Source organism: Patiria miniata, unplaced genomic scaffold (assembly GCF_015706575.1).
Source record: "Patiria miniata isolate m_02_andy unplaced genomic scaffold, ASM1570657v1 HiC_scaffold_25, whole genome shotgun sequence".
Classification (NCBI taxonomy): domain Eukaryota; kingdom Metazoa; phylum Echinodermata; class Asteroidea; order Valvatida; family Asterinidae; genus Patiria; species Patiria miniata.
The window spans coordinates 3,410,328-3,482,416 of record NW_024037064.1 but is presented as its reverse complement, the minus strand read 5'-3'; the positions used below and the strand labels follow the sequence as shown (position 1 = coordinate 3,482,416).

The 72,089-nt window shown below is 40.4% G+C and overlaps 2 protein-coding genes across 2 annotated transcripts; one reads left to right on the top strand and one right to left on the bottom strand.

Moving 5' to 3' along the window:
* Positions 1–3,873: 3,873 nt before the first annotated feature.
* LOC119732818 lies at positions 3,874–8,998 on the top strand. The gene is made up of 2 exons (XM_038206421.1): positions 3,874–3,960; positions 6,002–8,998. Exons 1-2 carry the CDS (start codon positions 3,874–3,876, stop codon positions 8,996–8,998), a joined length of 3,084 nt encoding a protein of 1,027 aa, XP_038062349.1.
* Positions 8,999–46,937: 37,939 nt separating this feature from the next.
* On the bottom strand, positions 46,938–59,839 carry LOC119732817 (fibroblast growth factor receptor 3-like). Its single transcript, XM_038206420.1, has 17 exons — positions 59,821–59,839; positions 59,161–59,397; positions 58,559–58,747; positions 57,325–57,561; positions 55,887–56,123; positions 55,287–55,475; positions 53,330–53,566; positions 52,488–52,626; positions 51,944–52,038; positions 51,309–51,551; positions 50,080–50,190; positions 49,602–49,789; positions 49,207–49,329; positions 48,943–49,054; positions 48,587–48,683; positions 48,348–48,447; positions 46,938–47,015 (listed from the first exon to the last, which is right to left on the bottom strand). The coding sequence occupies exons 1-17, from the start codon at positions 59,837–59,839 to the stop codon at positions 46,938–46,940; spliced, it is 2,631 nt and encodes an 876-aa protein (XP_038062348.1).
* Between the last annotated feature and the right edge of the window lie 12,250 nt (positions 59,840–72,089).

Here is a 72,089-nt window from a genome sequence, read left to right as displayed (position 1 = left end):
ATTCTAGAACTTATCTGGGGTCAACTCCCCGGCGCGCATGCGCATACATGGATACATGAATATGCATATCACTACAGAAAGTGTCAAGTAAACAAAATGAATTTTTCTTCGATCACGCACAATGCATTACCTACCGCCACGAAGTACGTCACCAAAGGACCCAAAATGTGAGTACAAGAAAAGTCACGATAACGTCAGATAAAAATCGATTGTTTACAAACTACAGGAATAGACTGAGATATCGTGTTCATTTTTTTTTCATGCTGATTGGTCTTAGGTTGTGAAACACATCGGTTAAAATGTTTACCTGACCTTGCATAATACAATTATTACAAGAGTAAATGAGATTTCTATTGAAGATAAATGTCAAAAGCATCCACTAAGATACCCTGTTCATATTGAGTAAACGCAATTTTGGAAAATTGTGTTTACTGGTTTGATGCCGCACGCACGAGACGAACATTAAAAGCGCATATTGCCTCATCCACTCATTATACATTTGTATAGTAAACAAGAATTTGTACTTGAATTTGAGTGGTCACGTGAGAGGGTTTAACCGATCAAAGGGAAAAAGAGTCCGATTTACGGTCCGATTTTCATGTGACACCGGGGTATCCAAATAGGTCACATAACAAACACAAAGTAAGTTTGCCCTACATTTGCAGGACTCACTCCAAAAGCACTTTGAGATATTACGGGCCGCGTCTCTGGAAAATGAACATTATATTCTCTGATTGCCGTATTTTATAATGTCACTTTTCCATGACCAAAGTCTAATTAGTGCAAAAGGAGTGTATTTTAAGAATTATTCTACAGCATGTCATGAAGTCAGACCCCAAAGAATTTTGGATGATGTTGGCTATTTTAAAGGCTTCTAAAAGAGATCTTTAATTTTTCAAATTGTGACAACTTCTCAAACTCTTCAACGACCTTTGATCTTTCTTTTATAAAAGTGTACTTACTTTGTTCTTTCATTATGCAATACTTTGTACTGTCTGTCCATTTGTCTGTCTTTTTGTCCGGTTCTCTTTTTGTTTCCTGTCATATTTGTATTGATCGGTATGTTTTTTTCCTGCAATTGTTTCCCTGTGTTTTAAGACATGTTTATACAAGCTTCAACTTCTTAAATTTACCTGCATTGTTTTTTATTCGGATTTTGCTTTAAAGTATTCTTATTTGATTTAATAATATTATATTTATATTCATAATGATTTGAAATTATGGTAATAAATGTCTACTTGAACTGAATAAAATATATATATATAAACGACCTGTTTCAACTTCAAAATTCATATTTCAAATTTGCATATCACCTCTTACAGCGATTGATACAGTCATACTGTCGATCAGCTCACCATCTGCGTCGAACGCTTGGCATTGTAGTGTCTTTCTATGGATGTCTCTGTTAATAAATGACACAACGACACAACTGCTAACGCTGAATCCGTCGATGGTGTCGATGCTTCTGTTACTGACTGGTTTCACTCGCTGGCCAGCCAAAGTCCACACAAGTTCTACAAAGAGAGATGAAAAGGAAGTGACAAAGTTGGGTTTTTTTTTTAAATGTGGCTGGGTCCATTTAACATAAATAACATAGGACTAATTTTCATGTTATTAACTATAGTAACTGTTGAAATTGCACGTTATTTGCACAAGTTATCTCCATTTTTACTACAAATACCACAAATGTCAGTTTTGATTGAAAATGCCTTTTAAATACAATGAACAAATTGGGGTTCATACCTCCTTAAACAAAAACTTGAAATGAAAAAAAGACACAAATCACCATCATCATTTCAGAAAGAAATTGATTTGTTCCTTATATTTCAAACACAAAATCTGGCATAAAATAATGTTCCAGTCTTGACTCAATATATTACAATCTCATTTGTATATTAATGCCTGTGTGTTGTCTCCGGTTCTCATTCGGCTGAATAGCTTCAAAGCGTTAATCATTTCACTGACAGCTGTAAAAAAAAAAAAAAGGGGGGGGTCCTTTTCGTAAGCATTCTACTGGTAGCATGGACCGATTTCAGTAATTCTTTTTTGTCACATGAGTGGAAAGACATGCTAGTTTAATACAGGTACATTCTGGATTGACGCATCGAACTAAACTGCTTGTTATGGGGAAATATTTATCCAGGTCACTTTCTTTTTGACTCACCCTGTACCTCGCGGTTGACGTCTAGTACAGTGCACGTAAATGGATGATCTCTTTCCGCAAGGACAGCTTCTCCACCATCTGAAGGAAAGTCTCCAGAGGCATCGAAGAGGAACATTCGAGGGATAACTGGGGGAAAGGAAGGATCCCAATAACGGAGACAGACAACGTAGTTCAATGGTACGAGGAAATGAATATAAGATAGAAATTTAGGTGTTACCAATCGAGTTAGCCGTTCTGATTGTGTTCGATAAAGATTGAAACATCCAGATGATTCGTTTTCCTCGTTCGTTTGAAAAGGCAATTTAAATCAATAAAGTTTCATCAATATGATTGATAATTATTTATCACTAACGCCAAGTTCCTTTCAAGTTTGAAAAAGTTCGACATTGTTAAGGTGTGATTGGCGTAAATACCGCGGAAGATTTTTGCAATAATTTACCGAATCCGGGGTAGTGGTAAAGTGTTTCAGGTTTGATTAAAAAGAAAGCAAATCATACCAGTATTTATGTCATCGATTGCAATGTACGACTCATAGCCGTCACCTTTGACTGCCTCAAGAGCAATTTGAAATTCCGATGTAGCATTTCTCACACAACTCCTGGCTTTTAACCAAACCCTTGGATTCGGATATTGACCGCTTCTGGTTAAGATGATTTCACCCTCGCTGATTGTGTGATTTACTGGAAGCTGGTACACATTGAGGGCCCCTGTCAAACCAAAACAAACATAATAACGACGAAATAAATCATTTATTAAACCTTTCTGTTAACTCATTGAAAGATTATTGTAGTTTATAATGCAGGGGTAATGATGTAGAATCTGAGTAAGTGTTTTTTTCATCATGAGGATTCTGCATCTGTATTCTGTTTTTGAATCGAATTTAAAGAAAATAATATCGTTATAGGGGGCTCTGGATAGAGATAGTACCTTTGCTGTCTGTCAGCTGCACTCTCTTGGTAGAGTGAACAGGCATCACTGGTTCTCATCCATCTCCTAAATCTCTCACGTGCTGGCTCCAAGTGCCACACCCCGGTATACCGCTTCAGCTGGCGGGCGAAACCACGTGAGAGGGTGGTGTCTACACTGCACCACTGGGCGGATGAGCTACATCAGACAGCCAACGACCAGGGCGGAGGAGGTCAACGTCTGACCCAACGGCCACGTGTAAAGGAGTAAACCTTCCAAATCAGGAGTGGAGCCCCGAAGGCGGAATGGTGCCTTGCAAACACCGTTTCGGCAGCTCCTGCAGCCAAGCTGGTGCCAAACGTCATGCTCGCATTCCTTTGGAACCCATCAGCAAGGCCGAGAGGGGGATTCTGACGCATGGGCAACCCAGGATCTCCGTACTTCATGCCCAGGCTTGCGCCCTGGAGAGGCCACTCCAGCCTCACCCTAGAGTGAGGAAACAACACGGCAGCTGGCAGTTACGGGTTATAAGTCCCATCCAATTGGCGTAGGAAACGGGGCGCCACGGGTCAGCTGCGACGGTGGGAGGAACCATTGCGTTCCATTGGTCGGCTACCGCCCGCCTCAAGCCGGGCAGCCCCCGGCCAGTAAGGTGTCGACCCGCCAACGTCCGTCTGCCTCATTGGGTGCTTGGGGCTTAGTGTAAAGCACGACAAGCGGACGTTAACACCGCACCAGACAAAAAAGGAAAGAATAAAACGAAGATGCCAGCTCTTCGCATATCAAGCTGCAATGTTAGAACCATGCGCACAGGGCTCTCAGACAGCCTTGACCACATTGACGACTCTCGCAAGACCGCCATCATCGACCATGAGCTCGACCGACTCAATGTTAGCCTTGACCAAGGCTATCAGTTGTTCCCATACGAACTTGTTCCCGCTACCGCACACCGCGACACAATCACTAGTTGTACTATACCGTTAGCCTCAACGACCCTTGCGTGTGCTTTATGTGCATATACGTACGCCCCACACACACTTCCGCAAACAGCCGTACGTACAGCAAGTCGAGGCGGAAGATAGCCTTGACGCAACCGTGGCGAATTCTTATGTGTTTCTTTATAGTTTCGACCGAAATCGGCCGAAAATTTCTGATGCGCATATATTACACGATATCCAATCAAAGCCCGTAAACTTTGACCCGCGATATACATATTCATGACCCGCAAATTACTGTATACACCACGTACATGTATGTTCACTCAAACCATGGTCCCATTTTAAACCATTTCTCCAGTTTTATTACAAACAAATAAAATATGCCGCTATATGAGTGAACAATTGTTCAAAATGATATATTTCCAATGTATTGCGAATTGGACATGCAGTTCAAGACCGTCCGCCGACATTTTGTCGGTGCAACAGCGTACATTATCACGCCGCTACCTGCCCGTGCTATTCTGCCGGACAGCGAATGTAGGGAATAGGTCAACTCGGACCCAGGTCAAATTGTACCCATTTAATCGAATGCAGGTTAACTCGTATCTATAAGCACCCGTATGAATTAAGTGCAAGAAACGAGCTATTGACTTTGGGATGGAAATATACGAAACTGTCAGGTACATGGTGAAAAAAAAAACTCTCCCTGAATTCGTACCATGTGCAACATACATGTACATCTCATACGTATGACACATGTATTTTAACGCGTACGTATGAATCGTATGTCGTACCTACGACATACGTACGACATGTAAGTCGTAGATGTAAATCGTACGAGATACAAGTCGTTCTCACAAGATATGTTGTATGTACGACATAATCGACAAACAAGTCGAACATACGAGTTACAATTCATATTTTGTACACACGAGATATTAAGTCGTACTTATATATACGACTTTGTCATATGCGAAATATATCGTACCCTGTCGACTCGACTTATGCACGACATATATGTCGTACCGGCACCTGTCGACATTATGTCATATGTTTGATATGTCATACCCTGTCGACATATATGTCGTAACCTGTCGATGATATTAGTCGTACCCTGTCAAAATATGTCGTACCCTGTCGATATATTAGTCGTACATACGACATATAACTTATAAGTTGTTCATACAAGTTAAAATCAGTCTTACAGAATAAGTTTGCTGAAGGAGAGATACCCCTCCCCCCCCCCCTAAAAAAAAGTCAGCAGTAGATACATACTCAATAGTGTAAGCGCTTTTTTGGCCGCTGAACGTGATTTCAAGCGCAGCGTGTCTCACTGCATGGCGCCAGCCGGGCCGGTGCCTACAGTGGACGGCCCCAACGTGGCCTCTGTGCATGGTGACATCGTTTTTGCCGGCGTGCGGTTTTGTACCGTTTGCCGTTTTTTGAAGGTCTAATTTTTTATCCTTTTCATTTCATTTTCGACCCAAACTATGTGTAACTTTATAAATATTATTCTACTATTATTTAAGATTTGAAGGGGGTGTTTTATAATTATTGTTACCACAGGCCGTCTGGTTTATAAACCTTTGGTCGTATTATGCAATTTAATAAATATTCATATTAATGGTCAGCCGTTATCCAATGAGAGAAGACTATTTACCATAGGGCGAACTTATTATCATATTCAGCATACACGGTTGCGTCAAGGCTATCTTCTGCCTCGACTTACTGTACGGCTGTTTGCGGAAGTGAGTGTGGGGCGTACGTACATGCACACAAAGCACACGCAAGGGTCGTTGGGGCTAACGGTATAGTACAACATTGTGTTGCTGCGCGAGCCGTGTGCGGTAGCGGGAACAAGCTCATATGGGAACAAGCTGATAGCCTTGGTCAAGGCTAACTCAATGTCGACATTGCTGCTCTCCAAGAGACACGGCTTGCTGACTGTGGTTCCCTTAAGGAGAAAAATTATACTTTCTTCTGGCTTGGCAAGAGCGCAGAAGAGACCCGAGAACATGGCGATGGCTTTGCAGTGAAAAACACCCTGATTGCCACAACTGTACCACCAACAGGAGGCTCCGAACGCATCCTTGCCATCCGTATATCCACCAGCAGTGGACCAGCCAATCTGTTGAGCGTTTACGCCCCAACCCTCTGCTCTCCCCCTGAGTCAAAAGACAAGTTCTATGAGGAGCTTGACACTGCCATCAGCACCATCCCAAAGAACGAGCACCTGTTCCTCCTGGGGGACTTCAATGCTAGGGTTGGCGCCGACCACGAATCCTGGCCAGACTGCCTTGGACACTTTGGAGTGGGGAGTATGAACGAGAATGGGCAGAGACTGCTAGAGTTGTGCTGCTATCATCAGCTCTGCATCACCAACACCTTTTTCCAGACTAAGCCATTGCACAGGGTCTCCTGGAGACACCCAAGATCCAAACGCTGGCACCAGCTCGACCTCATCATCACGAGACGAGAGACACTCAACTTTGTCCACTTCACCCGCACTTTTCATAGCGCGGACTGTGACACGGACCACTCCCTCGTCCTCAGTAAGGTCAAGCTACAGCCCAGGCAGATCCACCATGCCAAGCAGAAGGCACGTCCCCGCATCAACGCCAGCCGCTCCATAAATCCAACTGTCACCCAGCTCTTCCTCACCTCACTTGATCAAGCACTCTCCTCCTCCAATCAGCAAAGTGCTGTGGACAAGTGGAACTGCCTGCGTGACACCATTTATGACCAAGCCCTCGCAGCATATGACAAGAAAGTGAGGAAAAATGCAGACTGGTTTGAGGCCAATGGAGCGGAGATGGAGCCAGTTATCGAGGTCAAGCGCACCGCCTTCCTCAAGTACAAAGATAATCCATCGACGAGGAACCTTGAGGCTCTTAGAAAAGCTAGGGGCAAGGCCCAGCAAACAGCACGACGCTGCGCAAACAACTACTGGCTCAAACTCTCCTCCCGCATACAAGCCGCTTCCGACGCAGGTGACATCAGGGGTATGTACGAGGGGATCAAGCAAGCCACAGGTCCCTCCATCAAAAAAACAGCGCCTCTGAAATCCAAGTCCGGTGAAGTCATCACCGACAGCAGCAAACAGATGGAAAGGTGGGCTGAGCACTACATGGAGTTATATGCCACAGAAAACACAGTGTCAGAGGAGGCTCTGAATGGCATCGCAAACATGCCTGTGATGGAGGAACTTGACACGGACCCCACGCAAGAGGAGCTCAGCAAAGCCATTGACAGCCTCGCTTGCGGCAAGGCCCCAGGTGCTGATGGGATAACACCTGACATCATCCAACTTGGGAAACCAACCCTTTTGCCACATCTTCACGACTTCCTCTGCCTTTGCTGGAATGAAGGAGCCGTCCCCCAGGACATGCGTGACGCCAAAATCGTCACCCTGTACAAGAACAAGGGCGACCGCAGCGACTGTAACAACTACCGCGGCATCTCTCTGCTCAGCACTGTGGGGAAGGTCTTCGCACGCGTTGCCCTTATCAGGCTCCAGCTTCTGGCGGAGCGCGTCTACCCTGAGACACAGTGTGGCTTCAGGGCAGCAAGATCCACGGTGGACATGATCTTCACCCTTCGACAACTGCAGGAGAAATGCCGTGAACAGAGGAGACCTTTGTATCTCGCTTTCGTCGACCTCACAAAGGCCTTCGACCTTGTTAGCAGAGATGGTCTCTTCAAGCTGCTTGCTAAGATTGGTTGCCCTCCAAAACTTCTCAGCATCGTGACATCATTTTACAACAACATGCAGGGTTCAGTCTGTTGTGATGGAGAAACTTCAGAGGCCTTCCCAATCCGCAGCGGAGTGAAGCAGGGCTGTGTTCTTGCACCGACCCTCTTCGGGATTTTCTTCTCTCTCCTGCTGTCGTTTGCATTTGGCTCATCCCCTGAAGGCGTCTACCTACCCTCAAGAGCTGATGGCAAACTCTTCAACCTTGCCCGCCTTAGGTCCAAGACGAAAGTGACCAGTGTACTCCTGAGGGAAATGCTATTTGCAGATGATGCATCTCTAGCATCACACACAGAGACAGGGCTCCAGCAGTTGGTGGACAGGCTCTCTTATGCATGCAAGGAGTTCGCCCTTACCATCAGCATTAAGAAGACCCATGTCATGGGCCAAGAAGTCGAAACCCCACCCTCCATCTCTATTGACAACAAGACCCTAGACTGTGTGGGCACCTTCACTTACCTCGGATCAACAGTCGCCAGCAACCTGTCACTTGACGCAGAATTGAGCACCCGTCTTGCCAGGGCCGCCACAGTGATGGCCAGGCTGGCAAAGAGAGTGTGGTCTAACAAGAACCTAACTGTGCGCACAAAACTCCAGGTCTACCAAGCATGCGTCATCAGCACTCTGCTATACAGCAGTGAGGCCTGGACCACCTACACCAGACAAGAAAAACGGCTGAACAGCTTCCACCTGCGCTGCCTACGCCGCATCCTTGGCATCAAATGGCAGGACAAAGTCCCCAACACGGAAGTCTTGGAACGTGCCCACTCCACCAGCATGTTCGCCATGTTGAGCCAGCGCCGCCTCAGATGGCTCGGTCACGTCCACAGGATGGACTCCGGTCGTCTTCCAAGGGCCATCCTGTATGGCGAGCTTTCGTCAGGCTCCAGGCCAATTGGTCGTCCGAACCTACGATTCAAGGACGTCTGTAAACGCGACATGAGGCAGGCTGGCATAGACCCCAACAGCTGGGAGGAAGCCGCCCAGGATCGCAGTGCTTGGAGGCAGACAGTTGCCGCAGGGATCCACCGCGCTGAAGAGAGGCGCACCTCCTTGCTGCAGGAGAAGAGGCAGAGGAGGAAATTGCGAGTAGCAGCCCCCAGCCCTGAGTCAGTCCCCTCTCCTTTCGTCTGCGCTAATTGCGGCAGAGACTGTCATGCAAGAATTGGACTGCTCAGCCACAGCCGCCGCTGCAACAAAGACGACAATCCCCCGGGCGCAGTCCATCGTCAGTATTGACGGACGGATGCCTACTACTACTACTAATATCGTTATACCCTTTTTTGGTTTACATATTAAAAGCTTTCACATTTGACAAAGACATTCGAACCGACTCAAATCGGTAGAAATGTTATACTTACGGTATTTTTAAAATACTGTTTTTCCTAAATGCATTCTAGTTAGTCAGGTGGCTTTGAGCTCTTGTTTAAGTCGGTATTGTAAATAAGGCTAGGCAAAAACTAAATAGTTTGCACATGGCCTTGTTCTTTTAAACAAAAGGACAGACGTTTATATCCCTTATCATTCTAAATCAAATCGGTTCCTTTGGTAACCATAAAACTCTAAATACTTTTGTTCGGAGCCATGTTGACCCCTAATCAAATTTCATGCTAATCGGCAAAGGCGTTCGGTGAGGAGGTCTTGCAGAAATTTTCAAAAGGGGATTGTGTATCCCGGCCAATTTATAGGTTAACTTCTGTGGGGGGAGTATGACTTAATAAACCTTACACAATGATAATTGCTTTTTTGTTATTTAAAAAAACAATACAGCCAGTACGTCAATCGTAAACGTCCGCCACGGCACTTAGTGCAAAAACCATAGCGAGTTATTACATTTCATACAGACGTTTCTAGGTGATACCTAAGTAATCACTGGATAGTTTCTGAGAATGATGACATCAACATTTTGGTCATGAATGTGGAAATTTGTTTTAACATGAAATAATACACCCTTTAAGTTGCAATGCTTGGATTGAACATTTTAATTGGATGCAAAGAGTCATTGTAATCATACATGGTGAAAATGGTTTGAAAGCCTTACCCATGCCGGCGCGGCGTCCAAACACAATGTACCAGAAACTGAAACACCACTTGTTTACTGGCTGTTCTCTACTTGGCGAAACGACAGGGCTGACAAGTATAGCGGTTCTGCATCCATAATCATGTGACGCGCCACACACAATATAGTGGCCACTCGCATCTGTAAAGGGCAGGGATTTAATCATAGAGTAAACAAAAACAAATAATTTTGGACGAAATGTTGCATTGGTGATTGAAAGACGATCGGCAGATATTCTTCAAAATTTAGAAGAGGCATGAGTTTGCTTGTATTCCTTAAAGCGATTTATATGGTTAAAAAAACTTTTTTTTCGGCGGCCAAATTCTTTTTTTTTATGTTTAACTTCGAAAAAAAAATGGGGATAAAAATGTGTGAGCCCCCCCCCCCGGGCAAATCCTGGGTGCGCCACTGATTAATATCATTTTATTGCTGTGGTTATGTATCACCAACCTCTGCTGAATTGAAAACAGTACGCCTACGTGAAACCTTTATGAGACAGGTTAGTGTAGAACGCCATATAAATATTCAAATATCATACGACTAGGTCAGTGTGGAATGGCGTCCCTGGTCAACAAATCTATGATTTACTTACTTTTTTAGCAGAGATCGTATTAAGCAAACACAATTTCAACATGTCAGCTGTTCCTCTGCCTTCTTACCTTCAGGTTTTGCAGTCCTGAATTCATAACTTAGTAGACAGTTAACGATATTCACCCAGAAGTGGGGAGACAGATCATAGAAGATATGTGCCACCGTTTTGTAAAAAGGCAGGTGGATATGTAGAAGGTGATACACCTGACTTAAGGTGCTGGTACTTAACAAGTAAGATCACAATTTGACAGAAATCGTTTTTCCCCAATCTTATATGTAGGCTTGAAAGTATAATTCCCTTACTTCTCGATGTGCGCAGGTTTCAAATGAATGAAATCAAGACAAGAACGGAAAGCTTACGCCCCTTGATTTATGCTAAGACCAACGAAATGATTATTTAGCTTATAGTCTGGTCAAATAATTTGTGTTTGTTGGTAACCTATCTTTGGGACACTGTGTATAGATTAATAAAACATCACGTGATGCAAACACTCACTGCCAAACGTCCTGTCGAAATCTGGCCTAGTGTCATAAGGAGAAGTTGGCCCCTGCAGCAGCAGCCAGTTGGAGTTGTCCTCGTTCGATTGTCTCCAAACACAAAGCCCTTCCTCGAAGGTGCAGTTGAAGCCTGTGCTTGCTGTGATCAACAAAAACAGAACGCATCGTCAAAAAGTAATATAAGCGAATTAAAAACAAAATGGCAAGGATCCGGGGGGGGGGGATGGAGAGAAATAAATCAGAACGCAAAAAAAGTACTACCAAATCTTCTTATAAACTATCATGCCTCTTGTTGTTTAGAGGTTGCTTGTGAAAATTGCCTGAGTGACTTTGCTCAAGACTCAATGAAAAACAAAAAGTGATAACCCAGTGTCAGTGCGAAAACGTTGTTACTCAGTTTTGAGTCGTTTTGGGGAAAAAAAACCCGTATAAATAGGTTTCTGATGGCTCGTTGAAAGGTTGCGTTTCATTCGATAAAAGATAAAGTAACCTCAAGAAGACAATTTAGACAGGAACATGTTTAGTGTGTTGTAGCTGTGTTGTCTCTCGTAATGTTTGATAAAAACCTCTTAAATAAATCAGATCAACATACGACGTTTTCCTTGAGACGATGCGTCATGTAAACATTTGTCAAAACGTCGTAACTCGTCAAGATACGTCTTTTTGCATGAACACACAATACGACCCCATTACCTTAGCACCTACAGCTTAAACCATCTTCAGTCACGAAATATTTGATACTATATCTCGAAAACATCTCAGAATTGACCCCTATTCTTGTTAATTATTCCCAGTAGCAACGTATTCAGAGTACCAAAAGTCTTTAGTTCGATATTTCTATTTTTCCTTACTTACTTCATTTTTGTTTCTCGTTTTTTTTTTCTACTACACACTTTTTCACTACAACATAACATTATTATGTCTTATTTTCTTATTACATATATACACGGTGTCGTACTAGTGGACCTCACTGCTGCCTACGACACAGTGTGGATCACAGCCCGTTCCTGAAACTCCATTCCCGATCGGCGTTTAGTGCGGTTCCTCGCCAAAATCATTTCCAATAGCAGTTTTGTCTTCACAACAAGTGACGGGAGTAACGGGCAGACAAGCCGACCACGTCGCCTGAGAAATGGAGAGCCCAAGACTCAGTAGTGACCAAACCCTCTTCAATATCTACATTAGCGACCTACCACACACCACATCTAGGAAGTATGGCTATGCCGATGACTTGACCCTCCTGCACACAGATAGGAACTGCACAATGTGGAGAAGGTGCCCTCAGCTTATATGGAATACATCGCAGACTACCTGACGTCATGGAGACTCAAGCTGAGCGTTGCAAAAACTACCTCATCTGCTTTCCAACTAAACACTAAGGAAGCCTATCGCCAGCTTACTCCCACCGTAACGGGTCTCCTCTGTCCTACAATCTACATCCCACCTACCTCGGGGTTAGACTAGACCGGCAACTCACCTACAGGAAACATTTGGAAGCCCTCCGTTCTATCGTTTCAGTGCGTAACAACCTCCTGCGTCGGCTGGCTGGATCATCATGGGGTGCCAGGACATCCACCCTTCGAACTGGTGCTCTTGCCCTCGTATACAGCGCTGGCAGGTATGCCGTCCCAGTATGATGCCGCAGTGCCCATGCCAGTAAGCTTGATGTGACCCTCAACGAAACCATGCGGATCACCACTGGCTGCCTACGCCCTACTCCAACGGACCTCCAGCCTGTTCTTGCAGGCATTGCATCTGCAAAGCTTCGTAGAGAGTGCCTCACAGACAGGCTTGTGTCAAAGGCCGAGGCAAACGCTGATCACCCTCTGGATCAGCTGATCCAAGATCCACAGCAGCTTGGTGGTCAACGCCTTACCTCTCGTCGCCCTTCTCCCGTTATGCTGCAGCCCTTTGCAACTCCAACTTCACCTTGTGTAGTGACTGGAAGGCTGACTGGGAGCAGACTGTTCGACCTGACCAATTAACTGTGACCCCCGACACCACAGCCCCACCCGGTTTAGCCTTGCCTCGAAGGACTGGGTCAACCTGAACCGCTTACGTACAGGAGTCGGTTGGTTCAATACCAGCATGTTTCGTTGGGGCCTACACCAATCAGCAGCCTGTACGTGTGGATCTGACCATTGATGACCTTCAAGGGGTCAATGAACTTCTGCATATCATATTTTATAGATAATAATACTATTCAAATCACCACTTATTTATTACCCATATCTAAATTTTGGGTATTGCTGCTCTGATATTAATGTTCAGATATGTAGACATTTCATATTTGACCTCTGATAACCTTTGCGAGGTCAATGAACTTTATATTCTCTGATTGCCGTATTTTATAAAGTCATTTTTCATGACACTAAACATTGTTTTTTTGCGTGACCTCTGATCTCAATTTTCCATTTCATAAGGCAGGCGCAGGCGCAACAGAATATAAGAGGTACATCGGACAAGCGTCACTCTCTAACAGTGAAATTGGGCTTGGTAAAAAGTTAAAAACGTAGTTATTCAAGTCCATCTTGATAAAACATGGTGTAATAAGTAAGAAGAGTGAATATTGCTTGACATATGTACATTTTCCTTTACAAAACAGACCCACAGATTTCTATTCAAATCTCATCATATTGCATTAGCCAGTAAAACAAGGAGAAACGAGGTCAGAGGTCACCTCAAAATTGTTTGTGGGGGTCTAAATTCATAACATGATTGCAAACTAATGGTTGCATTACCATTCTTTGGCACTATTGAGGCTTGGGTCACGAAAAAAAAAATGTGTTTTCAGAAATAAATATAATAAATAGCGGCAACTAAGATATACAAAGTTCATTGACCTCTCTAAGGGTATGACTGCGTCAAATATGATGTCCCCACACCTTAAAAAATCTTTTCATGGCACAAATAGTTTAGTTTTAGACTTGGGTCATGATCCAAAGTGGCATTTACAAATGTGAAAATCGTATTAATATCGATAGGTAGGCTAGGATTCTACTAAGGTCATGACCTCTGGTAAGGTCACCAGAGAATGAATATGAAATGGCCTATGTATAAACATTCTCTTTTTAGCATGAACACCTTTCATTTACACATGAATTGTTTAAGAAGACGGGGTTTAAAGAATACATTTTAGAAATAGCTATAAACAGGTTTACAAAGATCATTGACCTCCCAAAGGTCACCAGCGCGTAGGTCAAATATGGATTTTCCCACATCTGAATATTGTTTTCATTGTATGAAGACCTATGACATACTTTGGTCATAGGAAAGTGAGGTTTGGAAGAACAAAGTTATGAATAGATTATGTAAATTGATTGACCTCTCAAATATCACAAGAGGTCAAAAGGTAAATGCCTCCATATCTGCATATGTTTTGTTTTATTGCATGAAGAACCAACGTGCGAAGTTTCATGCTTTTATCACAAATTGCACAATGCCTTGGCATATTGGAGCTATGCCGCACCACTAACAGCACATCATTAACGAATGCGCTTCATTTGCCCCTCCCCCAGCTGACACGGTGGACCTCGCCATTGTCAACGTACAAACAAAAACATGGCTTAGATAACTGGACGAAATATCTAGACTTTTTGCTGCCTAAAAACGAAAGAAGCAGAACGCGCCAAGATTCAACGTTTTGGCTTGCACATATTCGCTTGTAATCTAGAGACGACCTTATGACTTTAAACAAGTACGTCATAATGACGCAATATTTTTCTATGAAACTCTCCTGTTATAGGTGAATCTTGTTACAATTACACAAACAGCTGAATTGTGACAAATGAGTTAGTTTCAACGTTTTTGCACTGACACGACGAAACAGGCAATGCTGACACCCCCAAGTGAATCTGACTACCCCAGTATTCCCTCCTCCCAATATCCTGCTACATGTAGCTTAGAGTTATCCACACAAGACGATGCAGCGGCTACGTGACACTTTCTCCTGCATCCACATACAGCCTTGTGGTTGCAAAGGCCTAAGCGTCGCCGCTGTTAACAAAGTTAATCCGATTACGTACATGGACGCTACCATCAGAGCAGTGACATTCATGCAAACCAAATAAAAAATAGCTTTTTGAATGTTATGTTTTGGGTGTCTTTTTCCCCACAAAATATGCTCAGTATGTTTGAAATATTAAATTTTAACATGTTGAATTTTAACAAAAGAGAAAATTCTAAATTTCATGTAAGTGAAAAAAATCGCCGTGATTGATGCCGAAACTTGATAACGGGTCATGGTGGAGCCGACGTTAAAGTCGTGAAATCTGTCTAAAAAGTCTCCAAATCTATTTATTTATCTCCATTTCTTTGAATCCCACAAGTTGTTATTTTTACGAGTAGTTGAACACTAATATCATCTAAATATATTAGGAATTTCACTTTTTCTGTTGCTGGAAACGCTTGTGTTACACCTTGAATTTTCTCCAAGGAAAATTTCGACGAAGATTTATGGCCGACCAAACTCACGTGCATGGTTTTCAGTTTGACAGATTTGGGGGCAACAGTGACGAAGCACATATCAGCATATTCATTAGCGTGACTAGGTGTGACTTTGCATGGATCTAATAATAATAATAATAATAACGGAGTCTTATATAGCGCACGTATCTACCAACAATTAGGTACTCAAGGCGCTGGAAATTATGTCAATTATTAAAAAAAGGTAAATAAAGTTTATGAGAAATATGAGACCCATTATGTAGCACCTTATAATGGTTTACACGGTGCTGCGGCGCACATTGCAGCCACTGCCAGAAACACCGGGGCAAACCCGGTATCGACCAATGGAAACTGGCAAATATGGTGATATTTATTAAATAATACTTAATAGTGAACATTTAGGGAAGCACTCTCTCAGGAACCCATTTATTGAAACCGCCTATGATTGATTTTTGATGCATTTTCTTAGCACTATAGTTGGAAGGGTAAGAAACAAAACGCCATAGACTGAGCAGACCTTGACTGATCTTAATCAAACTTAGCACAACTAATCTTTATGAATAGCTCTTTCAAAAAATAACCCATTTCATAGCAGTCCGTGAAATGCCATTGGAAGCAATCAAACTGGGCGAGAATTACAGATTACGCACAAGCAATAAAATACAGATGATTTTAAAAGTCAGATTTTGTATTTTGAATGAGTTCTTGCTTTTAAAAAGCTGATCTTTACTTAAAGTTGAGAACCATCAACTTTCAACTACATATTTATTTACATTTTTTAAAGGGATTGTAACAGTATTTTGTGAGCAGATTCGCTGATTAATTAGGCAAGACCCCGCCTCTTAACCTCCTAGATTTTGACCAATCAGCGGCCGCTTCCTGTGTCGGGTCTTCCGTCATTCGCCCTTTGCGGCGTCATAGATAATGAGTTAAAAAAAACTTGCGTTACGCACTCGGTATCATGTTATGCGATAACGCGCCGGGCTGTTGTTGTATTACAAAACACTGCATTCGAATTGACCAATCAAACCATTTATTCCTAATTTAGGAATGAAATGACGTCACGATTTAGTAAAGTCGACTCCGATTCCACCTCGTCCCCAGTGCTTACTTTATTTCCAACCTCGTTTCCGGTAGTAAGCCCTGGATCGGAAACTTTCTTCCTGCATCCTGATTCGATACCGAAATTAGCTAGTAATGGATCTGTATCGTGTTTTTGGTGTTTTTATTCACAACGTGCAGTACGTGTTTTCGCGATCAATCGTCCACGCCTTCTCAAAAATACTCATTTCTTTACCATTTGTTTCATTAAATTAATCGTGTTTTTGTAACTCACGCCACGCTCGCGCTGCGACGAATTGACTCTGTTTTTACCCCAGCCATACGTGGCATACGTGTTCAAAAATCTTGCACATGCAAATGATCCTATACCAGGTTGAGAGAGCAGGTAGTGATGGGTGCATACTGCTCGACACCCTGGGGACGAGGGTGACTCCGATTGGCTGGCGCGGCTTGCATGTATGTGCATGTGCAGACATATCAGACGTTATGCATGAGTCTTGCTCCGTGGATAACGGGTGACACTCGGACTACCAGTATTTAGGCCCTATGACATAATTTGTAAATTATTGCAAGGATGCTTTCTGATGTTACCTAACAGTTCCCTCAATGTTTTGTCAAAAATTTAGAGTTTAGTTTATCAAAATTGAAAGTGTGAGAACAGAACACTTCAACATTTACTTTACTTTACATGGAATTCACTTCACTTGCTCTGAAATTAGGGGTAATTACAATGACAGTTGCCTGGGATAATTTTACCAAAGAATGGGTGAAAACTGAAACTACCCAAACTTGGATTGTTTTAAATCAGTTGTTTCGCTTAGAATTTCTGCTAAATTCAACAAAAGTTGTGGTCATTCAAGACCAAATTTGATTTGGTCATGTATGACTACAAATTGTGGTTAAATTTAACACAAACTATAACCCAAACAATTGGTTATAGAACAACCCAAGTTTGGGTAGTTCCAGTTTTTACCCTTTCTTTGGTAAAATTATCCTAGGCAATTTTTCAGTGTAGGTCGGGGGCCTACATCATGTACATTGCACCTCCAGAGCAAAATACTAGTCATAGTTAAATCAGGTTTTTCTTTCTTTCTGCGTGCAATTTGCATTTTCTTTTTTTTTGCCATTGTATTTTTCCAGAAATTTTCTTGGTTTTCATTCAGTCCAGTTTCAATTTCGCGAATGCGTAGTTCAGATTTTCAGTAAAAACACAGTGTGCACACAGGTTTCTGACGGAAAAAGTCATCGGCGATTGCAATTTCCGGAAAGATTTCCATATCTGGCCATCACTTTTCACCTTGTGCACAAACCCTAAGAGACTGGTCTCAAATTTTTAAAGTGTTTTCTCAGTAAATAGTGTAATATTTTCCCTGCTTGGACTTTTTAGGACATAATTATTATCACTTTCCGATAGCTGATAGGTACTGAAGAGAACAATTAGTGATGGCTAGATATGGGAATCTTTCCACACTCTCAAATGCTACATCACAATTTGCCTGGAGAAATCTCATTTTTGTTAAAATATACCTTAAATAATTTTACATGTTAAATGATGACGTTGAGAAATAAACATAAACAAGTGCTACCCATCCCGGCTACCGGCGCCAGACCAGCCCGCGCCTACAGACCGGGCTTGCAAACGGATCCCTTGCAAAATACGATCAAAATTTCCCGCATGCATTGTCGGAGCCAGGAGCGTAAAAGCCTGCTTTGTGGCAATCATTGCTGATTGGTTTTGTACTAGGAACAAACAGGACTCTATTTACTACCAAAGTAAAGTACACCTTTTGGCGCCATGAAAGATTGTGGTGTAGGCTACTATAGGGCCCTGTCAGACTGTCTGCAATCACATATGCGCTCTGACTGCGCCTTTGAAAAATGGCTGGGGCGCAACAACAACTACTACGAGATCGCAGCGACAGCTACATAGGTTGCCAGATGGGCACCGGAAGGTCATTATAGTCTCCGATGAGCGCCAAATTTTTCGAACATGCTAAAAACAATCGCATCACCTCTGCACTCTGGCTTGGCGCCGTAATGACGCAACTCGGGCGCTGTGCGAGCGTGAATCGTGCGACGTTGACGTAGCATTTACGCAGCCTAGGCGCAAGGCAGTCAATGTAGTCTCTATAAGAAAGTAACTCGACTGCGATAAACGTGTCAAATAAATTTGAAACTTGACTGCGGATTGACCTTTTTGTCGTGATATTTATACAGCGCAAGTGACGTCACATGAGCGTATTTTGGTCGGATAGAGAGCGCAACGCGAGCTACTAGGACGTGTCAACAGCGAGCAGAGCGTAGTGTGTGTGCAGTGACAGCGCAGCGGCAGCGACTAGATCGAGTGATTGGGCTTGACAGGGGCGTACAGAGAGCGAGTTGTGCGCATCGTTAGCGCGGGATGAGCGCAGTATGAGCGTAGCTTGAGCTACTTTCTGGCCACTTAATACAGAAAATTGTCATTTTTCTGCATGCTCGCTTCGATTGTTAAATTTATTTAATATTTTTGGTCGCCGCAAGGTCTCCTATGAGAGGGCATATAATGTGACAGGCCCTATAGGTGTCACACCTCGTTGCTTCTGCATCACGTACTACGATGGCACGACGCGACGGCGCGAAGCGACGGCACGACGCGAAGGGGCGACGCAACGGGACGACGCCACGGCGCGACATGACGGAACTGTTTACTATGGTGTCCCTGAGACGTTTACTATGGTGTCGATGCTATTGCTACTCTGCTTGGAACGTAACATCCAAAACTGTACTATTACTTAACAAATTAGAAAATGCATGACAGTTGACTGTTTTGTTAAAAACATTTCAGCTTGGGAAACTTTATTAATAGACAAAGATATATTCAAATTTCAAAAAGAAAAAAAATCAACCTACCTCGTAAAGCTGAAACCAGCAATACCACAACGATCATGAAGGTAGAAGACCCCATTGCCCTACGGACAGATGATTTTCATTGAAGTTCTAGGATAAAAAAAATAGAATTATAAGTCAATCATTAATTCTGTTGAGCCAATTTTTTCGGAGACAAATACCCCCCCCCCCCACACACACACACACACGCTTACATAGGCATAGAAGTGGGGTACTTCCTTAGTTCTCGTGTACTAAAATTTTAAAACGTCGCACACTTATGTCAAAATGCTCTTATTTTAACCGTAGTTAATTTCCTGGGCTGAAATTCGGACTTAATATCCCTTTTCTAAAACTCCTAGTTTTTGAGTGAAATCCATATATCTTTTTCGTTGAAAACTTGTGGGATACCAAAACGGTACCCTGCAAGTCGGTGGGCATAATTCCTTGTGGGGTACCTCCCATTGTTCCGGTACCCCACAAGGCAGTGTTTGTACACGCATACTCACTCACGCTCGCTTACACAGGCATAGAAGTGGGGTACTTCCTTTGTTCTCGTGTACTAAAATTTTGCAACGTCGCACACTTATGTCAAAATGTTCTTATTTTAACCATAGTTAATTTCCTGGGATGAAATTCGGACTTTACTCTTTCAACCCATTTTGTTTCTATGATTCCCCGTAGTGTTTCTCTTCATTCTGCCACGGATATACCTAACCCAAAAAATGCCTCTAAACCTGTTTTCCAGAAATGGGGAAACATTGTATGGACGTGGGCAAGTCAACACAACGTCGCTGCTACCTGGTTCATGTGGACCTCTTTTGTTCGGAAGTCCACACAGCATATGTAATGCTTGTACACACACACATGTGTTTTACTATACTCATGAGGATACCTGATCCCGTCCTTCTTTTGGTTCCTTTTGTTTCTTCTTTTTCCCAACAGCTCCCATAAGGTTTGTACACGAAATCTCCCGAGGACCTATGGGCGGCCATTAGCGCAAAAAAGACAAAAACAAAAATAAAACAAAACTGAAAAATTAAACAAAAATACATATAAATAAACGAACAACTCAGAAATAAACGAACAACTCAGAAATAAACCATGTACTCAGAAATAAACGAACAACTCAAAAATAAACGAACAATTCAAAAATAAACGAACAACTTAAAATATACGAACAACTCAAAAATAAACGATCAACTCAAAATAAACCAACAACTCAGAAATAAATAATCTACTCGGATATTAACGACCAACTCAGAAATAAACGAACAACTCAAAATTAAACGTTTAACTCAGAAAAAACGATCAACTCAGAAATATATATGTACTCAGAAATAAACGAACAACTCAGAAATAAACGAAGAACTTAGAAATAAACGAAAAACATCCCAAGGGTGTCGAGCAGCGGTACGCGCCCACCATGTACCATACAGTGCAGTACACTCTAAAAACAACTTAGTCAAAATATTTACCTGGTACTGGTTTTCCTAGTTATTGAAAATTGACTAGGAATTTAGTTAAACATGCAAAGTTTCATACTGTGACTAGAAAAAGTAGTTGGGTTCGACTCCAAATTCAGTTATTGGCATAACTATTTTTCAATCTAGTCAGATTGACTGATTTTCAGTTGCACCCAGCTGACCCTGAATGGCTAGTCATATTTAACTGGTTTCTAGTCAAATCTGACTAATGCTTTTTTAGAGTGTAGTGCAGACGACATCATGTTTACCGCAGCATCCAAAATGGCTCTTCAGGTCATGTATAAGTGTTATCGTTGATTTCTAATATGCCTTATTTTTAAAGTTCCGAACGTTCCATTTTATGTCCGGAGAAAAATAAGCTTCGAGGGGAGGGCACATATCACCATGATAAAATATCATGTTTTATATTTACTGTTTAAGTTGTATACGTTAACCTTCAAGGAACAGGACCACTTTCCTGGTAATGAGACACATCTAAGGAATGGCCAGTTTAGCCACAAGGTCCGCGTGGGTGGATGCTGGGCTGCACCGGAAGGCCACAGTGATTCAGCCCACAGACTTATGAGGAAATCCGATTGTTCTATTAATTTGCCTAGCCCTGCCCCCAGATACAAGTTGACCAAACACCTTCAATTCTGTATTATTAATATTCAATAGTTAGTGAACGATTCCTAATAAGGCAAGAAACCTGTCAGATAGCAGTAAGATTGGAATGTTCATTTACTGTATAAAAACCCAGTAGAATCTTACTTTGTCTATATAACCTCACGGGTTATAATATGTAACCGATCATGACTTAGGGGTTAGGGGTTGTCCCCAGTTGAAGTAAAGTTGTGGTAAACGTCAACTCATGAGCCATACTTGTGAAGGGGTGCCTGCAGTACAGTTAAAGGGAAAATACAACATTTGCAAACATCAAAAAATAAAACTACCCAATCATTTTGAAATACCTTGATGGACTGTTAGTGAATGATAGTGTAAAGCATCCTGTAAAATCATGGAACCTGGTATACTGTCATTTTCAAGAAAAGGGGTATTTTTGTATCAATTTCCAACGCTGGTCGGCCGACCAGCGTTGGAAAAAAAATGGCTTTTTTTCAAATACTGGCCCCAATTGACCATCGCACTTGTTTGCAATCGATTACACACCTATGAACGGGTACAAACCAGCCAGACTGGTTCACTGACTTTACAATTCCCTAATGTATGTAAACTGCTCTGTTTCTTCCTATATGGAGTCAAGGAACCAGACTACGGGAAATTGATTGTTTTTCTTGGTTTTTATAGCATTTTCGAACCCAAAAACTCAAAAAAGTCAGTGTAACTATATTTGCTATTTATTTCCAACACCCCAATTCCATCCATTTCTGAAAATAACAGCAAAAGCAAATGATGTATATCCCCTTTAAGGGGACGTACAAGTCATAGGTGCGGGTTACAAACAGGTCAGTCGTTCATTTAATACTTATGGTTTAAGTGTTGTCTCCGGTGGATTTGCGTACTCACGTTGCCGTAACGTAGTCGGGCATGACTATTGAAGCCTGGGATTATACACTGTTTTCTTCTGAATTGTGATTAATTGGCAAACTAGCCGGTTGGTGACAAAACATGGTAATCGATCATGCGGAAGTGACTTAGTTGTAAATTAGGTTCGTTATAAATAATTTGTAGCCAATCCCGATTTATTGGTTAAACCCAGGTTTGTTACGCCTTTGGCAATCGAGCAGGTATTACGGGTACACCAGTAGTTGATCATTTTACTTATTTGTAGTTATTCTGAATTGTCGATCAGGATTTGATGGCAAACCAGATTGATTATAACACAATTGTAGTCGACCACGCCTTAACTATTGGTAAATCAGTTTAGGATAAACAAAGTGTAGTCAATAATGAGGTATTGCTGAACCAGGTTGGTTAAAAACAAGTGGTTGCCGTTCATGCCTAAGTGGTATTGGTTGTTATACAATATTCTGTAGCCGCCCATGTCGTAATTGTGAAGTGGATCACAGTGGGCGTAGATTTGAATGAAAGAGCATAAGTTACAACTGATAATGTAGTAACCAACGGATAATGTATCACCAACCGATAATATATCACAAATTGACTGATACTGTATCACTAACCGATAATGTAGCAAACATTGACTGATAGTGTAGTAGAAATTGTATCCGATAATGTATCACGTGTCGACGGATAATGTAACTACAAAATAACTGTATCCGATAATGTATCACCACGGAACGGATAGCCTACTGCATCAACCGATAATGTATCAAAAATCAACCGATAATGTATCAAAAATCAACCGATAATGTATCAGTACGGGGAAAAGGTGTACACCACATTTGTTTGTTTTATGTCCTATGTATCCCGCCCCACTTTTTGACCGGGGAAAGGGGTCTGGGCTATTGGATCACCCCACCCCCATTATTTTGTATTTTAGAGAAAAAAAGGCAGATTTTGAGGTGTTTTTCAAACTTTCCAACCTCCGAAATGTATTAAATAGTACTGAGAAAGGGAGAAAAAGCACAAAAAAGCTTGAAATGCGCCGATACATCAGTATCATGAACAGCGCCCCCAGTGTCATGTGGTCTCCAGCCCCCCCCCTCCCCCCCCTCCCTTTCAGTTTTTGATTCTACCATGGAGCTATGGGCTCCGTGCACAAGTTCCCCTTCAATGGCCAGAAACGGAGAGTTGGGCGAGGACCTAGACTGGTCCCGGTCCATCCACTGCGTATTTTGAATTATGCAAAGTTATTGGGGGAGGGAATAGTCTGTGAGACCATCGCAAGTTAAATTGAACGTATGTGCGCGCCGACGTTGCCTGACAATCATGCGAAGACGCTGCGGCTAATAGCCATGGCACATTCTGGAAGTGGCGTTGAACTTTGCGCGCGAACCAGTACAGTACAGTTCGCACATGCTGTGTCCCGTCCATTGATCTCCATACATGGTGCTCTCAAAAGTGGTAAAACGCGCCCTCTTGGGTTAGAGCACGGATCCCATACGGTAGTCTGGTTCCCAGACCTGACAAATATTCCCGACGCTCACGTCTTAAATTGTAGGTCAGGCAGCCTCCGTGGCTAAAAATAAACATGACGCCATTATTGGCCCTTTTTCAAAGCGCGGCTTCGTTTCCGATTTCGCTTTATCACTTGTAGCTTTTAATGTTCTGATCGAATCTTTAAATAACTCACTTGCTTCGTAATATCATACAGTCATGATAATACAGTTTGATGTTTTTGTAAGATAACATTGAGTAATGTTAATCTTGAATCTTCAAAATTACGGAACCAAATAGCACTGTTAGCAGGCGGAGCCGAATGAAGACCGAGTTTTGGAAAATCTCGGTAATGGTCGAAAAGTTCAAAATTGTACATGACGCAGCAAAAGTTCGCCCGTACGATCCGAGTATATTTGATGCACAAAATCGTCGTTGAATTTCAAGTTATGTAAATGAAAACAATGAATATTAATTATCAACTCATTAAAAATAAAATTAATAAGCAATTAGCAGTTAATTAAACCTATATTATATACTCGGAAATACTCGGGCGCTATCCGATTGTCGACGAAACGACTTCGGCAAACTTCGGAAATTTTCGGAAAAAGGAGGAATTCCTCCCGCTTTAGACACGTGACGTAAATTGTAATACATTGTATTACCGGAGGCTACCTGACCTAAGATTCATCAGGAATGTCGGAATCTTTTGGTCTGGGAACCAGACTACCCATACGGAGGCCAAGTGACCGGAGAAAAGAACTTGTCCACATTTCGGCACGGAAGTGCGAATGCAGTTAAAAAATATTCTTAATGATAAACTTTCCCGAGTGGGGACTTATCATAGTGTAGAGTGTGCGTATGATATACACGTAGTGTTTACATGTAGATAAGCCACGCCCCTTATCATGTACGTGACCTGTGCCTTGCGTAACCCTTGACCGGCACCTCACTGCCGAATTCTCACACAGGTACGTTGTCAACTTTTGAAGCTCGTTTTTGAATTGAAATATCATTTGTTTGCAAACTGCACGCTGCCTAATATTGCATAAGGATTTGTCCGCTAGTGTTCATAGATAATACTGGAGGCATTAAAGTAAAGTTTTGATAAGATATAAATGTAGGTTTGGGGCTCCAAAGTGTGAGCTCGTTGTGGAGAGTTTAGCGAATATTGTGCGTGTAGTATAGTCATACACACGTGATATTCCCATGTCATTGTGTATAACGTTACGTACGTATTTATGTTCATGTATAATTTAACATGGGTCTTATTGCGCATTGTCAGATTCCAGTACATGTACTGTGATTATCTAAGGTTTATATTTAGGGAATAATAACACAAGTAAATAATGGCTCTTCCTGTTCATTGAGGACTGGTGTGTATGAAAGTGGTTGAAAGTGTGTATGAGTGTGCCTGGCCAGCATGTGTAAATGTGAGCCTGCTCCTTTATGTTCAGCATTGCCTGAGGTAATTCTTATTTCATGCGAAGATTGTTTATTTAATTTGGGGAAATAGATCTACATGTACACGTTTATTGTAATTTTATACCTGTATAACACTGACATGTGTGTGCTTTTTGTAATTTGTATTCTTTGTATTTTGCCCTCACTGCCGAATTCTCACACAGTGAGAATTGGCAGCTGGGCTTGCAGGTTGGCAAGAATAAATCGGCAGTCATTGAGGCAAGGAAGCTTACTATTCTCAAAGCGTCACCTGTTCACTAGGACCTGCGTGCCCGTGTTGCCATCCCAATCACCCATTTAGCCAGACCCAGAGCTCTTCACCAGTCAGTTACAACCCACTCCAGTACTACCTCATCACCCAACCCCACCCCGTTCCCGAGGGATCTCTACAATAGCAAAGACACTTATTAGACTTTTATTTTGCAATATTTTTACCTTTTCCAAATATACTGATACATTATCGGTTGATTTTTGATACATTATCGGTTGATACAGTATCCGTTCCGTGGTGATACATTATCGGATAAAGTTATTTTGTAGTTACATTATCCGTCGACACGTGATACATTATCGGATACAAATTTTACTACACTATCAGTCAATTTTTGCTACATTATCGGTTAGTAATACAATATTGGTCAATTTGTGATACATTATCGGTTGGTGATACGTTATCCGTTGGTTACTACATTATCAGTTGTAACAGCATACTTCGTAAAACAAAACCCGATCAACTCCTGGCTATAAACAACATCTCATGCGGTTGAGCGCCTTCGATGAATGAGCAGATATAGTTGGTTTCTCCTCGTTCCGGATTTAAGATTGTTAAAGGCGTTCTGGTTGTGGCGTGAACTTCACTTTGCATTGGCTCGCGCCACTGAACGGACCCCCAATTAAATTAGACATAAAAAAGGTAATACGAGAAGTAACTCGTTATACAGTCTGTAAATGGGAATCCAATCATCAGGTTGGCATAAGATAGCGAGCTTGGGGCCAAACGTTCTCATTTTTCTCAACGAGTTTCGAGTTTTCGTAGCCGGCCACTATCACGATTGGCTACCCGAGAATTATGGCTGTCACAATGGGAAAGTGAAAAGAATGGAAAACTTTATGTAGATATTCAACTGATGCGAATGTATCAATAGTCCCAGACACGCAGCATTGTCAATTGGTAAATTGTGTTAATAATTATCCACGGTATGCTGTAAAATATAAGGACCCGTGGTACGAAATCAGACCAACACAATCCAAATTATTGGGTAATGTGCAGAATTTATAAGTTAATAGATTTCGGGTTTATTTAAAGATTTAGTGGAAAAACAGTAGTTAGCTGATCACATGTCTTATGGGTTTCGTATTGTCTCCAGTGAAGTCAAAGTCGGCCACAACTGGGTCACCAAGCCACACCAAAAAAAAAAGAAAAAAAAAGAATGGAGGTATGGGTTTTTGGATGGTTTTAGCCCAGGGAGAGACTTTTGAGACTTTGTGACTTTTGAGAAGCGATTGCTCTTCTAACGGGATAGATATCCGTAGTCCATTGGGACTTGTAAGAAGTGAATGTGCTTCTAGGTGTAGGGATATCCGTAGTATTGGAATGATTATAACCATTAGCATGTAAGTGGTAAATGGGAGTTTATTAAGCCATGCTGGTAGTTACATGGACCTGTTAATTATTAGAACTGGTAGCAGGTAAATTGTACATGTGATTGTTAAACCATGCTTGTTGGACTGTTTCAAGCGAATAAATGATTGCCGAGTGACCACAGTGCTTTTCTCCGGTGTGATTCTCCTTACAAATATTCTTGCGCCACACGCATTATTTCATAATAAGTTGGGTGCAAAGCGATCGAGGCTGTGATTATAAATAATGGTTTTCTGATAACAACTATGAAAAACTACCAAAAGTAGGACACGCCTATGTTTTAAATATTCATTTATTGGCACGACACATACGGGCATGGCGTGCCCGGCCCGCCAAAACTGATCTCCGCGCGCTGCAAGTTCGAGCAATCGACTAGTCGATTTTTCGTGGTAGTCTGGTTCCCTGACTTGATGATTCGATAACGACTCGACGCTTGATAATAGTAGGCCGAGGATGACCTATCAAAAGGTATCCTGGGATTCAACAGGCGATTCAGCCTGCGGTTTAGCCCGCGATTCAGACGAAAGCTTGAAAACATACCCCAAAAACCCATACTCCATGCGTCAAAGGGAGATACTTTATTGGAACTAGCTCCTTAGATTCACGACACGAAATTTCCATTAATCAAGTTTGCTTTACATTAAGAATATATATCAGCAAAGCTATAAACACCGTGTTTAAAATTAATTTGTTGGTCCTTTTAGTGAAATATAAGGGTTTTTTTCGAAGCCGATTACCTTGTGTTCAGCGCATGTTTTTACGTACTGCACGTGTTTTTGCAAAATTATCCCGGCCCACTATTTCGCCCGGGCGCAATGTTTTTCTTTCTCCCAAACGACATCCACATATGGGAGTACGCTATGGCGTTTTGGACTTAACTTTTATAAAAACATGAGAAGAATATATAAAATTAGAAAAAAGAGTGAATTTGAAAGTTATGAAATTCGGACTTTATTACCTTTTTTAAAAAATCCTCCGAAGCCTCAGGTTAGAAACGGAAAAAAATTCGAGTGAAAACCGAGATTCGAACCCGCAACCTCGCGATGCAAATTTCCACCATCCATCGACTGAGCTGTCACACTACTCGCCAAACTTGGGGAAACAAATAATTATATACCTGCGTTTCGTATCATAAAATTATCGTAGAGGGCGTTAAGCAACCATGTATGCGGATGTCGTTTGGGAGAAAAAAATTCGCCGCCCGGGCGGAGTACTATTCCGCCCAGGTGGATTACTATTCGGCCCAGGCGCATTAGTATTTGTGCTCAAATAGCTGAAATGAACCCATTGGCGTTCAATTTTGGGCTAATGTTATGACTCGTAATGTAATATCGACCCGTAATGTAATAAAAATCCGACCCGTAAAGTAACAACACGAGTAACAACAAGAAGGTCCCCATTGCAATAAAATTGCTAGTGCTACGAACACTTTGGGGAAGTCAATATTTTAATGATACTCCTGTCCTATATTGTTTTACCTACCCTAATGCATTTGACAGGTATTTTTTTAACTCAGCCAGTATCTAAAGAAAAAAAATAAGTGTGGGATTGTATTTACACTCATTTTTATGGTGAAAAGAAGTTTCGCAAAAACACTACCGTTTAGAAAAGGTTTGTAGATAGTAAACGGCAAGGATTTCCCCAAATCTCAAAAGAACAAAATCTACCTACCTCGTGCAAATCAAGCCATCCATACCACAGTGATCATGAAGCTTAGAGACGCCGTTGTTCCACAAACGTATGCATTGCGTAGCTGTAGTCCAGAGATGTTTTAGTGAGTTAGCATGAGAGAGTATCCTTTTAAGCACTATTTTGCTGACACATTGCTCAATATAGAAAACAAAAGGTCTATTAAAATAAGATTTATTACTTTCTTGTGTGCACGGCTGACTGTTTATAATTGGGCTAACACAAAGGAAGGGAGGCGGACAAAAACACAACTAAACAACGTTCCTGTCATTCCAGGAACGAAACAAATACTTTCGCTGATAAATAATACATTGAATTTCCCTTTAATTGTGTCGCAAAGTTCAAATATTAAAAACCAAGATGTTTTCCTTTGTAAAATAGTTGTTTCTTTTCTGTCAATCCGATAAATAAAAGCGTTTTAGAAAAAAATAGAGAAGTCATTGTGACTTCATTCCATACTATGCATAATATTCACGTAATCGAACTACCCTCCAGATGTTAAGACAATCGAATATTCCCTCCCTTCCAAAAAAAATCAATCGCATTTTGGATGATGTCACGACGACGTCACATTTTTTTCTCCTCAAGGATTTTGTACATATATCTTTGACCATCCAAACCTCTTACAAACAGAATTGTAAATTTATCATATTTCGCTTGTGAGTTATACACAACGAAAGAAAAACATATATAAAATCAAGATCTCTGCCATGGATATTTTCAATTCTTTCACACACACTGAACACAGAAATGAATGGTGGTCGTTTATGGAAAGTTCTAACATTTGCAGTGGTGCAGTGCGCAGTAGCTTCGCGTCGCGTCATTTAATTTTAATTTCATTTTAGATATTTTGACATTAAGTTAAAGGATGCAATCTAAATTGTAAGCAGGGGTTGTCAAGGAATGAACAAAAGTATACAAACTGTCAGCAGATGATGTGTTCATCCAAGCCCCTGATTACAATTAAGGTAAAATTACAAATGTTAGGATAAAAATCACTATTAAAAAAAAAGGAAATAGAATGAAATTCAAAAAAAAATAAACGCCGTAAACAGGAACAAAAGGAAAATATCGAGAACTCCCCCCTCCCACCAACAAGCACTCACCAAAAAATAACACGCCAAAACTATAGCCACCCACAGAACTTAATCAACAGGACTAAATACAGTTCTCGATGCCACTACTTGCCGATAAGTTTCAACCCAATCAGCCACCTTTTCTCTCTCTTGCTGGGTTCAGGAGCCCTGCTTTCTTGTACTCTTGTACAGTGGCGTATCCAGAGGGGGCAGAGGGAGCACTGTGCCCCCCCCCCCGCGGCAGATTTTTTTTCACAACATTTTTGTTCAGCAATTATTTCAAAAAATGGTTTGAGAGTTCTATCATCAATCCCAACAAAGAAAACCCACTCAAACAAACATTACAATGCGCCGTGAAAATGGGTATATAATTTGCAGTATGCATGATAATGGTCAGTTTTGGAAAAGCACCTCCATTTGAAAGGTGGGAACTAGCCCCCCCCCCCCACCCCCCCCCCGCCCTTTTGATTTTACGGAGGCCAAGTGTCCGGAGAAAAAAATCATGTCTACATTTCGGCGCGGATGTGCGGTTGCCCCCCCCCCCCCCGGTTTAAAGCTGGATACGCTACTGCTCTTGTGGCATATTATACCCACAGAAGTAATGTTTCTTAACGCCGCAATTTTCTGAGCTTATTCCTGAAAATGACAAATTATTCTATCAAACAGTTTTAGATTGTATTCTGTCTGAAATTTTATCAAGTGACTTGATGCAATATTGATACCTTGATTTTCCCGTGCATCAAAGAAAAGTTTTTGGATTTTAGAATGGTATGAATGTTTTTAGTTAAAGCCCAGTCATCATAAAGGTGACTGGGAAGTAAAGATCTTGTGTCGAATATTTATGCAACCATGCTGTACTTTAAATCAACGTAATATTTCTATTCGATCCTGAACCCCAAGGGGAAATTGACCGTTTTAGACAAACGAATATTTCTTTGGAGTTCAAGTTTCTCAAGTGAATAAATATAACTACTTCCTTGTGTGCATGGCTGAGTGTTTTTGATGGGATTAAAAAAAGGGAGTCAGAACAAAACAGTCAAGCAAACAACACTCCCGCTATTCCAGGAACCAAAACAATGCTTTCGCTGATAAATAATAAAATTTACTTTCCCTTCTTTTGTGTCGCAAGAGTTCAACTATCGAAAAAGCAGGAACTATTCCCTCGTAAAAAAAGTATGTGTCATTGCTGTCAACCCGACATATAATTGAGGTGAAAAAAAATGAATTTTGTTATTTTCCACAATGGCAATACAATTGACTTTTCCGCAAAATTTGAATATTTAAGATTAATTTTGAAAGAAGGTCCAAAATATATTTTATTTCTGAATGATTCTATACACTGTTCGGAATAATAAATACTGAAGCATGGGACACTTCTATCAGTAGAAAAAACCTTTAAATTAAATAATCACGTCATCATGACGTCATTCATTGGTATGCATACCAACCACATAATCTAACTACCCACCAAGTTTTAAGACAAATGGACATTCCCTAATGTGTGCTTTACAAAATGCATTTAAGATGACGTCATAATGACGTAACACTTAAAAATAATTTTGAATGTAGCATGTTTCGTTCGTTAGATATACGAATGAGAGAAAACACAATTCCAAAATCAATGAAAAATCCTATGATGACGTCGTGACAGCATCACCTCAATGGCTATCTATGGCATATACCTGACTATGTACGTACCACGTTTCAACTCACTGGCCTTGTAGTTCTTCAGCTAAATGCTTTAAGTAGTGCATATTTTAAAATGACGTCACATGATATGACTTAGTACAAGAGAGCACCCTTTCGTTCATAATTTGCTGACACCTTGCTAAATATATTTTTCTATTGAAAGAAATATTGCTTCTTGCTTGTGTGCAAGGCTGAATGTTTATAATTGGGCTAAAAAAACGGGGTCAGAAATGACACAAACAAATAAACATCCCTCCCGCAATTACAGGAACGAAAACTTACATGCGATTTTCAGTGATAAATCAGGCGCGGATCCTGGATTTTTTGCGGAGGTTTTCATCAGAAAATCAATATTTAAATGTGGACAGGCTTTTTTGTCCAGACACTTGGCTCCGCAAAATCAATAGGTGGTGGTGGTGGGGGGGGGGGGGGGGGAGCTCGTAGCATACTTTGAATGGGGGCGCTGTTCAAATCCGATGATTATTAACACTATATTACAGGTATTACAGGATAGTGTATAAAAACGTAACCCAGCAGGCTCCGTTCGTATTTTGTGCACAGGCGCATATTAATACCAGTATAATTGTTTTTGTTTTGGGTGTAAGGGCTGGGGGGGGGGGGGGGGGCGGGCATTATTTTTTTTATGAATTTCTATGGAGAACAAAATGGAAAGACAGTGACCTCCCCCCCCCCCCGTGCCCGCGCCTGTTAATAATGTTCATATTACCCTTTGTTATGCTAACTGTAGTAAAATTCAAGCATCGAAAACAGAAGGGAGTTTTCGCTTTGTAAACCAATTAAGTCAGTTCTGTCAAACCGATATATAATACATGTACATGCAACCACGATTCTAGAAGGCATGTTCAATGCGTTTGTCATTAGCCGTCAGCACCGCAAACAGCTGCCAAACATTACGTCGCAGAGCTGACGTACCGACAAATAAGCGAAAACCTTGTTTCGAGTAATTCGCGTTTGAAGTTGGACATTTTTCTGGGCGCCGTATTTTACCCTAAATGTTTCGATGAAAAACCTTTTAGTATGTACTCGGAATAAAATATGAAATTAAGTATCCATCAGGTCACTTATTTAACCGGAGAATGTTGTGAGATATGATTTTATTTGATCGTAAGCGTTTTCGTCAGTTTGTCAAATTACATTAATCTCCAATAGCCGGTTGTTCTTCACACTGTTTGTATGCTATTCGTCAGTTTGTCGGATCGCGCGTGCACGCGCGCGCAATCCGACAAACTGACGAATAACCTTTGTTGGTACTTTGAGGCACACTTTACATTAGCTGGTTACCAGTGAATTGTTTGTAGCTATTAGTCAGTTTGTCGGATCGCGCGCGCACGCGCGCGCCAATCCGACAAACTGACGAATAACATTCGTTGGTACTTTGAACACACACCTTACATAAGCTGGTTACCAGTGAAATTTCGTATTCGTCAATAGGTCAAATTATGGATTTGTTTTTGTGAGTGATTCGCCACAAGGGGGGCTCTGAATCTCAAAATTCAGACACAAATTAAAAATTTTTGCATAAATACTTGAAAGAGCAACCTTCATAAACCCTTAAAATAACAAAACCTCGAAGTCGCAAAAATGGTCGATTCGCCAGTATGTCACCTCTGCGTCGATTTATTCTCGCCGCCTGCATATGTGAACGTATAAACACTGCCTTATGGGGTACTGGAACAATGGGAGGTACCCCACAAAAAATGCCCACAAGTTTTTCACGAAATAGATATTGTAGCGGTACTGCCTCTGACGACTGCCCCGGCGAGTAGCGGCGAACGGCCTAGCCTCTACGGTCGGGTACGCAGATCCGTTTTGGCGGAAGTTTACCGCCAGGCCCGCAGCAGACTACCAAAAACAACACCCTGTCACGCACTCACTCCATTCACTGGGCTGACAGACGGGGGGGGGGGGATATCTCGGGGGAGGAATTGGAAACTGGACACTGGTTTGCGCCTACCCTTAGCTTTGGTAATTTATTCCTCATTCCAGTTTCAGCCTACCTAGGTGCCTCGCCTACGTGATTTTATACTCAATCACTTCCCTTACAAACTCAGAGATTACTTAATTATCTGGATTATGATGCAGGAATCATTTTTCAATTACACTCACACAAAGTATGAGGCTCCCTCCACTGCGACAATAGGTTATTGGTTGATTGGAGATTAGAACTGTGCAAGAACCCTTCGCATGACTGCGCTCGGGCTACGGCCACAGCAGAAAGAGAGCGAAGCTGAGCGCGCGGCCGCTTATATACACTGGCGCTATTGGCTGGTGCCCCTATAAACCTGGGTGAGTGTACGCGCACCCCGCTGGCTACCAGTAAGGAACTAAAGTGCGCCCTCTATAAAATGCATTGCGCTACAATATGAAAATTTTACTCAAAAACTAGGAACTTCCAAGGTGGGTTATCCGTCGCAAATGGAAGAGTTTAAGAAAGAGATATTAAGTCCGAATTTCAGCCCAGGAAATTCATTCTGGTTTAAATAAGAGCATTTTGAAATTAGTGCGCGACATTACAACATTTTAGTACACGAGAACAAAGCAAGTACCCCACTTCTATGCCTGTGTGTGCGTGGGTGGGTGTGTATGTGTGTGGAGGGGGAAGCTCTCTATATTTGGCTTTTCTGCAAATTTGCGGAAAAGCCTTTGTTTTTCTTATTCTTCTTCTTCTGATGGTAAGACGTGTTTACATCGAGCTCCGGGGAAAAGTAAGATTATTTCAGTTTGAGACCGCGTATGGTCCTAGTTTGTCCTACTGGGTCGTTATTATACTTTGTAGACCCTACTAGACTAATCTCCCTTTGTCGGACTTCCTTATTTTGCTATATTTTGCATTGTTTTTTGTCATATTGTTCTGTATAAGTATACACACGACTGGCCGTTATGGCCTACTCATGGGCAATCAGCAGTGAGCACGGCGCTGGGTCCCTCGACCGTAGTAAACATTGTCCCTGGTAAGACCGAGCCCTTCAAGCAGGTCACGCAATGGCGTCTCATTCAGTGCTGTTGACAATGTCTCTATTCAATCATACATTGACGCTTTTGTCGGTCACATTCCTGCTGAAGAAGTTGTTTCTGCCTCTCAAATCTCTAATGGACGCATAGCAATTTATCTCAAAACCAGAGAAACCGTCATTGACGCTGTCGAACGCTGTCACCTCTTATTAAACCAAGCACTCGTTTGACTCTATCGATGTTTATCCGGAAATTCCCAATGCCGTGCTCACGAAGAACTTGTCCAGCTTCTGTAAGGTTGTTTCGCAGATCCGACCTATACCGCTGGGATTCAAGGACAAAAAACTGTCCCATATTATGTCCTTCAGGAGACATGTCCAGGTTATGCTCCAACCTAATATTACACCTTCCAACCACATCACTTTCATCCATGCCGGTACGAACTATCGCGTTTTCCTCTCCACAGAAGCTGTTCAACAGGTGCTTTAATTGTGGAGAATTTGGGCAGATAAGTAAATCTTGCAAAACAAACAACTCAGACAAAAACATCAATGATCATCTCGACAATGAAAGTCATACAAATCCTTTGAACCCACCTCCCACCTTTGTACACAAAAACAAATCTGACCCCCCAAATCCCGCCAAACAATCCAAATCCACTGCTCCAACACGCACTTTCGCCCTTGCGGTAAGTGCTGGACCTGCGGCCGTGCGACCCGCGCCCCCAGGCGCGGGCCGCTCAGCCAAGACTGGCTTGTCGGTTTCAGGTCCCACCCCCTCAGGTGCCGCAGCCAGTGCGTCAGCTGCACGCACACATCTCGAACGGTCGACCCGCTCAAATACCAAAGCCAGCACTTTCCATGACTCTACCGGTGCTCCCAATAATTCCAATGCATCCTCAGCCGCGCCTTACACCAAGTCTTCTGCTCCCAAATCCCCCACCAAGACTACCACTACTTACATCTGGGGCACCTCATCCGCCCCCACCCGTTTGTTTTCTGAGACCGTCTCCAAACGAAAACAACTCACTCCTGAGCCCATCACCGAACGCTCCTGTTTTGTTCCGTTATTATCCCCATCGCCAATCAGGAAATTAGCGAAGAAAGTTTCCTCCCCAATGTCAATCGACACCCAAACCACATACATTCCCGACACTCCGAGCGTCTCACAAGCCGTTGATGCTACCACACCCACAGTATCCACCCCTGCCTCTGAAACGGGCACTGACACGGAGTCCATATCCTTGGAGGACACGCAGACTGACGAAAATATCCTCGTCTCTGCCGGTCTTCCCGCGTCGAGTGGTCCACTATCTCCTGATAACTTACTGAAGTTTATAACAACTGTTAAGTCCAGTCAAAAAAACGATGTTTGTGACAAAAAAAATTCACATCAAACATCCCGGGACTCGTTAAGCAACTAAAACCACTCCGTAACAGTCCCCTGCTTCAAAAAGGCTTGCAGCAGAGAATTCAAAAACTAATAAAAAAAAATTAAATTATAGTTTGTCCTTTTCTCACCGCCATGGATTTGAGGTTTTTATACTTCCCTTCCCCTTCTGATGGCACTGTCGCTGATCTCGCTTAACGCTGGAGGTTGTTCTGACTCCACAAGGAACGCCTCTTTCCAAACCTTTATTAAACATATTGCTAATAATCCTGATATTGTTTTCCTCCAAGAGACCTACAACCTCACTGCCAAATGTTCCTGCTGGAGTATCTGCTCAGGCTACACCCCTCTTTGCAACCCAAGTCTATACACGTGGATCTGAGGTCACCGTTTTCACAAAGAAATGTCTTGATGTCATTGATACTCATATCATTTTCGAAGGACACATCCTTTTCGTCAAAATCAATTATAACAATGCCATTCGTAGCGTCAATCGGCACGTTGAGCGAATCAGCGACGGTGCCATTGTTGTCGGTGGTGACCTTAATTGTACACTCAATCCATTGTTAGACCGGCTGAGTATGCCGACCGAGCATCGCCCCAAAATAGCCCTGGCTCTCAAAGAAGCTGTTGATAGCCCCTCTTTGTATGATGTCTGGCGCAGACAAACCCCAGTTGACAAAATATACACCTTGCATAGAGATAATTCCTCAAGCGTCAATAAAATGTCTAAAGCTAGGCTTTGATCGTTTTTACATTCCTGCAAGTCTACTTTCTCTACCCGTTCCTGCAAAATAATACCATGTCCTCTCTCTGATCACTCTGCTGTCTCCCTCACTATTGATCTATGTCGCAACTGCCCCCAGAAATTAGTGCAGTGAAATTTTCGGGACTGGTTTTCCCACCCACAACTTCATGCAAACACCAAGAATAATCCTCTGAGACGTTCTGTATATTTACAAATTATTTAATATGCACAAACTGTGTATTTATAGGCGACGAATAATCTTTACAAATATTATGTATACAAATCCTTACGAATAATATTTATAGAATGAGGCGATAGTAACCCAATAAATAGTGTAGATCAATACCAGAGATGAGTATAAAACTAACCTTAGGTAAAGCAAATGAATCAATGAATTAAATGCAGAAAAGTCAACAGCTTGAAGTATAGAACTTACAATCGACCAAATCTATTTAAATTCCAAATAACTCAATAGAAGTTTAACCTACGGTAAGAAGAACCCAGTGAAGCAAACAAGAACAAATAGTTAAATCACCTAATTAAATGAACTGTAATTTAATTATATTAAACCTACTCTAAACCGGCAATAATTATTCAATATTTTTAGGGCCCACCGTAGAGTTTACGGCTCAAGTTGCGTTGGCATGCCATGGGTGGAGTACTCTCTCTCATTTGGACCGCTGGATTGACGGAGCGCAGCCACATCGACGGAGCCTCTGTTGTAGGCAGCCGGGTGATGTGGAAACCGGGCGTCACGGTCGACCAGCTTGACGGCGGTGACGCTGGGTAGCTGCTGTCAGCCTGTCGCAGGGCCTGTCTGCCTCAAGCGACGGTCTTTTTGTAATAACGGCTTCTAGCTAAACCAGTTTGCCATCTGCAATATTTACAATTGCGGATTTAAGAAGTCATGTGTACACCCTAACATTGCAAATAGTTATATCAAAATTTATCAAACTATTAAATGATCGCCAAATATTATTATCATAGAGCCATATTTAAAGGACTCTAATAAAAGGCAATAAACGCTCAATTCAAGCTAGATACTAAACAGAGAATTAATCTAGAAACTATATTCTCATTTCATCTTTAAGAAACACGATGTCTAGGGTATTTACATAAACGCCTTATATCAAGTAACGCTCCAGATATATTACTGCCATCTAAATAACACAATCAAAAACATGTTATTTTAAAAGAAATCAAAACCTCAAACTTACGGTCTGATGGCAGATCAAGGTCCAGTTTGACTCCTGGAGTTCATCGCCGGTTTCAAGACCTGGTCTAGGCGATATTGTGCAAGTTTGCAGTCAGCAAAATGCTATATTCCTACAGATTGATCGCGATCAGCGTTTTTCGTTTTGGCGTATGTCTTTTTTTAAAACGCGCGGGCTGCGGGTCACATGACAGGCAAGGGTATTTAAAGAATACCGAGAATGCCATAAGATACAAAAGACAAGACCATGGCAACATGAATATTTATAAGACACATGCATTATTTATTAGTTATATACTTACAGTCTACTGATGGTACAACGAATACGAACAATACACACGGACTACTAATACAAACACACATGTACAGATGTATACGTTATCTAAGTGTTCGTGTTGCCCGGACAACGCTGACAATCTACCTAACCCTAAACTTCGGGGGAGCGCATTTTGGCATTTCAATAACTCTCTCCTTGAGGACCTAAACTACAGAGAAATCATCCACTTACTTTGGACTGACTGGAAACAAAAGAAGCCAGATTTTCCAAATGTCTCCACCTGGTGGGACTTCGGAAAAGTTCAAATTAATTTTATTACTCAAATGTATGCCACCCAGATGGCCCAAAACAAACGCAATTCTCTGTTAATTATCAATCAACGGATCGATAATCTTCAAACTGCGCCGGACTTCACACCCGAAACCCGGCAAGCTCTTAAAGAGCAAAGAAATGAACTAAATACTATTCTTAAACATGAGGCTCGAGGTGCGCTCATCAGATCACATTTCAAACGCGTAAATGAAACGGACTCAAGCTCCTCTTACTTTTTCAATCTGGAGAAAAGCAGGTCTCAATCTAAAACTATTTCAAATATTCGTCTGGATTCCGGCACCGTCACTGAAAACCCTGCTGAGATCAAAGCTCACATCCACAAATTCTATAAATCTCTGTATAGCCGTGTTCCTGTCGATGAGGGCGCTCTTGAGCCTCTACTGTCTAATTTGCATCAACTTGATCCGAATGATACGGAAGATCTCGATGCTTCTGTAAGTCGAGAGGAGCTCGACTCGGCCGTCAAGCAACTTGGCAAGACAAAACTCCCGGAAAAGACGAACTCACCTCAGAATTGTTTCAATCTTTCTGGCCAATTCTTAAAGAAGACCTTCTTTTTGTCCTCAATTTCGCGCTAGAAAACGGATCGCTCCCACACTCATTTCGCAAAGCTATAATTACCCTTCTCCCAAAGAAAGGGGACCTTTTCCGACATAGCCATTTGGCGCCCCGTCTCTCTCCTGAATACGGCCTATAAAATATGTGCCAAGTTACTTGCAGGTAGACTGAGGCAAAGTATCGGTACCATTGTAGATCAGGATCAATCTTACTGTGTTCCTGGTCGCACTGTGTATGATAACATTAACTTGAATAGAGATGTTATTAATCACTCCAACTTTAATGACCTTCCTTTAGCCGTGGTCAATCTGGATCAAAAGAAAGCTTTTGATAATGTTGACCAGGGCTACCTTTTCAACACAATAAGAGCCATGGGGTTTGGGGAACGTTTCCTGTCTTTTATCAATCTTTTGTACAGGGGCGCTAAGAGCCTAATCAAAGGAATCGGCTCTTTAACCATCCCTTTCCCTTTCGAAAAGGGCATCCGTCAAAGCTGTTCTCTCTCGGGATTGCTATACTCCATAGCCATAGAACCTTTTATAAACTCGCTTAGAAACAACCTCAATCAAAACAGTTTTCTCCTTCCAGGCACCAACAATTACTGCTCGGTCTTGGCATACGCAGATGATATCTCTATTTTTATCACTGCTGACTCCAGCTTTAAAATTATCAATGAGGTGTATAACCTCTATTGTCGAGCCTCTGCTGCAAGACTTAACTATGATAAATTTCAGGGATTATGGGTCGGATCTTGGACTAGAAGAAATGATAGACCCCTCGGTTTTCGTTGGAATAACGAGGAACTAGCATTTCTGGAGTTCATCTTGGCAACAGCAACAAGTACAATTAACTTAACTGGACTAAATGCAAAGAGAAGCTTAATCAAACTTTCTCTCGCTGGCAATCTCTCTGTCACTCCATCTCCTTCAAAGCAACAATTCTCATTGCCAGCCAACTTGCGGCCTCTAAAATATTTCACTGCCTCAAGAGCTTCAAGAAATGCCAGTTAATTTCGTCTGGTCAAATAAAAGACACCTTCTTACTAAACAATGTTTCAGAAACCCGACAAAGGGGGATTAGGTCTTACCTGCCTCCAAGCACGCTTACTCACTTTTCGCTTTTCCGTTATCCAATGCTACCTCAGTCACTGTTGTCATCCCGCCTACATTATGGTAGATAATTTTCTCCGACAGTACAAAAAGTTTAACTTAGGTTTCGGCCTCTTCCTCTTAGACATCAACCCAAAATTTCAAACTAGCCTTACTTGCTTCTACAGCGAGCTCATGCGTGCTTTGACGGCCTCCGGAGCTCGATTAGTCATACCACCAGATTATATCAGCCATGTTATCAACCTTCCCCTCGACGTCTCCTCCTTTCTCACACCGCTGACGAGAATGCCCCTCCCGTACGTCTCTTGGCGCAGGGGAACAAAACCGTCAAGCAACTTGCAGACCCCAACAGTGGTCGTTGGCTGGATGCTGAAGAGCTAGCAACTAAACCTCTTTAACCATGCCCACCATCGCTCCGGCTCATCCAAATGGAACTGCACCATCTTCACAGTTCTGTCATCTTCAAGTTTCCTGCTATCTACAACCATTCTGGCAGTCTCGCCTCTCCCGATCTTCTAAGCACCGCCCCTCCTCTTCAAGAACTTGATTTCGACTGCCTCATCTCTCCTGATTTAAACGGACTCTCTCTCCCATCGAAACACCTATATGGCATTCTAAACCACCACGTCAACTCTCTTCCACCTGCTACTCTCACACACTGGCATCGTATTGGATTCTTCGAAGAATCTCACCCCATTCAGTAGAAACTTATCTACAGACTACTCAAAGAAAGAGGGTGACGTTCAAAACTTCTCCACAATGTTCTTCCTTCCCTCACGGTTCTTCATCGCCTCAATCCAGAAAATACGGGGAAAGAGGCACCGTCCATCATCTTTTCATCCTCTGTCCAGCAAGCAAACCGGCTCTCAATCAACTCCACACCCTCTCAGCAGACTTCTTTCTGATCTGAAGCTTGACTTCAACGTGTATTGGACAATAATCTCACACGCCAGGAGACGCCACAGGGGGGCTGTTGATCTCGGAAATGTTCTGACCATTAGCCTCAAAAACATCATCTACTGGTCGTACCGTACCACGCATTTCTCAAACCCACTCTCATCTGGATTTATCGCCTCAAAACCAAAATCATCATTGATCACAACCATTTTCTTCTCATCGGCAAACCACAGGATTTCCTAAAAAGATGGTATATCAACAACTCTCTGTTCACTATATCAAATTATGAGATTACATGGCTGATCTAACTTTCTTTCACCTTCCCTTCTCCTTCCCTCCATTAAGCCGCTAGTAGTGGGTGCAAGTGCACTCACATCCTGAGACGCCGGTGGCTCCCCTTCCCAATCTCCAACCTAAATTGCTTGTGAAGGATTTTTTGTTTAGTTTTTTTTTGTCTTTAATGGCTTATGTTTACAAGAAGACCGGAGAGGTTGAGTGGCCGGCGGGCGGAGTGGCGGGAGTGGGGTGCAGGTTCGGGCGGGGTGTTGGTGCGCGGTTTCGTCGCCGCGGTTTGCCGGTTTGGCAGTTGTACACACCCAAAGTGTGCCGCGGCGGCGCGCGTGGTGCCGGCATTCCGCTTGGGCTTGTGTTTCGCCCTGTTGTTTGCTCTGCTTGCCGGTTGCTTGGATTTTCCCGTTTTTCTTGCCTGTTTCTTTAATAATAATGATACTTTCTTCAAGTTTTTCATTTACACTATGGTGTATACTATATATATACAAATATATTTATTTCTCATAAAAATTCTTCTTCTTCTACACGATGTGTAGACGTTGATATTGTAGGACTATCGGTATAACCGGATAGACAGATACAGCGCTCTTTTTATATCCATCATCCTTCGGCGCTGCACGATACTAAGGTTATTGTGCTCTAATCCGATTAAGGTAAAGCATTGTGCTCTAAACCAATTAAGGTAAGCCCTTGTGCGCTAAACTGATTAAGGCACCTTTTGTGCAATAAACCATCAAGGGATATACGCAAGTACAGATCTAACACAGTTACGTCATACATTATTGGTATGTAAATAGGGTCCATTGTTTTGTGCTCATGCATAAATGTGTTTGTTCTTTGTTCACTAGAGACCCAAAACACTATTGACGTTTATTCATGTGGTAATAGCTAAGCCGAGTAAGACCGCAGTTAATCTCACTTCACATCAAATGGGTGTTCTAGCCCAGAATGTCATCAAAGGCTCCAACTTCATATCTAATAACTTTATAAAGAACTAGGGTGGGGGGACGGTGCTTCCTTCGCGGGCAAAGAATGCGAAAGATGTTGCATGCCTGCGAACTTAGGTCTGCCAGTTTTGGCTGCATTTTGCGGACTGACGGTATGGTCTTGCTTGGTCCTGCTACTCGTGGAGGGACCCCGTCATTTTAGCACAACCGTCTAGTGCGGTTGAGCTTAGCATTCTTTTTGCACGAAGCTTTATATCACCTTCGTGATTTAAATAGCCAAATGCCTCGTCATCTAATTGGTGACGTGCATGAATGGATTAACGAGATTCCCACTGCCCCTATCTACTATCTAGCGAAACTACAGCCAAGGGAACGGGCTGGACAAAATCAGCAGGGAAAGAAGACTCTGTTGAGCATGACTCTAGTCTGATCTTGTTTAAAAAAAGGCGCTCTGTTTATTCATCTACAATGATTTATTCAAAATCGCAAGATAAGAATTCATCAACCTCTTAAAAAAGTGTTATATAATGTTACACAGAATAGTGCTATATGGTTTTGGCGAAGGTTTTGATGCAGTGGATTTCACACTCAGACATATTATTATATGCGAACTTTAGTAACTAGTACTTTAGGGTGACATGTCAATAGATTTGTGCACACACAAAACCCTTCCCATAACCCCATGACCAAATTTGAAAATACTTCCCCCTCGCCAAACTGTTATACAAAGCAACTGAGGAAGCTGAGTTCTTCAAGATGAATATAACATTGACTGTATGCTCAAAGCAATTAATAGGTAATTTCAGCACACACTGTATCTGTACATTATGTTCTAAGTGGCTCGAAAATTAATCAAGTTCTTAATAAACTACAGTGTTATCCGTTGCCAATTTTCTGGCCATGCAGTTAATTTTATACGCAAACATATTCTTACATGTGTACACTTAACTCTATATATTATATATTATGCTAAGGTTGATCAGAGATTTTAGCATGCATTCCGAGTTTAAGCTTTTTAATCAAATGATCAAGTTGTTGTCTTGACTATCAAGATCTACGATTAAGAACTTGTAAATACTGAACTTGTCGGTAACAGGTCATCTCGTACCTTGGGCAACTCGTACCTTGGACAACTCGTACCTTCAACTCGACGTCATTATACCGAGTCGTACCTTGGACAACTCGTACCTTCAACTCGACGTCATTATACCGAGTCGTACCTTGGACAACTCGTACCTTCGGCAAGTCGTACCTTCAGTTAAGACGACTCGTACCATCACGCGTAAGACAAGTCGTACCGTCAATCTGGATAATGATCCGAGGCTAAATAAAGTGGGCCTTAACTCATTGGAAGTGGACTGCTTATTAAAATAAAGGTGAATCTCTTTTTGGTATGGGCTCTCTTTCCCCAAAAAAGAAGAATTTATTTAGCGCGAAGCCGGCCGCGGCAGCTTACACGCACTGTGTGCGCGGCATGCACAGGCCCACGCGGCATCCGTGCAAAGTGACACGGTTCTTGCGCCGCGCTGACCGGTCAATATGGACGTCTGTGCACGGTGACATTGATGCAGTCACCGGCATCGGTACCGCGCACGACCGACCGCTGCTCGCGCCCTCCGAGGCCGGCCCGCCAGGCCCTATGCGTAAAATAATGCTGCCTGGCAAAGCCATTAGATCTTGAATGTGGTTCTGTGAGAAGGAAATTAACTTTGACTTGAAAAGAATCGTATCGTTTCGGAGTCAAGGAACCCACACACTAAGTCGCGCACGTACAGTACTCTACTTTTTATTCTGATGGTACGAGTCGTCTTAATTGAAGGTACGAGTTATCCAAGGTACGAGATGTCCAAGGTACGAGTTGTCCAAGGTACGAGTTGTCCAAGGTACGAGTCGCCCAAGGTACGAGTTGACTCGAAAGCAACTTGTCAATACTAATCAGTAGGCTCACAGATTACAAAAAGCTGATTACACGTTTATAAGAAGCTGATTACACGTTTATAAGATTACACGGTTATAAGAAGCTGATTACACGTTTATAAGAAGCTGATTACACGTTTATAAGATTCCTTGTGCAATTGGTTGTCATGAGTTCAGGCGAAAGGGGCCATGCGATGGAATTCATAAACAAACATTAATATTTTCAAACATTAGAAACTCTAGATTGGCTCCTGGGATTAAGCATGCTGTAAATGTCATATACAAAACGTTAATTATATGCGAACATTATTAACTATACATTTGATATGTATTTGCTATGATTAAAGATACTTATTGACAGTAAATGATAACTCAATACACCTCACTACAGGTTAAGAAAAGGTTATTAAAAGTTCATAAGTACATGCATATTCACATTTCCTCATTCTGTCTGCTTAACATTTTTTCCTTCCAATTACTATAATTTTTTAGGGGGGTTTATATGTTTGTCTGCTCAGGATGCCTGTTTAAGCTCACAAATTCATCAACGTCTCTCAAAAACACCAGTGTGTAATAGGTTGTCATGGTTTTAGGCGAATTGGGCAATGTAATGAATTTTGCAAACAAACATATGAATATTTGCAAAGATTAATAACTGTAAATTTGCTCCAGGGCAGGGGCATACAGTGCATTATATGCAAACAGTAATAACTCTACATTTCATATATAATTTGCTTAGTAATTACTGGCGAATGGGCCATGCAATGAACTCCATACACGAACATATTTGTATATGGGTCTACTAATAACTATTAAGAATCATGCTTAGAGTAAAATATTTGTTAATTTGAACATGCATCCTGAGTATTCGGTTTAATTAAATGACTAAATTAACATCTTGACTATCATTTTCAATAATTAAAAAGACTTTTAGACCCTTATTGATAACTGTACGCTAATCACTACAAATTAAGTAAATATGACAAGTTTTTAAGGAGGGGTATATATAATTCCCATTTCTGTCTGCTGATCTTTTTTTCTACATTTTTTTTTTTGGGGGGGGGGCTGTTTACTCACTATGTCCTCCTTAGCTTACAAATTCATCAACATCTCAAAAACAAAACCCAGCGTTAAAGAATGTCATGGTTTTGGACAAAGCGATGATCTCACACACACATATATATTAATATTTAAGAGAATTACTAACACTAGAGTTAATATATATATTTGTTGAAAGTAATTACTAAATAATTTTAGCATGCATTTCGAGTATATGTTTTTAATTAAAACACGAAATTGGAATCTTGATTATCAGTTTCTATGATTAAACATGTATAGACTGTTTATGATAATTCAGTACTTATCACTACAAATTAGGAAAAAGTGATTACACATTTATAAGTATATTAACACTGCCTGTTTCCTTTTCTTCAAGTTAAATTTAATTAAAGTCGTCAACCTCTACATAACATATACATACACATAGTGTTATATGTTGCCATGTATCATCCCTGGCCCTTCTTTAGACGAATTTAAAATTGGCATTGATACCGAGGGCCCAGTGCTCACCTTTGGTTCTCAATTGGTACAATGGATTAGCGCTGTGAGATGGGTTTCAATGTTAAATTGAAATCCGTCTACCTAGGTGATTTGTGGTCACATTGTGTGAATATTGGAAGCGCATAACACACAGTTTACGTTCTCACTAAGAGGAGACAAACTCTTTGGCGCTTCGTTAGCACGAAAATGGAGTGGAACATTTTTGTCAAATGTCCAATTTCGATAATTAAGAAAGCAAATAACATTTCGCTTCAACAATTGGTTAAATTGTATAAATATAAAAAGGCGAGAAGAACTCAAAATCGAAAAATTATCGGTTATTTTAAAAAGTTTTTTGCACTTCTTGAGAAATGCGACGATATTCCTATATGCAAACATTAATTACAGAACCAGTCGTTAAAAACACCAGTGCTGCAGTACATCAGTCAGACAACTAAAACAATTCATTGCTATTCATTGTATGAGATGAGGAATTTGGCCTATTCTGTTTATGCAAACAACAGGTAGTGTTTTCCTAATTATTTTTTCGCGGAGGGGTATGGGGCGGGCATTTCATAAAGAACTACCTTCATTTAATCAAAAACTACCTTCATTTAATCAAAAAAGTACCCCATCATCACAAAAACTACCAGTCTACCCGTTTGAATTAATAACATAACTACTTCACAACACACATCTGCGTAAACTATATATCGTATTACAAAAATTGAAATATCTTAACAGCATGTAATGACTTAATTCAGTGCGTATGTGAGTACTATAGTATTGGTGTTTAATCTAAAGACACGATTAACATCAATTTAAGCAATTGTTATCAATTCAGTATCTCGTAGTTTAACTTCCTGCCACCTCCTATTCGTCTGATACCTAATTTTATTTACCCTAGCTAAACGAGAAATGTTATAAGATGGAGTCTCCTGTTGTCGGTTTTACAGTTGTGTAGCCGCTCAGACTGTCCTACAACTATAGTTTCGTTTTCATTCAAAATATAAAAAAAAGGAAAAAAGAATTGCACAATGATGTTTGTTTTGATATCATGTATGCATAGTATTGGTACTGGAAAGTCTCAACACCACCGGGCTTTTTATTATTAAATTATATATATTGGCAAATGTATGCTTTCGACTCGGTCTTGCGCTTACTTTGTTGTGAAGCAACACACAATATTTGACAATTTAACTGTATTTAATCAACTCCATGCATGTATGCCATATGCATGGTAAAACAGGACAAGATATATCTTTAATTTCTATATTTTTCTAATTGTCTCTGACCATAGAGCTTTTTTAATCGCTTGGGTATACAAGTGGTGTATTCTGTGCCCTGTAAAATTTCATGTTTTTGGTAATTGATCAAACATTTCAATGAGTTTTTTCCCGCAAGACCATTTGTCAACGCTCACAGTTTCTCTTTCGTGTCTTCCACGATTTGTACTTCGTAGATCCTTTTATCCAGGTTGCCCATAGTGATGTAATCCTGTTAAATATTGGAAGAAACATACATTTCATGTGTTGCATTTACATGTTAATAGCAATAGCAAGGTGCCCATCATGCTCTGAGAAGAATTTGTATATGTAGGACATTTTATATCCGACCTCTGGTGACCTTCGAGAGGTCATGACATTTTTATACAACCAGTTATAGATATTTATAAGATTTAACATTCAAAACGCCATTTATTTCATAACCCGAGTCTAAAGGTTGGTTCTTAATTCGTGTCAGGTAACGATATGCAGATGTGGGGACATTTTACGTCTAACCTCTGGTAACATTCGAGAGGTCAAAGAACTTTATATCCCGTATCTGTCGCTATTTATCATATTTATTCTTTAAACCCACGTTTCATGGCCCAAGTATCAATGGTGCAAAATATATGTATTGCAACCATTATTCTACAGTCATTTATGAATTCACACCCAAACATTTACTTATAAAATCGTATAAATAATTATAAATAGAAAAAAATCCTTGTACACATGTCATTGACCTCATTGACCTAATGGAGGTCACCGTAGGTGAGGTATGAAATGTTCCCACATCTGAAAATATTCGTCATGGCATAAAGATATATGACCTACACTTGGATCATAGGAAAGTGGCCTGTTCAAGAACTATTAATCCAGTATGTAAAGTTCATTGACCCTCCAAAGGTCACCAGAGGTCAGATACGGAATGCTGCTACATCTAAAACAAATGTTCTTCACGGCATAAAGACCTAACCTGCGAAGCTCCATGCTTTAGTCACAAAGTGTACAATTTGGTCCCGTTGCCCAAAACGTAGGCTCAGTAACAGTTAAATATTTCGTTTCTGGAACAGGCTAAACTGTTGTACTTGTTTACTAAAAAGAAATCAAGTGTCTTAAAATCTGTCCAAGATCCAATGCAGCATGAATATATGTTTGGTGTCCTGCTTTGTGGATTTTTACATCTCTTCTCATGACCAAAGGGTTAGAATTTTCGTTCCAGTAGCTGTCTTATGTTTTCTTGGGCAAGTCACTTCACTCCACTTGCCTGTCTTCACTCACGAGTATAAATGACTACTATTATGAGCTCAGGAGTAAAACCTACAGAGCAGAATTTGATCTCATTCAGGCTAAACATGTATTGTTTATATGTATAGTCACTGTCATTTTATGCAACTCTAAGAGGAGAAACACGCCGACCTTATGTGCCTCCGCTGGGTCGGGGCAGTACATTTTTGTTTCTAACGTTAAAGTTGCAGGCCCTCCGCTTTAGCAGTGTTATATCGAGCAAAGTCTCGTGGTAACTGAGAGAAACATCCAGTCTTAGAGATTGTGTTTCACTAACCTGATCTTCAGACACCATGTCGTTTAACTGCCGATACAGACTCTGAAAGCTGGGTCGATCCTTGGGACTCTCCTGCCAACAGCTGCACATCATTTTGTACCTGAAACATGTGACAATCGATTAAGAAAAAAGACAATCTATTTCATTCTCAATGTCGACTCTCTAATTCATATCTTCAAGGGCAAATTACATAAAACATGAATTCTTCCGAGCGTTCCGCATAAACTGACAATACTTACAGCGTTTTCTTGCATTGTCGAGGCTTCGGCATACGATAGCCCTGCTGTAATTTGCTTATCATTGTCGTTGCTCTCAACAGCGGATACGGCCGCGCACCTGTCGGATAGAGATGTGCATTTAAACATTGGACTGTAGAGACTCAACACGGTATACTAATTCAGCCTACATGATCTGAAATCTATATTGTGACAAATGAAATCGTTCCACAAACACGTGTGTAAACACCTTCAATCATGGAGCTCATATTGTTACCCGTTCAAGCTCAAACCTTTTAGAGATACCTCCCTTATCTATTTTAAACATTCATTCAAAGTCCACCTACGGCCAACTGTAGAATCGATGTCTTTTAACTCACCAAGTGTCACAATCTCCCACAGCAGAATCCCGAAAGACCATACGTCACTCTTTGTTGTGTACACGTCATCACGAATGGATTCCAACGCCATCCAGCGCATGGGAAGAGGACCCTGCAAAAAATGACATATTTTTGTGACTGTTGTCAGTTTTCAAGAGCTAGGTTGATATTATTAATAAGCTAAATAGGTGATATGGCATATTGGACATTGACGATGTCTTGTTTGGACGGAGCTATATACAAATCATTGAGTTCGTGTGGTACCTGTGATTCTCGTTGGTAGATACGGGTGTTCATGACGTCACGGGCCAGTCCAAAGTCAGACACTTTACACACCAGGTCATCCCCCACCAACACGTTACGAGCGGCAAGGTCACGATGCACATACTGAGAAAATAAAATTGATCAACTGTGACTTAGGTTTCCCATGTCACTGACAGAGTAGTCTGAGACCAGCTTTACCAGATTTGCCCAGTATTAGGTTTTAGAGTAGTGCACTCCCTGTAACGGGACGCGAAGAGACAAGCACAGGGGCGCTTGAACCTGTACACTGATAGCCCACCATTGGATTTCGTTCAACTGCGCATTGGGCGTGGGTTACTCGATCACACTACTGTGTTTCTAAAATCGATATTACAATGAGCACGTGTATCAATTACCTTTTGAGAGGATATGTAAGCCATTCCATTTGCCACATCCCTGGCAAACTTGACCAATGTCCTAGCCAGTGATTTGCTCACGCCGGGTAGGTTGGAGTAGCTTGCCCCTGGGTCTTTCTCTCGAAACTCCATCAGAACTTCCTTCAGGTCACCCTTAGCAAGGTACTCAACGATAACGTACACCGGATCTAGAATAAATCACAGAAACAGCTCGTCAGCCACACTTATTGTTTGTACCTACCTGTAATCTTATGCTCTTCTAGAGCGTGAAACTAAGGTCAGAACTGTTTAGTGAGAACCACTTCAATACTTTGAAAAGGGAACATTACAATGAAAACTGGAATAGGAACTATAAGCCTTCAATGGTTTTCTCGAAATGATGAGTTTCATCTTAACTGTCTTTTCGTCTTGTGTCGAGCTTTAGTCGCGCGGAAACGGACTTCGGTAAGAGTGATTTCTCATTCAAACTGTGATATACCTTTTTCTGCACAATATCCCAGCAGCTTGACCACGTTTGGATGAGAGCCGACTGTTTTCATCACCTGCAACTCGGCCACAAGCTCATTCTTGGCGTGTCTGTCGGCGCCCTCTGTAAATTGATGAGGCGGTTAGTAAAAAATATAAGGTTTCCGACCTCAGCCTTATGATCGCAGACCCCAGAATTATATGAAAGCCAATTTGCCTCAAATAGAACCATTAGAAGCCTTGGCCTCATGTCACAGGATTGTATCTTTCTGAGAGAGTAGGGAACTATCTTGGGTCGATTTACACATGACAGGGACCAAGGGACCAAAGCCAAAGACAATCTAAGGTTTGGAAGATCCAGTGGAAAGACAATGTCTACACATACTAACGAAGTAAGGAGGCTTATACCATGGATTAGCAGTTTGTACAAGAAGAAAAGACACTTCTCCGATAACCCCATTGTCGGTTATATTATTGTAAAGATCGACTTTTGGTGCGCTTGTCCCTCCGAATCAGTGTTTAAAAAGCTATAGACAGCATGTAGCGTAGAATAATAATAATATTTTATAATAAAAAATATAATAACTACTACATGTAATAATAATTATCCTGTATGATATAATAGGGCGACTTTCCCATAGACTTGTGCACAAACCTAAAACTAATGTCACCTTACCAAAGTTTACCTTATCCTTTCTCACAAAATTCGGCATTTTTACTCTTCGGACAACGACGAATCGATCAAGATGGTGGCGGCATGTCCTAAGGGTCGTTTTCACAAAAATGCGACAGTTATATGTCGCCTTAATAAGGTGTGTCGCCCTGAATGTGGACGCGGTTAGCAAAATCTGTCGCCCTATTATAGCATTCAGACCATTCAGACCACCACCCCACTACCACCACCACCACCACCCGCACCACCACCCATACCACCAACACCACTGCTACTCACATTAACAACTACATGTAGTCAGAGCAATCTATTGGAAACTTGTCTCAAAGGACGGATTTTCGGAAGGACGCATAATACTTACACATAGGGAAAGTATTACAGATGCACCGTGCACATTTCAGTGAATGAAAGGCAATTTAATGTTGTAATGAATCAGATGTGTTAAATCGACTTATTTTTTATTACATCTCTGTTTTTGTCTTCAAGACAAATCACTTCACAATGAGTATAAATAAAATTCTCTCAACTGCACAGAGCCCCGATTTGATAAATAACATTTGACAACAAACCTTTCACAGTCTTGACGGCAACCTTTGTTTCTTTTCCGGCTTCCTCGATTCCAAGTGCCTTTCCCAATAGCACTCTGCCGAACTCCCCTCGACCCAGCTCATTCTCGATCACCACGAGATCTCGCGAGAAAGAGAGTTCCGGTCCTACGTTGCCGTACGCCACGTCGTTTGATGCCTCAACGCCATCTTCATTGGAAATACTTTCGCATACCACCGCTGAGGCAATTGGTTCCAGAGGAATATCTGAAACACATTTGTTAGTTTTAGATTATAAAATTGATATTGAGACATGCATCTTGCAAGTACTTGTAATCCTCATCTAGTCAGACCACACCAAATATAATTCGATTTTCTAATCCAATGCACAGGTAAACACTATAAAAAGGTTGAATAAATCACTGTTTGGCAATGTAATTTACCTAGCATTGGTATGAAATTGCCTCATATTGGGTTGAATTGGGTAAAAACTGTCAAGCTATTGGGAAGAATTTGCCCAGGAGTGTAGGCAGTTGCTAATTCTAGATTTACCAATCTTCATATTGCACAATATACCGGTACAGGTTTTTGTACCACTTTTTTCCAATTCAGTTTATCCTCTGCTTTTGTTTTGACTGGACTCGCTCTTTGATTCTCACCATTCGGATGATGGGGATCTAGTCCAGGAGACGACTGATCAGTGACAGGCAGTGGTGGGAGCTCACTGTCTGCTCCTTGTGATACAATGTCATTTCTGAAAGGGAAATTATATTACTTAAACAGCAATTGTTGTCGGTATCCATTTGTCACTGTAGCGCTTGAAAGTGATTACGCACTGTAGCACCAGAAACAGCCGGAGCAATTACATAGATTTTCCAGTGAACAAACATAAATGGTGCTATGTCGAAAGGGTGCTAATGGGTCATACTAATTAAAAAGTTAATGTTATTGTTTTATGCTTCAAATATAGAGGGTGCGATAACAGGAATACATGCCTGTTATCAACAAGTTATTTTATGCCTGTTATCAACAACTTATTGATTTTTTATTCAAATCAAGAGGGTGCGATAACAGGCATACGTATGGAAAAGGAACAGATTGCTTTGAAAGTCACGCAGGCATATCACTTTTAAAAGAAACAATACATCTTTGGCTTTACATTTAATATCAGTCTCTTTCTGAATGTAGCCTTTTTTCACTTACAGGCCATCGTTTACGCATGTTTCTGTCTGTTGTTGTTTATGGCGACGCCTCCACACGACAAAAGCAAGACCACCAACGACGGCCACAATGACGATGGCTGCCACTACAGATCCAACAATGATGCCTACAAGTGAAGAACCTGCAAGAGCAAGAGGAACTTTTCTCAGTTTTCGTCATAGATCAGAACATTTCGCCTATTTTATATTTTGCACATCTTGTGGACTCACTCAACGGCTGTCAATTAGTAACTATACTAAACGTTGATTACAGTAAGTTAAACGCGTGCAACTGTACTTTTGCAGGCAAATCTGCTGAAAAGTTTTAACAACGCAAAGCTGTGGTTTCCATTACGGTGCTGTGCCATTGCAAACTGTATATTCCACATCGAACTTGCAATTCAGTTAAGGAATCTGGTTTATTTCAGTTGTAATACTGCAGAACTTACCACTCCTCCTCGAGGAATTTGTGGGCCTAGTACTTGAGCTTTCACTTACACCAGTCGTCCTTAGTAATACTGTGATCAAGTAATGAAATTCAGAAAGAAAGAAGATTCCAATCTGAAACTCTTTATTTTTTACTTATGGAAACATTTTGACGTAGAATGACAATGCCAGAGATTTCTGGAGAGGTTTATTGGAAATAAATGTTAAAAAACGAAATGAATGTCTCATAGACCTGGATATTACAGCCTAGACGAATTAATTAATGTGGAAAAAAAATGTGGAAATACAAAATCACAACCACATACGGATGCTCAGAAGAAATAATTTTGTACTGTTTGCAATTAACAGATACAAAAATACTTCATTTGATTTCTTTAAATACAATCGACGAAAACTCACCTGGGCAAAGCGGTTCTTCAAGTTTCCGTGACCCAGTTCCAATCGCATTTGTGACATTACAGCTGACCTCTGTGCAATAATTGTCATCGACATTAAATGCCAGGGTTTTACCAGTAGGCGCGTTAGGCTTGGTGCCATTTAGAATGATGTAATACTCAATGTGTCTGAGTGGATTGGCATCTGCGTCACAATTGATGATTCCGTCCATGTATGTCAGGGATATTACCACCGGAACAACTGTAAAAAGAAACGAAACATATTTTAATTACGTCTCAACATTTAAGCCATCTCTGTAACGGCAATAATTATTTTCAAACTGATCGAAAAAAGAGAGTCTGATGTCTTGATCCCTGCAACATATTTCTCGAAAGCCTTTGAGCAAAATACTGCTGCGATGAAACGACAGGACATGTAACATTCTGGATTTGTATACGTACATTTGGGTTGAATGTCAACATATGCAAAAATCAAAAATCTTCAAAATTATTATGAAATATTTACTAGACCGTAAATGAATAATAGTCTAAAGCGTCCTGTAAAATCATGGCACCCGGTATGATGAAATTTTTTTAGAAAAATTAAATTGTGTGTATTAATGTCCAATGATGGTTGGCAGACCATCGACGGAAAATGACTTTGTTTTTCAGATATTGTCCATAATTCAAAATTAAGTTAGTCAACATTTTGTTTGCAATCAGTAACACATTCATGAACGGGTACAAAGCAGATGACCTGACAACGCCCTAACGTCTGTAACATGGTCTTTTTCGTCTGAAGTAGAGTCAGAGAAATAGACTATAAATAGAGCGTCTGGTTCTTTTTTCCGGACAAACTTTAGACAAGTCAGTCTTAAACAATATTTGCTTTTTGTTAAGATCTTCAGAATCACACTACATTTAATTGATTTTCATTCGCTCTGATTTAAACGTCTATGTGTAGGTATTGTAGCGAAATCAGCTCTGTGCTGTATAGAGGCGTCAAAAGAGGGCGCTATCGCCGCGCGCTAGGCGCGCAGCACAGTCGCGGTTCTTCCACGTCCGCAATGTAGGACTCGCTGCTACGTCCGCGGCGTTGACTTGGTGAGTATAGCTGGTAAGCTGAACTGCGGAAGCGGGACTCCAGTCGTGCACGGCGCGAGGGGGGCTACAGGAGGCTTACTCAGGATCTGGGCTACGCATGTCCATCGGGACAGGATCGGGAGGCTGACTCACGATCTGGGTACCGCTGGTCCTTCACTGGGACCGGGATCACACAGAGCTACTGGAGGCTGACTGGATCTAACTAGGATTCACTGGAGGCTGCATGAGCAGTCGTGGCCAGACCACAGAGGAGAGCCGGGTGCATTTAGAGGCGCTCGTTACAAACAGCTGCAACCCCTTTGTTATAGGAGGCGCGGTGCGCAATAAGCCCCCCACAGGAGGCTCCCACATAGCAAATAAGAGGCACATTAATTCGCATATGCACACCCCCTTAATTACAGCCTGATGAGTATTGAATAAATCGTATATCTTTTATTACGGCACATGTAACCCAGTTGTCAGTGTCCACTCAATAGTTCCTTTGTCCTTGCCTATTATTTAATTTTCCCTTCCCCCAACTGATTTGTGAGCTACAACATTGGAAGTCGGCGGTATATTTCGGCCAAACGGACTCGGGTTATTTCGCTAAATGGTGGCAGCGGTCTGTCGCGCTACATAATTATTAGTTTACCAAACGTTAAGATGTGCTTTCATACAATTTGTATATGCATATACAAATTAATCAACTTTTTCAGAACGCTGTTCCAGGTTATACAGCAATCACAATATAAATATAAGTTACTTACACAAAACATTGAGGGTAATGAATTCAGACTGTGTAGTTTGATGTCCACCTGTGCGACATTCTATCCTGCTCCTATCATCATTTCGTGTTGGGATGAATGGGCTGTATGTACTCCGTGTATCTGTTGCCTCACCACCAGGTGGGATCGTTTCAGTGTCAGATGTAAGAGGATTTCCGCCGTTGAACCAGTCTATGGACACCCGTGGTATTGCACCCAGTGCTGTGCAGGTAAGTGTGACGTTAGTATCCTCTGTCACAGTCACTTTTGCACCAGAGGATTGGTCTCCACCATCAACGGCTATGGTGAGACTGGTGGCAGCAGCTGCATGAACAGAAACATATAAACAGTTAATATCATTTGATTTAAACATCATTTCTTACACTTTCTGTCGTACAAAGCAATACGCGACCAACACCTTTGAAATGTAAACCGAGAATATGTATAGAGAAAATTGTGATCAAGTAATGAATTTCGAAAGAAAATTCAATCTCAAACTCAAATCGGTGGTCGAGTGGTAAGACATCTGCACTAGAAAGCAGGAGGTCGTGGGTTCGAGTCCCAACCGAGTGGTCTTTTCCAACTTTCACCCGGGAGGTAACACACTGAGTATACAGTGTTTATACGTCGGTGAAGGGCAAACCTAATTTGAAATAAATTGTCACTGTTTTCAAATAAAATATGAAACAAAATTACATCATTTGATTTCTTTAATTACAATCGACGAAAACTCACCTGGGCAAAGCGGGTTTTCAAGTTGCCGTGACCCAGTCCCAATCGCATTTGTGACATTACAGCTGACCTCTGTGCAGTAATTGTCCTCGACATTAAATGGCATGGTTTTACCCGTAGGCGCGCTAGGCTTGGTGCCATTTAGAATGATGTAATATTCGATGTGTCTGAGTGGATTGGCATCTGCGTCACAAGTGATGATTCCGTCCCTGTATGTCAGGGATGTTACCTCCGGAACAACTGTGAAAAAAAGGAATTGCACACATTCAATTTATGAAGTCCTGAACATTTAAGCCTTGTCTGTAATAAATGCATATTTTCAGGATAAAAGGAGGTATGATGTCTTGATATTTTTGGAGATCTTTGAGAATGATACTGCTTAGATTAAAACGACAGGCCGCCTTTAACGTTGTGGATTAGTAAATGCACATTTCGGTTGAAGGAAATGTATATTTGGTAAACATAACAAAATCTACCAAATTATCATGAAATGCCTTTCTTGCCTGTATGTGAAAAATAGTCTACATACAATGTAATCATGGCACCTGAAATGCTGTTATTTTCAAGAAGAGCGGATTTTGTTTGTATCAATTTCCAACGACGGTCGGCCGACCATCTTTGGAAAAATGATTTTTATATCAGACCAAATTCACTAAATTCACTAAATTTGGTTAATCCACATTTGTTTATAAGCAGTTACACATCAACGAACGGGTTCAAAACAGCTAGTTTTGTATCCTGAACTGACAATTTCCTCACGTCTATAAAGTGTTTTGAGTCGTAAGAAGTAGGGTCAGACAACCAGACCACAAGAAATGTTAATATTAAACATCCGAGTAAAATATATTCTATGTATTGAAGCAAATACGAGGTTTCTTTTTTTCTTAATCCCATCAGGATCGGGGGACCAAGGTATTTAGGGTGTCCTCAGGACCAGGCCGGGCATACTCTGCCCTTGAATAAACCATGATATAATAGTGTAAAGTGCCCACGTGTGATGAGTGGAGATTTGACTTAAAAAAAACATGTTTTAATTAAAGTTTTTCAAGCTTTTGTTTGGAAACAAACAGATGGGCTGATAATGATGCTGATGGATCAGGCTGCATCAATCTTTTCAAAAGAAAAACACCCAAACAGTCATCTTGATTGTAATAAAAATAAATAGTTTCTTGAAGTTCTTGGAATGAAATAAATGTCCACTGACTGTTTTCTTTGGAGAGTTTGTATTTCTGAATAACCACAACAACTTTATTGGATTTTTCTGAAAAGAACACAAAAGGAAATAGTTCAAATTAGTATATAATATCAAACTTAATTCGATCTGGGTTCTGGGAAATTGGGCTTTTTAAGTCAATTTTTTTTTTCCTGCTAATAGAGAACTTAACATTTAAAAGCTATTTATATGACTTGATTTCTTTAATTACAATCGACGAAAACTCACCTGGGCAAAGCGGTTCTTCAAGTTTCCGTGACCCAGTTCCAATCGCATTTGTGACATTACAGCTGACATCCGTGCAGTAATTGTCATCGACATTAAATCCCAGGGTTTTACCAGTAGGCACGTTAGGCTTGGTGCCATTTAGAATGATGTAATATTCAATGTGTCTGAGTGGATTGCCTTCTGCGTCACAAGTGATGATTCCGTCCCTGTATGTCAGGGATGTTACCAGCGGAGAAACTGTAAAAAGAAAAATACATATTATTAGCCTAATTAAAACTTCTCAACATTTAAGCCTTCTATGTCACCGCAAATTATTATTTTCACACTGATCAAAAAAGAGAGCCTGCAGTCTTGATCTCAGTAACATATTTCTCCAAAGCCTTTGAGCAAGATACTACTGCGATTGAAACGACATGCTGTCTAACATTTTGGATTTGTATACGTACAATTGGGTTAAAGGTAATGTACAACATATGCAAACATAAAACATCTTCCAAATTATTATCAAATACTTTCTAGACCGTAAGGGAATAATAATATCAAGCATCCTGTAAAATCATGGCACCTGGTATGATGTCATTTTCAAGAAAATGGAATTGTGTGTATCAATTTCCAATGATTGTTGGCCTACCACCGACGAAAAATGACTTTGTTTTTTTAAATATCGTCCCTAAACCACCAAACTTAGTTAGTGCACATTTTGTTTGCAATCAGTTACATATACGTGAACGGGTACAAAGCAGATGACCTGACAACTCCCTGACGTTAGTAAATTGCTCTTTTTCGTCTGAAGTAGATTCAGAGAAATAGACTATAAGTAGGGCGTCTGTTTTCTTTTTTTTCCGGCATACGTGATCACAAAACTGTAGACAAGTCAGTGTAAACAATATTTGCTTTTTGTTCAGATCTTCAGAATCATACACTACATTAATTTTAATTGATTTTCATTAGTTCTAATTCAAACGTCTATGTGTAGGTGATATTAGTTTTCCAAACGTTAAGATGTGCTTTCATACAATTTGTATGCATATACAAATTAATCAACTTTTCAGAACGCTATTCCAGAAATAGAGCAATTACAATATAAATAGAAGTAACTTACATAGAACATTGAGGGTAATGAATTCAGACTGTGTAGTTTGATGTCCACCTGTGCGACATTCTATCCTGCTCCTATCATCATTTCGTGTTGGGATGAATGGGCTGTATGTACTCCGTGTATCTGTTGCCTCACCACCAGGTGGAATTGTTTCGGTGTCAGGTGTAAGAGGATTTCCGCCTTTAAACCAGTCTATGGACACCTGTGGTATTGCTCCCAGTGCTGTGCAGGAAAGTGTGACGTCAGTATCCTCTGTCACGGTCACTATTTTACCAGAGGATTGGTCTTCACCATCAACAGCTATGGTGAGAGAGGTGGCAGAAGCTGCATGAACGGGCAAATTTGGAAAGTTAATATCATTTGATCTTAACATTTCTTACACCTTCTGTCGTCCAAAGCAATGCGCGACAAACAACTTTGAAATGTAAACCGAGAAGTTGTATAGAGAGAATTGTGATCAAGTAATGAATTTCGAAAGAAAATTCCAATCTCAGACTCATATTTTGTTTTACTTATAGAAACATTCTGACGTAGAATGACAGTGGCGAGGTTTTATGGAAAAAATCAACTCAGCTGTTAGAGCCCAGACAAATGAATTAATGTGAAAGAAGTGTGGAAATAGAATATCACAGCCACATACGGATGCTCAGAAGAAATAAATTGTTACTGTTTTCAATTAAAGGATACAACAAAATTACATCATTTGATTTCTTTAAATACAATCGACGAAAACTCACCTGGGCAAAGCGGTTCTTCAAGTTGCCGTGACGCAGTTCCAATCACATTGGTCACATTACAGCTGACCTCTGTGCAGTAATTTTCCTCGACATTAAATGGCATGGTTTTACCAGTAGGCGCGCTAGGCTTGGTGCCATTTAGAATGATGTTATACTCAATGTGTCTGAGTGGATTGCCATCGGCTTCACAAGTGATGAGTCCGTCCATGTATTTCAGGAATGCTACCTCCGGAGCAACTGTCGGGGAAAAAATACACACATTCAATGTAATACCAAGTTCTGAACATTTAAGCCTTGTCTGTAATAAATGCATATTTCCAGAATAAAAATAGGCCGTTGCACGTATCCCTGAAAGTGCCTCAGAAAAACGTTTTTGTGGTATATCACTGAGAAGTAAGCAAACTTTGTTGATTATTATAGTTTCTAGGGTGGAAAATCCGAATTTGCATGTTTGCATGTCCAAATCTCTGCAGTTTTGAAGGTACGCACCATTAAAGGTGCATTTCTGCTGGATTATCTATAATTTAAAAAATGCATAAATTAACAGCTCAGGGGTTAAATTGAATCCCCAGAGAATGGTTTTAAGATGAAAATAACACATGTTTACACGAAACTTAAAGTAAAATAATTTAATTTATCGTTTCAAAAATCGAATGTTACACTTAAAGGTGCATACCATCTCCTTTATTTCTTTTATTTGTTTGTTTTCTTGTAGAGTTATTTAAACCTCAACGTGCTGTTGTTATTACAAAATTAATTAAAACTTTAGTGGAAGTACATATGTAGTTTACTTGATGTTAGTTTGTCCGAATTCCTGCAGTTAAAGTGGTAATTGCCATTGATTACCGGAACATCAATAATCCAAAAAAGGATAAAGTTAGCATGGTAGGTAACAAAACCAATGTACTTTCAAAGAGCAGGACAGGGAATCAGAAACATTAACACAAAAATGAAAAGTATTATATAAGGTCATCATTTATTTCAAAGACATCTTGTCCTTAAAGATGCACTGGAATACTAAATGGTAACAATAAAATGGCATTGATAACGGTCACTTTGTCTTGCATATTTTGTGTGTGTTTCTATCATTGTATTTAAAAAAACAAATTATGAAGCAGTTCCACTATTTAAAGGTGCAGAATACCCACCTATAGTGAAAACAAATGAACATTTATCTAACATAAAACCTGTAATTTTACAAAGAATTAGTGATTGTTGCAGTTCTGTGTCTGCTTGACTGGTGAAATCGTCTCACTGAATGATGAAGTATCTGATTCAGAACTTGATGACCACAACTGTTCAATGTGTGGTGCAGCATCAGATTTGTCAATGAAGACAAACTCGCTGGCTGGGCGCTTTGAAGGACGATGGAAGGATAGCTGTGGGTACTTCTCCTTCAGTCTTCGTTTAAGGTAGAGCATTCTGAAAATGAAAACAAACTAATAAATGCTAGTACCGGTACTGTACACAGAAGTGGTTTGAGTCATAAAAGAGAGAAACAAAGAAAATAGGGTAATTTAAATAATGCACCCACCAAGTGCATGTTTTTCTGTCAACGCTCCACCCCTATGTTTGGAGGGGGAGCAAATGGTTATTGTTGGCATCTCTATTCTCCAGTTCAACGCATCATAAACTGTGACTCTGGCGTGACCCATGTAGTGATACAATGTAAGTGGAGGGTCTGAAGCTGATTAAGGAACGCTTAATTTTTATTCCTGTGAGATATGAAAAAAAATACTGTATCAATGACAAGGACAAATTCTGTACTTGAGATTAGAGTTTTTCACTGTTGTATATCATATGAAAACATCAAACTACATTTTGTGTGTATCCTAAAGAAATCGAAAGAATGGTGAAAAATAAAGCAGACTATGCAATTTGTATAGTTTTTCAGCTGATGTTTTCAAACCCCTCTTTACAAACTCCACAGTTCACTTGTCCACGGTTCATAATCTCACCTATAGCTGGACACATCCTTGTTTTCTAATGTTCTTGCTATATCTATGAGGCGCTTTAGCAGGTCAGTCATTCTTCGGACGCGATTCCCATCGATGATCTCTGGGCCAACAACAGTTCCACAGATCACATCAAAAGCATTGTCATATGTCGGTGCAGGTTCTTCTGTATTACTGAAAAAGGGACCAATTATTTTTGGTGCAATCAAGGCCTAGAATAAGCCACGAACAAAGGGTATGAGCTCAATGTACTTCACTCAAGATAGAGTATATTATTTAATTTTGCAATACAACAAATATAAAAGTATTAGGTTTTGCCCATTTGGCTTGTTTCAGGTATGGATGGGGCCGTAAAGGAGATGAAGGGGGTACACACTGAACAAATGCAAATATGTAAAGATTGCGCAAAAACAGCAATAAACAAATGGCTATTACACGACGAGATAAATAGAGCTGTTATCAGTTCATATACACTCAATGTAGATAACTTGCATATGATAACATAACTTGCAGCATGTTTTTTTTCTCTCAGCTATGGGTAGGAATGGTCACATTCAATTCCATCATCTTGCAAGGTGAATGAGAAAACATACCCCAAGCAGTAAATACATGTGTCAAAACTAAATACTCATTTGCACATAAAAAAACCCAGAATATTCATCACTTACTATGTTGATTTCCTTGCTTGGTTGTACACCTCCTGCGTATACATTTGGTAGCAGTCCTTGTGATATCTGACTTCTATTGGAGAAGAATAGCTTCATCGGCTTTCATTTCAGCAGCAGCACGAAGCATACCTATTATACACACATAGCAAATCAGTTCTAGCATGTCTACAGTACATGTATTTAGACAATTGATATATGTAGTATAGTCGACTTATAACTCAGAAACTATCTGAGGTCTGAATTCCAAGCGCGTACATTCTTGGTTTTTTTATATTTAATTACTAAAAAAATTAACAGAACAGTCTCTCTCTACATTTAACTTTGAATTAGAGTAACAGATTGACTCGGTTTATGTGACTTTCTTCCCTTTTCTCTTTTCTTTTACAGTGGGTAACGTAGGTTAGAAAACCAATGCGTTACCGATTTATTTACTGCATATGGTTTGAAAGAACAGCGCACGATTACAAATAAAATTGAAAAAAATGTTGCAACCTGACGCCACTTCCACGATTGCGTATAGAGAGTCAGGAAAATTGTGCAAGTATTTCCTAACAAAATTAGAAATGTTTCTTAGTCCCAGAGTCATGTTGTATCATCATTTCTGCAATAGATGACCTTCATTAAGGTGATATATGAAGAAAAATAATGGCGTCAGGTTGCAACAGTTTTTCCATAAAATCAACCAACTGCACGTTACCTTGTTTACTCACCACCATCAATAGTTTCTGCAAGGCAGAGATTATCACCCACTCGTTTCCCCCCACGAGTTACGTAGTGGGTCTTGCTTTTGCAAATAATGCAAGACTCAGGAAGTGTTGTTCTACTGCCATGACTTGTTCCAGCTCCAGCAGATGAACTTCCAAACCCAGCTTCTCGCTGCAACTAAGTCCGTCTGTGTTAGGGCGCTGCTGGGGGTGGAAGGTCGAGGCACACATTGGTCTCGGGTCTGCCGAGAGCCTATTCAACATTTTGCTTTTTTTCATGTCGTTTCTTTGCCCTCTCAATCATTGCTTTGATCGTAAATCGAGCATAACAATTCCTTTGATATCCATGGAAATTGGTGGTTGTTCTGAATGCCACAACGCTTCATCACTGTTCTTTGCCACTTTTTCAGCGTGGACCCCGATCCTTCCAAATTTTTCCACTCCAAAGCACAACTTTTGGCTTTGCTCCAACTTTTCTCTGAGAACTGAATTACCTGGGTATCAGCTGATCCCGCAGATGCAACATGCACTCCATTCTTCCGATTGAGGGCCGTAAAATCACACACAAATATGATCTTGTCCGCAGCGATATCACCCGGTCTATGAAATCATGGGCGACGCCAACTTACATGTCTGAAGAAGGCGTCTCGCGAATACTCCACGCTGATTCGCTCAAATAGCATATACGTCATTGTACAAAGGTTCATGGGACGGATACGTCATACACGCGAAGCTGCTCTGAACGGTAAAAAGCGCCGAATTTGAATCGTGATTTTCACAAAAACTGCAGAAAATTAGAGTTGCAAACATAAAAAATGTAATTTATTATCCCAGTTCTCAAGGATATACCACGACGCTGGACGATAACAGGGGATGTGCAACAGCCTAAAAAGGGGGCATGATGTCTTAATATTTTTCGGAAATATTTTAGAAGGATACTACTGAGATTGAAACGGCAGCCCTCTAACGTTGTTAATTGGTAAATGCACATTTCGGTTGAAGGTAATGTACACCATATGCAAACATAAAAAAAATCTACCAACTTATTATGAAATACCTGTCTTGCCTGTAAGTGAAAAGTAGTCTCAAGCACACAATGAAATCATGGCACCTAGGATTGCTGTCATTTTCAAGAAAAGCGGATTTTGATTTTATCAAATTCCAACGACGGTCTGTTTCTTGGAGTTTTTGTGGTTTTTTTGTGCCCCAAATTCACTAAATTCAGTCAATCCACATTTTGTTGGGAAGCAGTTACACATCAATGAACGGGTTCAAAACCAGCTAGTCTTGTTTCCTGACCTGACAATTCCCTGACGTCTATAAAGTGTTTTGTTTCGTAAGAAGTACGGTCAGACGACCATTCTACAACAAGAGTATTTTTTTTGAATAATAATATGTTTATATTAAACATCCGAGTAAAATATATTCTATGTACTGAAGAAAATACGAGGTTTTTTTTTTTTTTTTTTTTTTTTTTTTTTTTAAACCCTATCGGGATTGGGAACAAGGTAGTTAGGGGGTCCTGAGGACCAGGCAGAGCACAATTTGCCCCTGCATAAACCATAATATGAAAAGTGCATAGTGCCCACATGTGATGAGTGGAGATTTGACATTAAAAATATGCTTTAATTAAGTGTAATTCATTCTTTTGTTTGAACAAAAGATGGGTTGAAGATATGAATGGATCAGGCTGCGCCAACTATTTTGAAAGAAAAACAAAAAACAAGCAGTCATCTTGATTGTTATAGAAATAAAATAGTTTGCTGAAGTTCTTAGACTGAAGTCTACTGACTGTATTCTTTGGAGAGTTTGTATCACGTTTTCTGGTCATTGTGAACTTCTGAATAATCACCAAAACTTTATTGGATCTTTCTTAAAAGAACAACCAAAGAAATAGTTCAAATCAATATCTAAATTCAAACTTAATTCGATCTGGGCTCTGTAAAATTGGGGGTTTTTTTAGGTCAATTTTGGTTTTTTTGCTGGTAGAAAACCCGACATGTAAAAAGCTAATTATATGACTTGATTTCTTTAATTACAATCGACGAAAACTCACCTGGGCACAGCGGTTCTTCAAGTTTCCGTGACCCAGTTCCAATCGCATTTGTGACATAGCAGCTGACCCCTGTGCAGTAATTGTCATCGACATTAAATGCCAGGGTTTTACCTGTAGGCGCGCTAGGCTTGGTGCCATTTAAGATGATGTAATAATCAATGGTACTGATTGGATTGTTATCAGCTTCACAAGTGATGATTCCGTCCCTGTATGTCAGGGATGTTACCACCGGAGCAACAACTGTGAAAAAAAAAAGAATGGCACACATTCCATTAAATTACATTTCATGAACATTTAAGCCTTGTCTTTAATAGATGCATATTTTTAGAATAAAAAGGTGGCATGATGTCTTGATATTTTTCGGAGATTTTCGAAAAAGATACTACAATGTACTGTGATTGAAAAGATAGTCCGTATAACGTTGTGAATTGGTAAATGTACATCTAGGTTGAAGGTAAATTACAACATTTGCAATACCTTTCTTGCCTGAAGGGAGGAATAGTCTGAAGTATCCAATGAAATCGTGACACCTGGAATGCTGTCATTTATCAATATCCAAAGACGGTCGGCCGACCATCGTTGGAAAAAAAAAATTATATTTCAGATAACAGAGGTTTTCGACAGTTTTAGAACATTTTCGTGAAATTCTCTAAAGATGCTCGCCCGAGTAATCTTGTCAGTAGTCTAGGATAGTAACTTATGGTTAAGTCATTGAAGAAGCTTTCTGTCGAGTCTCGTCACAACTATGAATGGGACATAGCTGCATGATAGAGCAAAAACCACGTGAAACATGCTCGAGAGCCTTGGGTAAGTTAACATGTTGTCTACTCTATAAAATATTAACCATTTTATAAAAAGAGGTTTGGCACTCATAATGTTGTGAATTTCTTTCGGCAATATGTTTTATTTTATATTAATGATGATATCTGGTGATCCTTCAATAGTACAGTGCTAGTATAGAACCACAGCGAGGGCCTTTTACCTATCCTTCTGTCTGCACAACGGGCTTTGTCTTAATGTTTTGCCACATGATCTTTTCTTTAGTTCTAAACAGAACACTCTAAGAAAAAATAGGCAATATTGGGTAAAATCGTACTCTTTATGGCAGTAAAAAGGGAACATGGTCATTATGAGGGTAAACTTGACACAGCTTCTGTTGTGTCAAGTTTTAATCCTGCACTGTGTAACCATTTTACGCAGAAAAGACGTAAACTTTCAATCCAAAAAACAATGTTTAAAAAAGTACCCCCTAAAGGAGTAATATTTTCGTTTACCCATCATGTTGATGAAGTCTTGCCCACTCAATGTGGAGTAAAACTTTAAACATATGCTGTGTTACATTGTACTCAAGTTTTCCTCAAAAATATGCAACAAAAAATGTCCCTATATTGTTTATATTTTTTTCGCTGCTAGTTCTAATTTTGCTCAGTAACAAAAATAGACTTTGACGTCGTGGGGATTGGCAAAGTTAACTCATACCCATTTTTGAAGGAAAGTTTGAGCTTCGAGAGTTTTAGCTCACGACATGCAGCCTTCTACATATCGTAGACAATTCTAGTGCGGTAAACGAGTGACCATCATGTATTTTTCATGCTAATTACCCAACATAGTAACCTTTCACATCATGGTTCATTACTGAATGAACCATGATGTGAAAGGTGAATGGTGCCCAAATCAGATGAGTTGAGATTTGACACAAAAAATGTTTTAATTAAAGGTTCTTCAACCTTTTGTTTGAAAAACAAGATGGGTTGATAATGATACTAATGGATTAGGCTGCGTCATCCTTTTTAAAAAGAAAAACAAAAAAACAAACAGTCATCTTGATTGTAATATAAATAAAATAGCTTCATGAAGCTCTTGGTTTAAAAGAAATGTCCACTGACTGTTGTCTTTGGAAAGTTCGTAGCACGTTTTTTGGTCATTGTGAACTTCCAAAAAAATATTGGATCTTTCTGAAAATAACAACAAAACAAATAGTTCAAATCAATATCTCAAATCAAACTTAATTCGATCAGGGCTCAGGGAAATTGGGCTTTTTTTAGGTCATTTTTTTTTTCTGCTAGTAGAAAACCCAAAATTTAAAAGCTAATTATAAGTCTTGATTTCTTTAATTACAATCCACGAAAACTCACCTGGGCACAGCGGTTCTTCAATTGTTCGTGATCCAGTTCCAATTGCATTTGTGACATAGCAGCTGACCTCTGTGCAGTAATTGTCCTCGACGTTAAATGCCAGGGTTTTACCCGTAGGTGCACTAGGCTTGGTGCCATTTAGAATGATGTAATACTCAATGTGTCGGAGTGGATTGCCTTCTGCGTCACAAGTGATGATTCCGTCCCTGTAGGTCAGGGATGTTACCACCGGAGAAACTGTGGGAAAAAATAATAAATTAATTATTTTAATTACAACTTCTCAACAATTTGGCCTTTTCTGTCACGGACCCAATAACTATTTTCACACTGAACGAAAAAAGAGAACCTGATGTTTTGATCCCTGTAACGTGTTTCTCGAAAGCCTTTGAGCAAGATACTACTGCATTTGAAACGACATGCCGTCTAACATTTTGGATTTGTATGCGACATTTTGGTCGAAGGTAATGTACAACATATGCAAACATCAAAAATCTTCCCAATTATTATGAAATATTTTCTAGACCGTAAGTGAATAAAAGTCTTAAGCATTCTGTAAAATTATGGCACCTGGAATGATGACATTTTTAAGAAAAATGAAATTGTGTGTATCAATTTCCAATTCTGGTTGGCCAACCATCGACGGAAATTACTTTGTTTTTCAAATATTTTCCCTATTTCATCAAATTTAGTTAGTCAACATTTTGTTTGCAATCAGTTACACATTCGTGAACGGGTACAAAGCAGATGACCTGACATTTCCCTGACGTCTATAAATTGCTCTTTTTCGTAGACTTTAAGTAGAGCGTCTGTTTTTCCCCGGCATACATTATCACAAAACTGTAGACAAGTCGGTGTAAACAAAATTGCTTTTTGCTTGGATCTTCAGAATCATAGACTACATTTAATTGATTTTCATTAGCTCTGATTCAAACGTCTATGTGTAGGTGGTATTAATTTACCAAACGTTAAGAATAACAAGCTTTTTTTTCAAAACGCTATTCTAGGTAATAGAGCAATTACAATATAAATAGAAGTAACTTACACCGAACATTTAGTGTAATGAATTCATTCTGTGTAGTTTGATGTCCACCTGTGCGACATTCTATCCTGCCCCAATCGTCACTTCTTGTTGGAATGAATGGGCTGTATGTACTCAGTGTATCTGTTGCCTCGCCGTCCGATGGGATCGTCTCGGTGTCAGGTGTAAGAGGAATGCCACTGTTAAACCAGTCTATGGACACCCGTGGCGTTAATCCCAGTGCTGTGCAGGTAAGTGTGACGTCAGTATCCTCTGTCACAGTCACTATTGCACCGGAAGATTGATCTACACCATCAACAGCTATGGTGAGACTGGTGGCGGGTGCTGCATTAAGGGGAAAAAATAAAAAAGAAGTTAATGTCGTTTGTTCTTTACACTTCACCTTTGAAAGGTGTCAATGACAGATGTTTTAAATTTGTAGAGCAATCCTTGCTTTAACTTTGTGATCAAGCAAAACTTTAGTTGGGATGCCAAAATAATAGAGATTCATTGTCCCGCTTTGTTTTTATACAGTCGTCTGTTGTTGTTGTTGTTGTTGTTGTTTTACCTTTTTAGACATACCAAGCAATGCTCAGTAGGTCAATATTGCATAGTGAAAGTGTCTATGAGGCAAGATTTCTTTAGGGGTTTTGGTCAATTTGAGGTCCTTTGGGAAAAAAATCGAATGAAAAGGGTTCAATTCCTGCTTTTACCCGAACATTAACGGCGCGAACTGTTTTTGCATCTCTTAAAAAGATTTGGGGTGAAAATTCAGAAACTTTATAAAATTATGAAAATGATGCTTTATCTTGGAAACAGTGTTTTATTTGTACGAGCCACGCCCGTGTAGGGGTTATTGTTAATTTTAACCAGCACACTTCCACGTTTTTCGTGTCCAGCCTTTAACAATTTCAAGTCAAATGTCTTGCAATCATTTTGACACCGATTTCATTACAAAGCGAAGAAAAAGGGAAGCAGCTGCCGTGCAAAACTTCAAATTATCGACATGACTTTCCGAGAAAAACAATGACCGTTTTTGTAAGAAATTGCGCACATTCGTGGATTGAAAATGTGTGAAATATCATGTACCGCAATTATGAACTTTTGGTACAGATAAGCTAAAAACAGTGCATAATTATTAAAGATCGAAGTCTGTTGTTGTAGGATAGGAGTAAAATGCTAGGTCCATTTAGCAGTACAATTACCTTAATCTTTTTTTAGGTTAACAAGTACTTTTTGAACCCTGTACCCAAAAAGTGCGGCAATTCGAAGCTCATTGACTGCATGATTTACCTTTCCACTGAAAAGTTGTGAGCATTGATTAAGAGTAATTTCGTGTAAATACTTCATACAAGTGTCCACGCTCCAAAAATCCTTTGTGGGATGAAAGGATTTAGGAAGCAAGTAACCAAAATATACTTTTTAAACTTTTATTTTGCCCGTTGCCATGGTTACGGGCCATTATGTGTTTTTGCCATTTTTCGGCAATTTTGAGGCTGCAAAAATTCATTTTCGCGTTATTTTCAAAGGTCATCCAGCAAAGTGCAAAGTAATGTCACAAAAGTAACTACATCACGACAAAGTTTCATCCTTACCCTTACAAGAAAAAAATAAAAACCCTTCTGAAACATCTCTTTTATACTATTTTTAGACCCTATAATACAGCATGTTTTTACAACTAGCAAAACTGCATTTTTTACCCCATTTTTATCCCTCCAAAATGGCACTTGCCAGGGCACTCAGAATAATTTCCCTTCGGCTATGGTTAGTTCAGACATTGGTCTTTTCATATCTGGTGAGAAAATGTTGGGTAATTGTATAGCCTTTCTGCAGTAGCGCTACTAAAATGGTAAATTTCACAAAAACCTTAAAAAGTGTATTTTCAGTGTTTTCCTTTGTTTTGAGTAATAACTTGTATAATTGGTATTTCATGAATCTAGCACATATTTACAAACAGAATTAGACTGTGTATCATTTTTAGACCATTGGATGAATAGTAGGTCGTGACCCTCAAAGACCCAACATTGGATCAAGTTATTTTTGAGTGATTATCAAATATTGTGTTTAGTTTCCTGTGATAAAACATTATAAATGCGTTGATGATCTGTCATTAAGCCAGTCCTTCACCGCTCATGATGAAACTCTCAGCATGCAAAACAAACTCAACCATCTACAACAATGGACTGTTGCAAACAATATGAATCGTAATAAAAAGCCAGTATATAAGAATATTTGTTTTCAGCGAAATTTACCAGTAAAACCTATATTTGACATTTCATATTCTCAAGTTAATCGAACAGATTGCACGAAGCTTCTAGGTATTTATGCACAGAATAACACGTATTGCAATGTAATGTACGTGTGCGATAGAGTTAAAACGTGCACGCACAATTATGTGCCGACATGGACGCGGGCCGCTATACTTTATTTGTCACTTCATAAAGATTTTGTGCAGTGAAATAACAACTTAAAATGACGCTTCATCACACGTTTACGTCAAGCAGCATGTCACGGGCTCTCTTTCTCTACCTTGCGGAACCTATTATTCAGGGTAGGACAGTAGTTTTTCACAGAGAATCACTCCTGACGACGGGCAGAGCATACTGTTCGAAACGTTGAGTCCCTCCGGTTCTTTTCAGAACCACACATACTCAGAAAAGAGATTTATTCACATGGTGCTACTGCGAACTTATCTTGACTCACAAGTGGATTGGTAGTATTGCCTTAATTAAGGTTCAAATTACATTATTTACAATCTATAGTTACATAAAGATGTTATGATATTGGTAAATTTCGGGCAAAACGCGGATCCGGCCACGATGCTTTGCTTGCATTGGCTGCCCCAGGATGCTCAGGATCCCAATTTGCATGCGGCCTGCCTTAAAACGTTAATAACCTTGTGCACTGTACAGCGCAACAAAATCAAACTCACGCAATAGCTTTCAGATAGGTTTTTGCACCGAGTATAATACATTTTACCATGTATGTGGTAAAATGTGTTAGTTCAGAAAAAAAAAGTCAGGATCATTTCAAGTTTGGCAAAGTCCGTGTGAATGTGAATATCATTCGGGTGAATAGCACGGAAGTTTTAAATTTATCAGACCTCGGGAGCGGTTATTCGTTATATATTCTTATTAAGGTTTTCCCCTTTAATTAGAACAAAATATCGCCGGAATTAGCTTCAAGTCGTCCATTTTAGCGCGAATTTGAATGCAGTTTAAAATTATCTTTCAATTTAAATTAAAAAAAACATTCAATTTCTTTTTTCCACCCCGCGATCCGAAAAATTTGGCAAACAAATTTGAAAGTACGCTCATTCAAATTGAAATTATGACCAAAAAGCGTTCAATTTCGGCATTTCGTTAGTGAAATTAAAATAAAACCACTTGGACCATTTTTGGAGAACAATTACTCGGAACAATTGAAAGAAATATCAGTGGCGTAGCATTCGAGGGGAAGGGAGAGAGTGTATCCCCCCCCAAAAAAAAAAAATGTTTATCGAGTGCCTTTTTTTGGAACGCTGCGCGTACGTCGGCAATATTTCCGCCCTTAAAAGCGCCACCTATTACCCGATAGTGACCAAGATCTTCTGCTTGTTCACGTCTACTCCCCCAATAAAAATGACCGTGCTACGTCACTTAATATATATTTATAATTCCAACAAGAAATGGATACATAATTTGAAAAATGGAAGAATTAAATTGAAAGAATTTAAAGAGGTTGACATAGGTAACAATGAATATTGCTGCATTGATGGAAGAATAGATTCCGAAGAATTGGAAATAAAAAGAAACTAAAGATGACAAGTGCAGCTGTCCTAATTAAAGCCTTTTGTTTTCAGCGTTACTTCTGTTGACTTTTTGTGATGGAAATGTTGTTATATTGAATGCGAGAAGTGCTAAATTGATTGTTCATAAACGGAAATGAAAGTAGGAATCAAAAGCAGAAAACTCATTTAATCAAATTGTGCGAAATTAAATGACGATTGAGTACCATTTAATTAACTGGCGCAATGTCTACTTGGGATGTGTTGGCAAAGAAATTTGTCTATAAACGAAATTGAACGCCATTTAAATGAATAAGAACCCATTAATAAGCAGCATGATCCAAATCACATGAATGCATACGTTAAAAACGCATTGAAATGGTGTTTCTGACGCATTAGAGCGGAAAAACCTTTACAAGAACAAAGCAAAAAAAGAAACAAAAAAGCCATACCAATGTTGATGTCATCGATTGCAATATGCGACAAAAATCTATACCGATGGTTGTCATCATGGACTGCCTCAAGAGCAATTTGAAATTCTGAAGTAGCATTTCTCACACATCTCCTGGCTTTTAACCAACCACTCGCAGTCCCATGGCTTCTCGTAAAGATGATTTCTGCCTCACT

Coding starts and splice junctions, on each gene's coding strand:
- LOC119732818 (XM_038206421.1), top strand. CDS start 3,874: ATGCGCACAGGGCTCTCAGACAGCCTTGACCACATTGACGACTCTCGC. Junction 3,961..6,001: donor ATGAGCTCGACCGACTCAAT/GTTAGCCTTGAC, acceptor TGGCTTGGCAAG/AGCGCAGAAGAGACCCGAGA.
- LOC119732817 (XM_038206420.1), bottom strand. Junction 55,476..55,886: donor TGAAAACCCGCTTTGCCCAG/GTGAGTTTTCGT, acceptor CTGTTCATGCAG/CTGCTGCCACCAGTCTCACC. Junction 48,684..48,942: donor GTGGGAGATTGTGACACTTG/GTGAGTTAAAAG, acceptor TCTATCCGACAG/GTGCGCGGCCGTATCCGCTG.